Genomic DNA, 72089 nt, shown 5'->3' on the forward strand with positions numbered 1-72089 from the left:
ACTTTTTACATAATTATAAATATATAAATATATCAGTTGATGGGTACCGTAAAACACCTTTGCACAACTTTGTGATTGTGCAGAGTGTAATGCAATTGTGTATATAGACTTACAAACCTTCAATCATTCATAGTTTGAGGCTTTTCTTTACAAGGCCCAGAGATTTATTTTAATCTTACGTCAGGCACTGGAATTTAGCAATGAAGGTTTCTATTTAATGACTACAGGGGGATAACTTGAAATTTGTCAGGAATGAATACACATTCATAGTCCAATGAATCAGCTTAGTTTACTGAATAAGGCAATCAACTTTAAGTGAATATAAGTCTGAATGGCCTGAAGCTACTGTCCCCTAGATCATGTACAAGGATTTTTTTTAAAAAAATATTGAATGTATTGAGAAAAGAATAAATTAATTCTTCAGTCATGTCACATTTACTGAAAAAATATTTTTTTAGACATAGTGGTTCTTAAGATCAGTTTATGCACTGATCCATATCCACTGCTATGTAAATGATCATTGCATTGTGCAGATTTGACTTTATAAGGAACTATATATATATATACATAATACTTATTTAAAAGTGCTGTAAATAAATAACTGGAGTTCTTACTACCAAAGATAATGTTGAAGCTAAATATCTTGATGTGACACACTTCAATTTTAAGATCGGCACATTTTCTCGCATTTTATTAAATTACTGTAAGAGTCTTTCAGAACATCTGAAAATGCAGCATCTACGAAAATGGTTTGTGCTAACATGTCATAAAGGCTATTTTAGTAGAATTGTAGCATGCAGGATCTATAAATAGACAAGCTATACATTCATCTTTCAATTTGAAATATAAGATCATCAAATAGTAGGGAGCAAACTCTACAACTGTTAGCTCCTTTCTATATCTGATACCATATGTATATATGTATATATTAGTATATCACAAAAGTGAGTACACCGCTCACATTTCTGTATGTATTTTGTTATATCGTTTTATGCGAAAACTCTGAACAATGTAAAGTACTCAGTGTACAGCTTGTATAATAATGCAAATTTGATTAGCTTTCTAAAGAAATGCAACACATAGACATTATTGTCTAAACTGATGGTAACAAAGATGAGTGCACCCCTAAGTTAAAATGGACAAATTTTGGCCAATTAGCCATTTTTCCTCCCCAGTGTTATGTGACTCATTAGTGTTACAAGGAGACAGGTGTGATATTTTGTGATAGTAAAAAAACGATGGATATAAAAAGATAACAACAGTAAGGGTTAATCAAAGCCACTCACCTGAGATGGTTGTGTGACACACAACCAGTATTAAAGCATGTATCAGCTGCTGCAGACTCCACATGTCAAAGGCAGAAGCAAGAAAAAAACAAGGATAAAAAGTGGAAAAACGTCCGCGCTGCTGTGCCAATAAAGAGTTAATTCCAAATAAGAGCAATGCAAGGTGGTTTATTCTACGCGTTTCGGAGATAACCCCTCTCCTTCATCAGGAAATCAACCAACAAAGTTTGTGATACACACACTCTCTTGCTGGTCATTGGAATTTTAACATGACATCTCATAGCAAAGATTTCTCTGAGGATCTGAAAAAAATCCAGAAGATTGCCAACACCCTGAGACTGAGCTGCAGCAAGATGGTCAAGACCATACAGCAGTTTAACAAGACAGGTTCCTCTTTGAACAGGCCTCACCATGGTCAACCTAAGAAGTTAAGTGCATGAGCTCAGCATCATATCTAGAGGTTGTCTGTTGAACATAGATGTCTGAGTGCTGCCAGAATTTCTTCAGACGTTAAAGGAGTGGGGGTACAGCATGTCAGTGTTCAGACTATATGCTGCATACTGCATCAAATTGGTCTGTCATTCTTTTATAGCCTCCATTGCCGTTTTTCTCTGTATAATGATAGCTTTGGCATGAGATTATTGGAACACCTGTATCTGGATGTGTTTCTCATAGCCATATGTTATGAAAACATTTTTTGAAAGTTTTTAACAGACAAGTTAATCCCTTATTCTTGGTGTTTGATGCCTAATTTCACTTCCGGTACAGAATGGAATACTATGTGCCATTCTTCTATTCTGATGACCTGCATGTGAAAATATTGACCTCTGTGCTCCTCCTGCAGTCAATGTAGTTTATAATTGTTCTCCAAACTAAAGGGACATGCAATGTTTGACAGTACTGACATCTAGACCCATGTGAGTGGCAATAATTCAATTTCTCCCACTTTAAGTTTGATGTCCCTCCCATAACAGTTGTAGATATTAGCGCCACTTGCGATTTCCTCAATATACATATTTTTATGGCTTCACATTCTTGCTGTTCCTACTTCCAATGGGTGGCACTAGAGTTTGTCTCCTCTGAAGAGACAATTTGAATATATCCCAGAGAAGCATTGCAGCTATAAGACTCCTCACCACTGACAGCCTGATTGGTTTGTCAGTCTCTGCAAGTAGAAAAGTTTTCCCCTTAGACATCATTCTTGATATTGAAATTTCAGTTTTAAGGAGTGTCTATATTGTAAACTGCACTATGATAAGTAAACTAGTATGTCTCCTAAAGTATGTGCCATTTACTGCATCTCTTAAGGTAAAAAACATACTATTTTAATTCTCAAATTGCTAATTATAAGCTATTTAAAATGTAACTACTTAATAGAAATACTAATCTATGTTTCAATCCTCGTTATAAATAATACATTTTAATAAGGTCCTTCCAACCGTAATGATCACATTAGCATGTTTATTAATGCTGTTAAGTAATGTTAAGTTGAAGTATTTCCCACTCTTGTTCCTGCAATAAATTAATTATCTTGAAAATAATTTTTATTTTTTAAAAAGCTTAAACAAACTTAACATATTAAATGGAACAATGAGTATTACTTAAGTAAAGAAAAACAGTTCTAAAATATTGAATACAAATAGATAACTAATTTTGCACTAGAAAAAGCATGTTAAAGGTATATTCTCAACTTCTATTCCAGGTGTTCAGAATCACACTGCTCCAGAACTCCTTCCAGTTTTTAATAATGTGTTGGAGCTCTCCAATGAGTGACTCTGGAGGTTCAAGAGTTTCAGCTACTGCTGAATTTAGGCTATGTGTGCTGTTGTAGCTGTTCTGTTTTGTCACAAGTCAGCTTATGGGATCACCAGTGAGGTCTTCTCAATTAGGCCTCTTCAGACCTAATCAAGATCGAGCGCTCGGAGAAAAAGACCAGCATCCATGTGGGCATGATCAATTTTCTGTTTATTTAACCAAAGTACACATTATTTATACCATTTACAGATCAATGTGATATTGCAAATAAGGCTTCTAAGCTGGACTTTACAAGTTGCTCATATGACCTTTAAGTTTTAGCAAAGCAAAAATGTAGAGTCATGCATATGAGATAAGAAGAAGATAAGAAGAACATTTAGAGACAAAATAATCCTTGAGCATGTTTCTTATTCCGAAGGCTCCATAATGACTATGAACTACCACCAGATATACTTACTAATAACAATAAAATATCTTTAATGAAGAAATATAGAAACTATTAACCCTTCTATATCAATTTCCCCCTTTTGTAAATGGTATAACCTTCACTACAGGGTCAGTAGGCGTCCAAACAGGAGCTGCTGGCTCATGGGCCTAGTACCCATGAGGGGTCTTCCTACCACTTCACCCATCCACCCTCAGTGTGGACACCTACTCCCCGTCAGTAGAGGCCATTTGGGGTCCGTAGTAAACTACAGAGGGTTCAATACTGAAACTCTTAGAACATACATTATTCAGTAGTTTAGCTAACGCATATATCAATGCTTTTACAGCTATATAAAGCAATAGACAGAATAACAATATTTGCATACAGGACTGTATAATGCCAGAAACCCAACCTCCTAGGCCCTTAAACCAATTAGCTGGATTCATAAAAGAAAATGTATTTCCTCACCAGGAGTCTTCGCTGGAGTCATCCATATATATACATATATACATATAATAGGAGAACAGACAAAAACTGGTGACCATGTATGTAGATACACACATAGACACAAACACACGGAAACAATCATTGTCCTTTCCACAGATAGCAACATCATTATATTGAATACTGAACCATAATCCATCGTAGGTAATGGGGCCTGAATGAGGGATCTTAGTCTTTACTTTGGTAACTACACCCTCAATGTCCGGATTGTATTCCATCCACCACGACTGTCCCCTAGGCTGTGTGATATTTAGCTGGAACAAGGGATTAGTGACCTTTCCAGCTATAGTCAAGGTGGCAAATACATCTTTTCACCAGAATATCGATAGAGTCCAGGTTTCATTGTACATACAGTCTGATATCAACACCTCCTGTGGTTCCAGAGGTAAGGCTAAATATGGCATAGTCTTTGAAGAAATAGGACTGTGTGTGCAGATCCAACAGTCTTTTGGCTTTTCTCCTTCCATGTCCTCAGTAAGAGAAATATGGTGGCGAATGAGTTTATTATCCCAGTCCGTATTTAAAAGTTCGCTCAGTGTCTTTGTTTGGCGCAGCAACCCTGCTACACCTAGCAGGATAATTAGCAAACCTGTCATTCTGCCGGTGGAGTGACCTCTTTACAGTGACTGGCGTGGATCCAGGTGGGCTTTCCCTCAAGTTTCACTGAGGTGGATGTGGTCAGCTGGACTTGGAATGGGCCATCAAAGCGTGGATCTAGGCTCTTTCTCACGTGTCTGCGCACGACCACCCAATCACCTGGATTCAGCTGATGCACATCTGCACTTGCATTGGGATCTGGAATGGATGAAAAGACATGTTTATGCACCACATTAAGTCTTTCCTGTAAGGCCTGGACGTAGGCTGTCATAGTGCCGTGTTGCATCTGTAACACTTGTGGAAAGTAGAGACCTGTTTTTGGGGCACTACCAAACAGGACTTCAAAAGGAGACAAGCCTGTCTTTCTATATGGAGTGTGTCTGACTGAAAAGAGTGCCAGGGATAAGCACTCTACCCAATTCTTTCCTGTCTCTGCCATGGCCTTTTGAATTTTTTAGTTTAAGTGTCCCGTTTAATCTCTCTACTTTTCCACTGCTCTGTGGATGATAAGGGGTATGGAATGCCTGCTCTATTCCCAGGGCCTGCATAATGTCCCTCATTATTTCTCCAGTGAAGTGTGTACCCCTGTCACTTTCTATGGCTTCTGGGATGCCATACCGACAGACTAGTTCCTCCATCAGTTTTTCTGCAGTTGTTTTATCATTTGCACATTTTACTGGATAGGCCTCAACCCATCCTGAGAAGAGATCTACACATACCAGGACGTATTCATACACTCCTACCTTGGGTAGTTGTATGTAGTCTATTTGCAGTCGTTGACACGGTAGAGCGGTCTGGGTGTTGCTTTCTTAGGGACTTTTACTGTTTTACCTGGGTTGTGTTGTGCGCAGATAATGCAGGATTGTACGTGTTTGGAGGCTACGTAACTGAAGCCAGGAGCGATCCAGAAGGCATTCACCTGGTTACACATGTGACTTTTTGAGGCGTGAGTGGGGCCATGTGTTGCTTGTGCCATCATAGGGAACAGGGACCTTTGGTAAACACAACCTATCCTTACTTTCCCATACTCCATTCGAGTTCAGCCCAGCTCCCATTTTCCCCAGTGTTCCTTCTCTGTTTGGGCAGCCTGATGCTGGAGGGATTTCAGGACATCCAGACTCACTGTGGCTGGGACTTGCTGGCTCCCTGCCACTATCCTCTGATCCCTAGGCCTCTTTGCCGCTGCTTTCGCAGCTGCATCCGCCCTTCTATTGCCCGCTACCTCCAGTGAGTCACCTTTTGTGTGTGCTTTCACCTTAATGATGCCAACCTGGACTGGTAACATTAGTGCCTCCATTAACCGGTTTACCAATTCTGCATTTTTTTAATAGGCTTACCAGCTGACGTAAGAAAAGCTCTACTTCTCCAGATAGGGCCAAAATCATGACAGATCCCAAATCCATAATTTGAGTCTGAATAAACATTAATTTTCCTACCTGATCCCGCTCTACACGCCTCAATGAGCGCTGTAAGCTCCGCCTCCTGAGCGGACATGTGCGGCGGGAGTGGTTCAGCTCGGATTACCTCATGTGAGGATACTACAGCATATCCAGTGTAGAATCTCCCATCCAGGTGGTATCTGGAGCCATCTACAAAAAACTCAAAATCTGCATTAGTAATAGGTGTATCATAGACATGTGGAAAACCTGCTGTCTCCTGACTCATCAGCTCTATGCAGTCATGCTCGTGCGTCATGTCAAAGTATTCATCCTCACTTGCTACCATTGTCACCAATTCCCCCTTTTCTGAATCTACTGGCAAAAGGGTGGCTGGATTCAGAACATTACACCTCTTGAGGGTGACATACTCAGGAATCAGAAGGGCACATTCAAGTCTGAGCTGTCTGGCCATAGACAGGTGTTTCGGTTGGACTTGCACAAGTATAGCATGGATGTCATGCGGGGAGTCAATTGTTAAGGGAAATGTCAATGTGATCTCGCAAGCCTTCCCTAGCAGTACTGCAGCAGCCGCTACAGCATGGACACACGTGGGAGACCCTCTGACAACTGGGTCCAATCGCGCTGAGTAGTAAGCTATTGGTCTTTGTTTGTCACCATGTTGCTGTGTGAGGACGGCTGTCGCATGCCCTCCCTGTTCTGTGCAAAACAAGAAAAATGGTTGATCGTAATTTGGAATACCCAGGGCCGGGGCAGATACAATGAGTAGTTTAAGGGAATGAAAGGAATCAATAGCTTCCTGAGTGAGGTCAAAGGGGTCAGATGACAGACAATCATAGAGGGGTTGCATCATTTGCGAGGCAGACCTTATCCAAGGCCTGCAGTATGACACTAAGCCCAAAAAGGTGCGCAGTTGCCGGTGGGACCTGGGTAAGGAGAGATTTTGGACTGCTTGTTTTCTCTCCTCAGTCAGGTGTCTCGTACCTTCAGAGATACAGTGACCCAAAAATGTTACCTTTTGCTTACAGTACTGTAATTTTTCACGTGAAACTTTGCAACCATTCTCTGCCAGAAAACACAGCAAAGAAATTGTGGCTTCTCTGCAGGACGTCTGGTCTGGACAGCAGAGCAAAAGGTCATCCACGTACTGCAATAGCGTAACCTGTGGATGAGGCGGTTGCCACTGCTCCAGAATTCCTGCCATAGCTGTAGAATAAATGGTAGGTGAATTCATTCCTCCTTGCGGGAGGACTGTCCACATGTACTGTTTCCCCTCATGTGTGAAGGCAAAAAGATACTGACAGTCAGGGTGCAGAGGCACAGAGAAAAATGCATTTGCCAAATCAATTACTGTAAAACATTTGGAGGTCCCTGGGATTTGTGACAGTAAGGTATGTGGGTTTGGAACAATTGGTGTTACACTCTCAGTGACAGCATTGACAGCTCTCAAATCATGCACCATTCTGTATGTATCAGGGGAACCTTTGGGCCCTTTTTTTTCTTGATTGGATACAAGGGAGTGTTACAGGGGGGAGGACCTTTGTACTAGAGCCCCTGCTTGCACATATTCTCTGGTCAGGGCCATTGATTTGGCTGGGCTTAAGGGATACTGTTTTATCAAGGGAATTTCAAACACCAATCCCTCCAGTCCCTTCGTGGTCACCAGTTTCCTAGGCCAGAGGCAAAGGAGGAGGGAAGGAAGGGGGAGAGTCAGTCTGCTCCCTCTCCTATTTGGGGTTTTTGCACTGTCTGGCGTAATGTCCATTCTGTCCACAATTCCAGCACTGTACGGTCACTCGGTCACCTGGTGCCCTCCCTCTCTGCTTCCACTGTTTTCCTTGTGCTCTAGCATACATAACTGGTCGCTTGCATTTTGTCAGTTCAACCCCCTTAGCTACTTGCAGAAGGTCTGTTGGGTCCATGTTTCTCCACTCAGGTCTGGCTGTCTGTACTGCTTCTCGTAAAAACTTATTCATACCGTTAACAAATATACTCATCAGTATTTTGTCATTAAGGGAGGTTCTGACTTTGTACCCCACGTCTGCCCACTTCAGCTGTAACCTCCAAAAGTACGTCTCTATACTCTCCCCTTCCTGCTGTATTACGTCAGTCAGGGAAAGAGGGAAAGGTTGGTCTTCAGGGTCAGATAACTGTTTTCTTTCCTCACCGTCAGAGTAATGTCCAGCTTCCTCCCCAAAACTCAATTCCTTCACTACCTCTGTCTCAGTGTCAGCGTCCTCTGTCAGCACATGTGATCTGGTTCGAACAGGAGTTAGTGCAATCTGCTTAGGGCGAGTAACACTACACGTAGCACAAGTACCTCTCCAGTCTGGGTTTTTCTGACTACAATGTTTACAAGTCCATTCATCTGGTCTGGGTTTCTGATCATGTGAAGGGGGGGCGGTAGCAGTCACAGTTTTTGCTCTTGGTGCATTAAAACATTTATAATACACTTTACATAACAATAATATAATAATACATCCCACTGTTATTTCTTTACATCCACAATGCTGCACCTCTTCCCTGAATCTGTGCCATTTCTCAACATACAAATACCCACACTCTGGCATGTCTGCCTTTCTGAGTATTGGTCTGACATTTTTCACTGCTTCTTTGCCTTCTCTTTCTTGCACTATCTGTTTGGCTGTTTTGGATCCTGCTGGAGCCCCACACTGCACACTGAACAAGTTGCCCATGGCTTCAACTTATTCCCACACAGCCCACCTTTCTGCAAATGCCCTCTCAGTGTCCCTGAACCTTGTTAACAGGCCACACGTCTCCTGGCAAGTCAGAATGGGCTCTCAAGTGGTAGCAAGAAGGCTCAATCAGCATTCACTCTCACCTGCTACACTTGTAGGGCGTATTGGGAAGGGTTAAAAACCTCTCTCACCCAATAGACCAGATGACTAAAGCAGGAAGGACCAGGTGTGATAGTCCTCTCACCTGCTAGACCACCTCCATGTAAGTGGGAAGGCTACAATGCTCTCTAACCCACTTCTTCAAACCTGATGTGCAGTTGGGTACTTCATGCTGGTCCTTTACAGAGTATTCCAGCAACGAACGTAAGAGTTAAACCAAAACAATTAACAGAGCTGACTTCTCACAGAGGGCAGAAAATCGCGCAGCTGTTCACTTGACCCCTCCCAAAAGAATGTCAGCCAGCGCACAGTTTGTTTAGCAAGAGTGTTATCTCGTCCGGATTCAGCTTCCCAAAACACAATCCTAATACCCACTGGTATAATACACAATCCCTGCAGAAAATTGAGACTACTTATATACCTTCACAGCACTAATATTCTATTTTACTATAAAACCTTCATCCCCATTTTGAGGGGAAGAAACACACAATATCTCACTATAAGGACAGATCCCAGGACCACTTGTCCTACTCATTCATTGATTCCAGAAGCATATGTAACAATACACCTTCCAAGGATCAGTTAACCTCACATGCAAATAAAATTATCTAAACCGCTCTTGACACTGATGGGAAAACATACATATGTCAGGTATCCACTCAAATACTCTATATGGCTATGCCCTGTGACATTTCACAACCGGAACATCTTTTCACAGTCCACAGTATGACCTATAACCATTAGACTTATACATACATATTATTACACCAAGTCTCTTATCTCAATTACTTGTCACTTTGTTATTCAGAGGCTTCTCATCAATATACAACAACCTATTGCCTGCCTACTTTATCTAGGCATTAATATGAAACCACTTATGAACACATATCCCTAGACCAGTGTATTGCCCATCAAAGATGCAAAGATGACCAAAGCAAAACACAAAACACAGCAACACAGCAAATGCAATTATACAGAGACTGTCCCAAATTCCGTGCTATGCAATCTATGCAATCAGTTAATGGACGGACAACAGATTATCTTATTACTCTATATTTCAACTCTCATTCAGACATGCATGAAAAAAAACAATACTCACTGGTGATGCCAGAGTTCTTGAACCGTGTGTACAGCCTTACCCAGAATATTCGGGAAATCAGAGAGAGTGAAATGAAGTGTAAGAATAAAGCTTCTCACCTTGCTGCAGCTGAAATTTCACTGTCTCAAGAGTCCCCAAAACTTCTTCCGAATAGGCTGGTTGTCCACGGCTCCACGTTGGGCACCAAAAACTGTTGTAGCTGTTCTGTTTTGTCACAAGTCAGCTTATGGGATCACCAGTGAGGTCTTCTCAATTAGGCCTCTTCAGACCTAATCAAGATCGAGCGCTCGGAGAAAAAGACCAGCATCCATGTGGGCATGATCAATTTTCTGTTTATTTAACCAAAGTACACATTATTTATACCATTTACAGATCAATGTGATATTGCAAATAAGGCTTCTAAGCTGGACTTTACAAGTTGCTCATATGACCTTTAAGTTTTAGCAAAGCAAAAATGTAGAGTCATGCATATGAGATAAGAAGAAGATAAGAAGAACATTTAGAGACAAAATAATCCTTGAGCATGTTTCTTATTCCGAAGGCTCCATAATGACTATGAACTACCACCAGATATACTTACTAATAACAATAAAATATCTTTAATGAAAAAATATAGAAACTATTAACCCTTCTATATCAGTGCACAGTGCGTTTTTGGGCTCATAACTGCATGACTTTGCTTCCCCAGCAAAGTCTATGACTTTTCATTTTTGCTGTCTGCACACAACTTTTTTAAGCTGTGTTTTTAAGCTTAAAAAAAATGGACATGTCAATTCTTTCCTGCGTTTTTCTGCATTTTCCTCCTATGTAATGCATTGCAAAAACGTAGAATAACGTAGAGATCAAAAGTGCAGCAAACTGCAGGCAAAAACGCACCAAAATGCGGTAAAAAAGCATGCGTTTTTACCCGTATGTTTTTGTGGTTTTCCCGCGGGTGCGTTTTTATGTGTTTTTGTGCGTTTTTAGCGGCCAAAAAACGCAGCATGAAAAAACGCTGTGTGCGCACATAGCCTTTTAATGCTACTTTAGCAAATGCAGGTATTTTAGCAATTCTTCTGAAATGTACTCTGTTATCACTATATTTTGCTATAAAAATACCAAGGCATTTATACAAGCTTGTATTGCTCAAAGAGAACTGCACTGGAAATTACTAAGGCTAGTTGGGTCATGGGATTGTGGTTTTGCAGGACTGACAAAAGATTATGAGTAGTGATGTGCGAATCTGCAGATATTCAAGAATGGGTCCAACCGGATTTAAAAAAAAAAAAAACGGTTCGGGACCGGAATTAATCCCGAATATCCTCCTTGACGCTGATCTCCTCATAAATCTATGGTAAGTCAAATATTGTGCTTTTGAAATGATGGTAGAAAGGGCTAGGGGTATTAGAGTAGGCGCGTTATACTTATCGAGTCTCCCACGCAGTGGTATCACTACTTACGGGTCATTACCCTCATACATTGCTTTTCTATCCACCAGCAGTCCTGTAGTCTCTGATTTGTAGCAGTCAGACCTATCCCTGTGTAATAGTATGTATGACTGCTTGGAATCACATATGCTGTGTGCATATCTATAGTGGTCTAAAAATAAATAAATAAATAAATAAAAAGATTTCCGTAGGATCCCCTCATGTCATGATAACCAGCACAGATAAGCATACAGCTACAGGCTGTATTCCCCGGCCATGTGCTTATCTTGACTGTGTATTACAATAAAAGGGACCCTATGCGACTTTTTTAAAAATTATTTAAATAAATAATTAAGAAAAACTATGTGCAGTCCCCCTCCAATTTTGATATCCAGCCATGATACAAACTGGGGGCTGGTATTCTCAGATTGGGGAGATCCATGGCTATTGGCCCCCCAGCCTAAAGTTATCACCCTGCAGCCACCCAGAATTGTTGCATCCATTAATAATGGTTGCGACAATCCTGACACTTTACCCAGTGCATTCTGATTGCCCTGGTGCAGCAGCAATCTGGGTAATATAAAGGGTTAATGCCAGCTCACTGCTTTGACAAAGCCCTAGATTCATATTGGGAGGCATCTATGAGACCTCCAATTACTAATCTGTAAGTGAAAAGAAATAAAAATAAACACCCAAAAAATCCTTTATTTGAAATAAAATTTTAAAAAACTCCACCCTCTTTCACCCCTTTATTAACCCCAAACAATCAATTCCGACGTAATCCAAATGAGGTTCCACAATGATCCCAGCTCTACTACATAGATACTGAAGTCACATTGCCCGGTAACAGAACATATCTGCATGCTGTGGCTTCAGGCAGATAATGACTGAGCAGCAGCTTTGAGCAATGATTGCAATCAGTTTATCTGTGGTCACAGCTGGAGGTTCTATGGTACCCCATCTGTAACTGCAGATAAACTGACCTCAGGTGACCTAGATTTTATGCTAAAATTTATACACCATAATCCTGCACCAAATCTGCATCTTCTAGCAAAAAACACAAAACAGGTAGGCTGCTATTTTTAGGCTTGGTAGGGGCCAAATAACCTTGGATCTCCCCAGCCTGAGAATACCAGTGTCCCAGCTGTCGTCTTTATCATGGCTGGGTATCAAAATTGGGGGGACCGGAAAATGGTTTTCTAAATGATTTATTTAAATAATTTTTAAAAAAGCCGCATGGGGTCCCTCTTAATTTGATACACAACCAATATAAGCACACAGCTGGGGGCTGCAGCCTATAGCCGTATGCTTTATCTGTGCTAGGTTTCACAAAATGGGGGAACCCTACACCAATTGTTTTTTATTTATTTATTTAGTTTTACACTACTAAAGATATGTACACAATGTGCATGATTCCAAGCAGTCACACACACGCTGTCATGCAGTGTGAGGGCGTGGTCTGACTGCAACAAATCAGAGACACTAAGACTCCTGGTGGGCAGGGAAAGTAGTGAATATGTATGAGGATAATTAATGAGTAGTGTTACCACCGCGCAGGAGACTCTGTAAGTATAACGTTCTTTCTTATCCCTATTTTCTTTCTTTTTCTTATATTTTTTTAAATTATCCGGATGGCCAAATCTGGTTAGTTACACCGAGTTCTTGAGAACTATGTTTCTGGGTTCAGTGCATGGAACCCAGATTTTACAGTCCGGGTTTGCCCATCACTAGTTATGATCCTACAGGAAGGGGGAGGAAGTTGAGTATCTATCTGATTTATAGAAAGCAATGGCCTGAAGAAAAATGGCTAATAACTAGGAATTAACTACTAAACCTGAAATGTAACTACTGCCCATATTTGGCCTGTCTTTTGTGTTCCATCTCCTTGGTAAGAAGCTATACCCTATGTAAGATAACATCTTTTATAGCATGGGAAAGAATACAGATAGAAAGAGCAACTCAACTGAAAACTTGCTTATTTTCATTCTAATTATATGACGTATATAACATGCAACATAATTGTACGATTTTTACTATTTTAAAGCAGGTGTATATCTCTTTTCATCATGAGACGTTAACCCCTTCAGCCCCAAGCCTATTTTGACCCTAAAGACCAGGCCATTTTTTGCAATTCTGACCAGTGTCACTTTATGAGGTTATAACTCTGGAACGCTTCAGCGGATCCCGGTGATTCTGAGATTGTTTTTTCGTGACATATTGGGCTTCATGTTAGTGGTAAATTTAGGCCGATATTTTTTGCGTTTCTTTGTGAAAAAAATGGAAATTTCGCGAAAATTTTGAAAATTTTGTAATTTTCAAACTTTGAATTTTTATGCTCTAAAACCAACGAGACATATGACACAAAATAATTAATAAATAACATTTCCCACAAGTCTACTTTACATCAGAACAATTGTGGAAAAAAAAATTAGGGAACTTATAGGGGTTCAAAGTTTATGAGCAATTTCTCATTTTTACAACAAAATTTACAAAGCCACTTTTTTTAGGGACCACATCACATTTGAAGCGATTTTGAAAGGTTTGAAAGGTCTACATGACACAAAACACCCAAAAGTGACACCATTCAAAAAACAGCACCCCTCAGGCTACTCAAAACCACATTAAAGAAGGTTATTAACCCTTCAGGTGCTTCACAGTAACTAAAGCAATGTGGAAGGAAAAAATGAACATTTTACTTTTTGCAACAAAAATGTTAATTTAGCCTCAAATATTGCATATTCACAAGGGTAGCAGGATTAAATGAACCCCCAAAATTTGTTGGGCAATTTCTACTGAACACGCAGATACCTCATATGTGGCGAAAAACCACTGTTTGGGCGCACGGCAGGACTCGGAAGAGAAGGAGCGCCATTTGACTTTTTTGAACAGAAAATTATCTGGAATCGTTGGCCGCACCATGTTGCGTTTGGAGAGCCCCTGAGGTGCCAAAACAGTGAAGTTCCCCCACATGTGACCCCATTTTGGAAACTAGACCCCTCATGGAATTTATCTAGATGTTTATTGAGCACTTTGAGCCTCTGGGGGTTTCACAAAAGTTAATAGAGTTGAGCTGTTAAAATAATAAAAAAAAATTTTACCACAAAATTGTTACTTCAACCAGGTAGCATTTTTTTTCACAAGGGTATCAGGAAAAATTGCACCATAAAATGTATTGTGCAATTTCTCCTGAGTACACAGACACCTCATATGTGGTGGAAATAAAATGTTTGGGCGCACAGCAGGGCTCGGAAGGCAAGGAGCGTCATTTGACGTTTCAAACGCAAAATTGTCTGGGATAATTAGCGTATTCCATGCTGTTTGGAGACCCCCTGAGGTGCCGAAACAGTGGAGCTCCCCCACATGTGACCCCATTTTGGAAACTAGACCCCCATGGCATAGAAAAAAAAAACAGCGGCAGATGGGGGGGGGCGGCAGATGGGGCGGCGGCAGATGGGGGGGCAGCGGCATATAAAGGGAGCATCTGTGATTGTGAGACGGCGGCTGCAGGAGCGGCAGAGGATGGGGGGAGGGGGGATGGGGGGGATGGGTGGGAAGGGGAGTGGGAGGTGAGATTGGGCATAGTTACCCTACAGGATGGATCAAGGCAGCTGGATCACAGGAGATGAAGGAGGCAGCAGATCGGGGAGGGTGAGAGTTGGGGGAGGGAGCGCAGCGCAGATCACGGAGGAGACAGGTGAGCAGAGCACAGATCACGGGGGTGAGAGGTGAGGGAGAGCGGACAGCAGATCACGGGGGTGACAGGTGAGGCAGCACACATCACGGGGGTGACAGGTGAGGGAGCACAGATCACGGGGTGACAGGTGAGGGAGCACAGATCACAGGGTGACATGTGAGGGAGCACAGATCACGGGGTGACATGGGAGGGAGCACAGATCACGGGGTGACAGGGGAGGGAGCACACATCACGGGGGTGACAGGGGAGGGAGTGCACATCACGGGGGTGACAGGGGAGGGAGCGCACATCACGGGGGTGACAGGGGAGGGAGCGCACATCACAGGGGTGACAGGGGAGGGAGCGCACATCACGGCAGTGACAGGGGAGGGAGCGCACATCACGGGGGTGACAGGGGAGGGAGCGCACATCACGGCGGTGACAGGTGAGGGAGCGCACATCACGGCGGTGACAGGGGAGGGAGCGCACATCACGGGGGGTGACAGGGGAGGGAGCGCACATCACGGCGGTGACAGGGGAGGGAGCGCACATCACGGGGGTGACAGGGGAGGGAGCGCACATCACGGCGGTGACAGGGGAGGGAGCGCACATCACGGCGGTGACAGGGGAGGGAGCGCACATCACGGCGGTGACAGGGGAGGGAGCGCACATCACGGCGGTGACAGGGGAGGGAGCGCACATCACGGCGGTGACAGGGGAGGGAGCGCACATCACGGCGGTGACAGGGGAGGGAGCGCACATCACGGGAGTGACAGGGGAGGGAGCGCACGTCACGGGGGTGACAGGGGAGGGAGCGCACATCACGGCGGTGACAGGGGAGGGAGCGCACATCACGGGGGTGACAGGGGAGGGAGCGCACATCACGGTGGTGACAGGGGAGGGAGCGCACATCACGGTGGTGACAGGGGAGGGAGCGCACATCACGGCGGTGACAGGGGAGGGAGCGCACATCACGGCGGTGACAGGGGAGGGAGCGCACATCACGGGGGTGACAGGGGAGGGAGCGCACATCACGGGGTGACAGGGGAGGGAGCGCACATCACGGGGGTGACAGGGGAGGGAGCGCACATCACGGCGGTGACAGGGGAGGGAGCGCACATCACGGGGGTGACAGGGGAGGGAGCGCACATCACGGGGGTGACAGGGGAGCGCACATCCCGGGGGTGACAGGGGAGGGAGCGCACATCATGGGGGTGACGGGGAGGGGGCGAGTAGCCGATCATGGGGGTGAGAGGTGGGGGGGAGCGGGCAGCACATCACGGAGGTGAGGGGGAGAGCAGCACATAACGGAGGAGAGGGGGCATGCAGCATATAACGGAGGGGAGGGGGCGCGCAGCACATAACGGAGGAGAGGGGACGGTGCCGGGCAGCACATAACGGAGGAGAGGGGGCGGGGCCGGGCAGCACATAACGGAGAGGGGGCGGGGCCGGACAGCACATAACGGAGGAGGAAGCGGGCAGCCGATCTCGAGTGGAGGGGGCTGGCAGCACATCACGGAGGTGAGGGGACGAGCAGCCGATCACGAGGGAAAGGGGCCGGGCAGCAGATCGGGGGGGACCAGTGGCACTGTGGCAGATGGAGGGCGGCGGCGGCGGATCGGGAGGTGGGGGAGTGAGGGTGCGGGCAGCAGATACGAGGGGTGGGGGTGCGGGCAGCAGATCGGGTGGCAGATCGCAGAGGGCAGCGGCAGATCGGGAGGTGTGGGGCGGGCGAGGGTGTGGGCAGCAGATACGAGGGGTGGGGGTGGGGGTGCGGGTGGCAGATCGCGGAGGGCAGCGGTGGATTGGGAGGTGTGGGGGTGATGGTGCGGGCAGCAGATACGAGGGGTGGGGGTGCGGGTGACAGATCACGGAGGGCAGCGGCGGCTGCGGATCGGGAGGCCGGTTTCATACAGTGCAATGGCAGCGCGGCAACTTCCGGGTCCCATGCTCCGGTCTCATAACAGCATGGGACCGGAGCTTGTCGCCCTGCCATTGCACTGTGTACACTCACTGTGCTGGCGTGCTGCAGGGACGATGACGGGGGCGGTCACCGGCAACAGGTCCACTGTGATTGGAGACAGCGGTCACAAGGCCGATCTCTCCAATCAGAGCTACTGGAGCTGGGGGAGGGTGATCCAGTGAGGTCACCCAGCTCCAGCCAATGGCCAGTGGCATAGCTGCACTGGCCAGGGCTGGATTTCAATGTTTCAGTCACTTTAAGTGGCTGGAACATTACAGTGGCTGTGATTGGTTGAGCGGCGTTCGTCAGCCAATCACAGCCTCAGAAGGTCCGGGGAGGAGGCACCACCCCTCCTGAGGTCAGGTACAGGTCCCCTCCTCCCCGAATCTGCGGTTTATGCTAACTTTTCGCAGTCACCGGAGGTTCTGGTGCCGCGATTACGCCATGACGGAAAATCCGTCCTTGGTCGTTAAGGCCCAGGGCACCATGACGGATCTTTCCGTCCATGGTCATGAAGGGGTTAACCCCTTCCCCAACTTGGACAAACTAGTATGTCCAAGTTTGTGTCCCTGCCTTTGATGTGGGTTTGCATATGTCCACATCTCTTCCTGCATATGTTGGCTAATCTGTTTTGCTGACATGTCACTTTCAAAGCCGGGAGAGGAGCAGAGATCTGCTTGCAGCTTTCAACCTGTTAAATCTCACGCTCAATCTCTGACCATGGAATTTAACACAAGCTGAAAGGGGAGCACCATTCCTTGGTCCCATCAGCAGGCTCATGATGTGATTGCAAGGAGCCGATGGGTTGTCATAACAGCCAGGGGTTAGGAAATAATCCCTCTGTCTGTCATGGCAAACTTCCTATCTATGCTGGCTGTGTGCTGGTGTTCATAGGAAGTAATAATTTCTGTTGTACCAATCACAGTTGAGGCACTGCATTGTACAGCTCATGTAATCGAATGATTGCAGTTTCAAGTCACCTAAGAGGACCAGTAAAAACAATTAAAATTGAGAAAAATGTTTTTCAAGATATGAAAAAATTTAAAAGAAACACAAAAGTTCAAATCTCCCTCTTTTTAGACCATTAGAAATAAAACGAAACAAAATACACATTTTTTTATTGCTGAATTCAGAAATGTCCAATTTATCAAAGTATAAAATAAATTAAAATGCACAATAAACAGTGTAATAGAAAATATTAATTCCTTTTTTTTTGCCACTGCAACATTTTATTAAAATGCAACAAAAGGATCAAAACATTGCATCTAGCCAAAGAAAGTATCAGTGAAAACATGAGTTTAGGGTGCAAAAAATAAGCTATGACACAACCCTAAATTCACGAAAAATTAAAACATTACAGGTCTTGAAAAGTGGCACCACAAGCAATTTTTTTTAACAAATTTCTGTTTTTTTCACCAATTAAATGTAAGAAAAACTAAACATGTTTGGTATCTACATACTTAAACTGACCTGGATAATCGTATTGCCAGGTCATTTTTACCATGTAATGTACAAAATAAAAAAAAATATATACAATTGTGGAATTTATTTTTTTTTGCAATTTCACCTCACTTAAAATTATTTTCTATTTTTCTAGTACACTATATGGTAAAATGAATAGGTTCTTTCAAAAGTACAACAAAATAAAACAAGTCCTCATATGGCTATGTTGACGGAAAGGAAAAACGTTATGGCTCTTGGAAGAAGGGGAGGAAAAAAATAGAAACAAAAAACTCTTGAGTGGTGTAGGGGTTAATATTAATAATATGACTAATAATAGTGATCAAAGAAAATAATTCCAATGTTCATTTAAAATGTCAGTAAGCAATAAATACTAGAGTTAAAAATGGACTACTAAATATTATTTTATTGCAGAAAAACTAATCCATACACTAAAGAGTTATCAGAAATATGCAGGATTAAGATTACAATATCTGAAAAAGTAAAGAGGAGCAACAAAACCAACAAATGGTTTAAAACAAAAAAAGCTGTTGGACTTTTCCTGCAATCTATTAACGGTGAATTGTTGAAACAAGTAAAGATGGGAGGATTGTTTTGTGGTTGAGCAGGTTCGAGTCAAGTTTGCAAAATTTTGCGTTTTTATGAAAATATGAACATTTTTGTACCTGATTCATGGTTTCTATTAAAAAGAACTTTCATGTCTTACACTGCTGAAAGCATCAGAGAGCAGGCCAACATCGTTTTGCATAGCTCTACGGGCATATTCATAATGTCCTTCAGCCATGATATCTTACAGATTATCATAACTTGTATAGGCAGGTCATCTTGTATAGAGTTGGGCCATCAGAGCTTATTAGTTCCAATCAGAGAACAGTTTGTATGGCAAAGAAGTTTTCAATCTTCAAAGTTAATGAGTAAGCCTTTCACTCTTGTAGAGCGTAAGCTGTCATGGTTAACGAGAATTGCATGGCACTCTACCATTCAACTCTATGGGTCAGGGGGGAAAAAAATTCAACTTCAACACCAAAATGTATTATCCTGATTGCCACCACACCAGGGAAATCAGGAAAAAAATGCCAGTATTGGCATATCTAATCTGTTGCATCAATTTTTTGGGTGGCTGCGAGCCATGGTCCTTCCTATTCTTGTAATTCCAGGCCACAAATGACTGCTTTAACTTGACTGGTCATCAAAAAAAGGGGGAACCCCATGGCTTTTTTTTAAAAATTAATTATTTATTACTGTAGGTTAAACAAGGAAAAATACATGATTTTGTTCCCCATGAAAGGCAGGAAAGTGTGCAGGTGTACAATCCCTGCACTAAGCAAAGATCTCCCTCCTACATCAATCTTTCCTGAACTGCTTACAGATAAAAGTGTGCCTAGCATTGCAGCCAAGCAATAACAATAATAGCAGTGGTCAACATGGTTACAGCATTGCCGTGTATGACAGGAAATTCTTACATGTTTTTGGTCATGTAACAGCTGCAAAACAGGCTGGGCGGATACTTGAGAGTGACGCTCAAGCACCCGTGATACTTGGCTGAGAAATGAGAGTACCCAAACACAATGATGCATAATTGAGTATAGAGCAGTGCTGAACACACTCGCTTATCACTTCTTATAAACTATTCATATGTTGTTCTATTGTGTGTACTTGTTTTGATACTCACCAGTGGGTGATAAATGTAATTTACTGAAATGATTTCTTCTTTTATATGTTGATTTACTTACTTATTTGTATAATAGCAAGAAATTAGATCTATTTTGCAATGTGAAGTAAAACTCAGTTGGCCAAATGCTAATATACCCCTACTTAAAAATGCAGCAGATTTATGGCAAATACCCTCATTTTTGTTAGAAGACAATAATAAAAGAAATATTTAAAATCTGTGCCATTCGGAGTAATGTGTTACTCTCTTCTAATAAATCTTTTGCTTTTTTACCCATGATCAACCTTTTTTTGTTTTTTCTTTTTGTGCCTTGCAATTATTTCAGAAGAGAGGTCAGGAATAGAGATAAGCAAACATTTCAAAGTTCAGTTCGCCATTCTTTGGCAAACTTCCCAATGTTCGCCAAACGGTTAGTCAATTATTTTCGAACCCCATTGGATTCAACAGGAGGCCAAACCTAAGGCAGAGAAACTTCCTTTAAGGGGGTCAAAAAGCTTCCAAAACAGCAAAAATAGATTTTACAGTGCAGACCCACTGTTTTAACATAGCCATTAGCTTCCAAGACTAATGACATAATAAATATTGAGGTGAATGAAAGACAGGTGTAGGGCTGGTGCTTCCATACCCCTGCCAGTACAGACAAGACACAACTTAGAGACCCATCTTGGAGTCTTGATATTTAAAAACATTTTGCACAGAAGTCAGGTATGGTCCATGCAAAACACAGGATGTGGCCTGGCATTTCCGTTTTTAAAAGTGAGCACACAGCGACCACGCTTTCTGCAGAAGTGCATCTAGACTTTGATAGTGGCCTAGAAATTGCTGTACAACCATGATGATGATATGACCCATGCAAGGCACATGTGTGATGTCACCCAGGCGTAGGGCCACTGCCAGGTTTGCATTGTTACTGCACACATGGCTTCATGGCCTGCTTAGTAGCAGTAGTGGTGGCAGCACCTTGCCTATGCTTAAACATTCACAAAATGGCACCCACGCCACATGTCCTCATTTTATATGCAGAGGGCAGCCAATAACACAAGCCTGACCCTTATGGATGTTTTCTGCACCATGATTCGCTGCAGGAATATGCACAAATAAAGTTAAGGGAAAAAAAGTGTGCTGCTCCTTTGGCCTCTACCCACCCTTTCCCATCACTTAACCCATCCCCCATTCATGATACAACATCACAATCCTATCCAAAAGCATAATATGTTATTATAAAAGTATTTTGGAAAAACAACATAGTGGATCATCACCGGGTTTTCTCAAAAATGCAGGAACATGACCTAAAACTGGATAGGGAAATGCTCTTACTGAATTTGAATGCAAACCAAATAAGCTTGTTTATCTCTAGTCAGGAAGGCGGACACTATTACAAGATGGGAACCATGATGGGTGACACTATTACAGGATAGTTGCCAGGATGGAGGGCATTAATGCAGGATGAGATCCAGGATTAGGAAATACATAATGGGAACCAGAATGGATAACATACAGAGATAGATTTTTTTAAAATTGGAATTTTGCTGACTTTGCTTTATTTTTCCCAAATATTTGATTCAGAGTGAATGAATTTGCAAATAATCTGAATACTTGAAAGCGTCTAGTTGCTGAGAATAATTAACCCTTTCATAACCATGGGTTGTACTGGTACATCCTATTTTTGCTTGACTTAACGACCAGGGACATACTGGAACGTTCCAAAAATCGTGGGGGCACAGGGTGCGGCGCAGCTTCTCTAGATGCAGCATGCTAATTTATGCTGTGGAGACGCAAGTGTCCTCAGCTGGCAAAACAGAGTCTGCTGCCTCATTAATGAATACATCTATTGTGGGTTTCACCTGAATCACGTATTTCGGAGATATAGATGGAAACCCCAATGTAAGCACTCAGTATAGAGCACAAGATACATGTAAACTTAACCAAAATGTTCTGTACTAAAATTGTCACCAAATAGCATTCAACTCAACCCACAAATACACAAGTTCCCACTCAGATCCATCATCAGTTAACAGAAATATAGGGGCTTTTCCTGTTGCTGGTAGCACAAAAGCTGCCATTGTAGTAGGGAGGAGAGCCCTCTTAAATGTATGGGGTGCAGGTTTACAAAAGCAAAAGCTAGGCACAAAGTATAGGCACTACAATGTACTGTGCACAAAGGCTTATTTTAAATTTGAAATTCTGCAACATTCACTGTGTTTGACACCATGGGTTCTTTCCAGAGACTAAATAATCACTACACGCAAAGATTATTTCTCAGAAGGGTGAAATTTCCAAAATTTAGTCACTTGAGGGGGAGTTCTTCTGTTTTGGCCCTTAGGGGGCTCTGAAAAATGTAGTACGCAACTATTCTAAGAAAATCTGTGTTCCAAATATCAAATGGCACTCCTTCCCCTTCGAGCCCTGTAGTGTGGCCAAACAATACTGTATGGTCACATGTGGCGTGCTGGCACTTTCAGGAGAAATTGTGTGATACATTATGGGGCATTTCTTACCTATTTCCTTTGTAAAAATTGAATTTAATTTAATCGTATGAATGTATACCTTATTATCATATAAAAATAAACACCAAACAATAGACAGTGATTGAAAAATATCAAAAGGATAAAAATCAAAGTTGAATATCAAGATTTTCTATATATGCAATAGCGTTATCATTTACAATATAGAAATCATTCTTGTCACCATGGTAGGATCTCAGAGGGCACTCCTCAACAATGTGCCAGATAGTTTGACGATCTGCTCCACAGTCACAGGTCGGAGAGTCATATTTTCCCCACTTATACATAAAATCTGCACAGACGCCAAAGTTTGTTCTGATATGATTTAGAGCATCTAAATTTAGCATTTAGTTATCATTTACAATATAGAAATCATTCTTGTCACCATGGTAGGATTTCAGAGGGCACTCCTCAACAATGTGCCAGATAGTTTGACGATCTGCTCCACAGTCACAGGTCGGAGAGTCATATTTTCCCCACTTATACATAAAATCTGCACAGATGCCAAAGTTTGTTCTGATACGATTTAGAGCAACCCATGTTTTCCTTGGTAGATTTAAGCCTGGTGGAGAGTTTTGTAAATTAGAAAACATTTGGGGATCACCATCTACTACATTGACCCAAAATTCTCACAATTTCTCCTCTAAATTGAAGTCTTGTTCATGCAAGGTGATTGCAGTTCGGATGGGTGGGTGTCTTGATTTCAATCGTTGTATTGTAACATCTCTGATATTTTGGTGTATAGGAAGTTTTTCATTATTCACTGCTTTAGTGTATTCTTTAAGTAGGAGCTTTTGACTTCTTAGATTTGCGGGTGCGATATGACTCAGCACAGGTAACCAGTGAACAGGTGTAGGTCTAATAGCACCAGATATTAGACGCAAAGCGTTGTTCAGCTGAGTGTCAATTAAGTTTACATGACAGCTATTTAACCATGCTGGAGCACAGTATTCTGCAGCAGAGTACACCAGGGCAAGAGTAGATGTTCTCAAAACAGATGTTGCCGAGTCCCAGGAGGATCCACAAAGTTTCTGAATAATATTATTACGTGCTTTCAGTTTCTGCGCCAATTTATCCAGATGGGATTTAAAAGTTAGACTTCTATCAAGGGTTACACCTAAGTACTTAGGATTGAAATTGTGTTTAACAGATTGGCCTTCAAATTGTACTTTAAGTTCAGTCTTAGCACTTGCATTGTGTAAATGAAAGCAAAAAACATCCGTTTTTGATGGGTTAGGTTTTAATCTCCATTGTCGGAAGTACTTTCCCATTACACTAAGATCTTTTGTAAGAACATACTCTGCTTCCTCCATTGTTTTGCTTACCATAGCAAAAATTTAAAATCTTGGGTTAAAACAACATTTTATTAGTAAAAATGTAATTATTTTTTGTTCACTGCTCATAATAGTATACAATTTAGGGACACACCTGTAGTGTCAATATGCTCACGGCACCCTTGGATGAATTTATTAAGGTGTGAAGCTTGCAAAATAGGGTCACTTGTGGGGTGTTTCTGCTGTTCTGGCATCTCAGGGGCTCTGCAAATGTAGCATGGCTTGCCCACACCATTCCAACTAAATTTGCACTCCAATATGGGGCTCCTTCCCTTCTTCATTTTGTACTGTGCCTCAAAAGTAGTTTTTGACCACATATGGAATACGCAGGAGAAATTTCATATCTAATTTTATGGTTCATTATCACCTGTTCCCTTAGTGAATTTGAAAAATGTGGTGTTAACGCAACATTTGTGTGGTTAAAAATTTATTTTTTTTGTGTTCACAGCCAAACTTTATAAACTTCTGTGAAGCCCCCAGGTGCTCACCAACCATGTAGATAAATTCCTTGGGGGGTCTAGTTTTCAAAATGAGGTCACTTGTAGTGGTACTCCACTGTTTAGGCACCTCAGAGGGTCTCCAAACATGACATGGCATCAGCTAACAATTGCAGCTGATTTTGCTTACAAAAATTTGAATGGGGCTCCTTTCCTTCCAAGCCCTGCCTTGCAACCAAACAATTGATTTCCACCACATATAAGGTATCAATGTACTCAGGACAAATTGCACAATACATTTTATGGTGCATTTTTTCCGATACCCTTGTGAACCTTTATATCTAAAGTAACATTTTTGTGTAAAAAACTAAAATTTTCATTTTTTTCCTTTTACATTGCTTTGGCTTAGGCTCCTGTGAAGAACCTTAAGGGTTCATAAACTTTTTGGATATGGTATTCAGCAGTTTGAGGATGCAGTTTTTAGAATGGTGTCACCTTTGGGTATTTTCTGTCACCTAGGCCTCTCAAAGTCACTTCAAATATGATGTGGTCCCTAAAAAAATGTGTTTGTAAATTTTGTTGGAAAAAGGAGATATTGCTGATGAACTTTGAACTGTTTTAAGTTCCTAACAAAAAAAAAATTGCTTTAACAGACACTTGGGGAAAAAAGTTTATTTGAACAATACTCCCCCACACCCTCATTTACCAATTGATTACTTCAAAATAACTCCTGGAAGTTTTTACATAGTCCAAAGTGAAATGTCCCACAACATCCATTGATTCCTATGGAGCTTTGTTTTGAGAACTTTCATAGAATGAGGCTCCATAGGTCACTGCCTGTCAGCGGTAGGCTTGGAACTTCTGGGACAAATTCAAGCTGCTGTTTTTAGGCTGAGAAGGGCCCAATAGCCAGGGGCCTTCCCAGCCTTATAAAACCAGTCCCCACTTGTCTACTTTACCTTGACTGGTTATCAAAAACCGGTGGGGTCCTGTGCTGTTTTACATTATTTAAATTAATAATTTTAACCCCTTCACCCCCCAGCCTGAAAACACATTAAAGACTATAACATTTTTGTTAATTCTGTCCAGTGTCAATTAATGAGGTTATAACTCAGGAAAGCTTCAACGGATCCTGATTATCCCGTGATTGATTTTACGTAACATATTGCACTTCATGATAGTGGTAAATTAAGGACAAAATGTTTTGCATTTATCTCAGAAAAAAAGGAAATTTGATGAAAATTTTTGCCATTTTTAAACCTGTAATGTATATGCTCTTAAACCTGAGAGTTATGTCTCATAAAATAGTTACTAAATAAAATTTTTGACATGTTTATTTCACATCAGCACAATTTTTGAAACAAACATTTATTTTGTTAGGGAGTTAGAAGGGTTCAAAGTTTCTCATCAATTTCTAATTTTTTCAACAAGTAAAATATATCTTTGTACCGTGTTAGCCAGTTGAGATAAAAAAAATTGTTTAAAAGAACTGAGAGTCCTCAGTGGTTGATACCTTTTAATGGCTAACTAAAAAGATGGTGATAATTGCAAGCTTTCGAGACTACTCAGGTCTCTTCATCAGGCATGGTATAACACAAAATCTGAAGAGTCACATATTTATACACAACAGGACTTAGAATAGTGCAGTAAAAAAACAACAAAAAACAAGTTATATAAAACAGAACTATCTCTATGGCAGGGGGCAAACTGTTGTGGCCATACATTTTGCTGCAGTTCAGTGTGAAAGTTTTATTGTCCTCTGATAAGGGTCTTGTCCAGGGCTGTGACACGCTCGGATGGCCAGAGGAGCACATCTTTTAACTGATGTAAAAAGACATGAATCCATGAGACACATTCATCCCTGGTCTGAATGTGTCAAAGGTCATCATAAGTTTGTACTCCCATAGTCTCCTATCTCTCTGGGACTTGAAATTTCCTTTCAATACCAGCAATTTCATGTCCATGATGCTGTGGTCTGGGTTACAAAAATGTTTGACCACAGGTAGATCCATCCTTTTTTCTCAAATTGTGTGGCGGTGAGAATTCATCCTTGTCCTGAGCTGTTGTCCGGTCTCCCCTACATACAGATCTCCAGTTGGACATTTGGTACATATAATTAAGTACACCACATTGGTTGTGGAGCAGCTGAAGGTACCTGGGATCTTGTAGTCCTGATGTGATCTGGGGATCTTTATCTTGTCCGTTGTCAATATTAATGGACAGGTCTTACATTTTTTCTGGTTGCAGGGAAATGTTTCTGTTGGTGTTGGAGAGGACAGGGAGCTTCTGACAATGATGCTTCTTAGATTTGGGGGCTGTCTAAAACACGGAAGTGGGGGGTCTGGAAAAATAGATTTTAACCGGGCATCTTTTTGCAGTAATGGTTGTAGATTCCGTGCAGCTCCTCTAAACACCTCCAGATGTGGATTGTAGGTGACTACAAGAGGGACCCGGTTGTTTTCTTCTTTAGTTTTATAATGTAGGAGACGGTTTCTTGATATTCTGGTGGCTCTTGTAATCTGGTTTTCAATTGTTCTTGGGTGGTAGCCTTGATTCAGAAAGGTCTTTCTGAGGCCCTAAAGGTGATTGTCTCTATCTGTACTGTTGAAACATATCCGATTGTACCTGATAGCCTGGCTGTATACAATAGAGTTTTTTATGTGTTTTGGATGAAAACTGTCCCATTTCAGGTATTTTGGACGGTCAATTGGCTTCTTGTACAGGGATGTCTCTATTTCATTGTTCCGTAGTTTAATGATGGTGTCCAAGAAGTTGATTTCCGTGCAGGAGTAGTTGAGTGTTAAGTTGATGGGGGGATGAAACTGATTAAAGTGTTCATGCAAGGTCTTCAGCTGCTGCTCCGACTCTGTCCAGATGATTAAAATATCGTCAATATAACGGTAGTAGGCTAGAGGCCTGATAGGACAAGAGGATAAAAAGTCACTCTCAAGCTTGGCCATGAAAAGATTTGCATATTGTGGTGCCATTTTGCTTCCCATTGCAGTCCCAGTCTCCTGTAGATATATGTCATTGTCAAATGCAAAGTAATTTTGGGTGAGGATGAATTTTGTAAGCTTCACCACAGAATTAGCATCAGTTCCTGTATTTTCCAGGAAAATTTTGCAAGCATTTAATCCATCCTGGTGTGGAATATTCGAGTACAAGGATTCCACATCCATGGTAGCAAGGATGGTTCCCTCTGGAAGAGGACCTATTGCTGATAGTTTTTTCAATAGGTCAGTAGTGTCCTGGATGTAGCTGGTTGTATCCCTTACCAAGGGTTTAAGGATACCCTCTACCCATCCAGAGACTTGTTCAGTGAGGGTGCCCACACATGAAATGATGGGTCTTCCTGGGTTTCCAGATTTGTGAATTTTGGGAAGCATGTAGAATGTGCCTATTCTTGGACTCACCGGTGTCAGTTCATCTGTTCTTATGGATATGTCAGGCAGACAAGAGGCCAACTTGTTAAGTTCCTTGTAATAGTCCTGTGTAGGGTCAGACTCCAATTTCTTATAGTAGCGTGTGTCCATCAGTTGTCTGTGTGCTTCCTTCATGTAGTCTGATTTGTTCATCATGACTATTGCACCCCCCTTGTCTGCAGGTTTAATGATGATTTCTTTGTTGGTTTTCAAAGATTTTATGGCCCTTCTCTCCTGGGCACTGATGTTGGATGGTTGCCTCCTGTGTGTGTCTAGGAAAGGGGATTTTACCAAATGTCTGAAAGTGTCTATATAGTTATCCAGATGAGGGTTGCGTCCTGGTGGAGGTGTCCAATCTGATCTTTTCCTGGTTGTCAAGATTCGTCTTCCTTCAGTCTGGGTGGATTCTGAAACATCTGCATCGCTAAAATATTCCCTCAGACGTAGTCTCCTGAAGTAATCCTCCATGTCGCTGCAGAGTTCAATTTTGTCTAGAGCTTTAGTAGGACAAAATGAGAGTCCTCTAGAAAGCACAGCAAGTTCCACTTTGTTTGGTTTATAATCCGAGAGATTAATAACACAGTTAGATGTTTTTGTGTCTTGAATGGAGTGGTTGTCCAAGTTGTCAGGTTTTGGCTTTGTTCTCCACCTGTTTGTATTAAGTCCTGAATTGAGGCGCAGTCTATGTAGCTTCTTTTCCTTGTTGTGGATCAGAAGGGTTCATAGTTTGTAATAATATTGTTGTACTTTTTGTTCTGTGCTTTCTGGTAGTGTCTTCCTTTGTGTTTCAAATTCCCTCTGGATTTTACTCTTGATGCTGTATTGTAGGTATGTAGAATTGGATTTGTAATCCAGAGTCCTTTGGGGATCAGATTCTCCTTTTTGCATTTGGATAAGAAAAATATGTCGCTGTTCAGTTGTGCGCGTTTCTTTAGAAGCGTCTTTAGTTCCATAAAGATGCGGTACATTCTGGTATCCTCCATTTTGATACAAGTAAAATATATCTTTGTACCGTGTTAGCCAGTTGAGATAAAAAAAATTGTTTAAAAGAACTGAGAGTCCTCAGTGGTTGATACCTTTTAATGGCTAACTGAAAAGATGGTAATAATTGCAAGCTTTCGAGACTACTCAGGTCTCTTCATCAGGCATGGTATAACACAAAATCTGAAGAGTCACATATTTATACACAGCAGGACTTAGAATAGTGCAGTAAAAAAAAAACAACAAGTTATATAAAACAGAACTATCTCTATGGCAGAGGGCAAACGGTTGTGGCCATAAATGTTGCTGCAGTTCAGTGGGAAAGTTTTATTGTCCTCTGATAAGGGTCTTGTCCAGGGCTGTGACACGCTCGGATGGTCAGAGGAGCACATCTTTTAACTGATGTAAAAAGACATGAATCCATGAGACACATTCATTCCTGCTCTCAATGTGTTAAAGGTCATCATAAGTTTGTACTCCCATAGTCTCCTATCTCTCTGGGACTTGAAATTTCCTTTCAATACCAGCAATTTCATGTCCATGATGCTGTGGTCTGGGTTACAAAAATGTTTGGCCACAGGTAGATCCATCCTTTTTTCTCTAATTGTGTGGCAGTGAGAATTCATCCTTGTCCTGAGCTGTTGTCCGGTCTCCCCTACATACAGATCTCCAGTTGGACATTTGGTACATATAATTAAGTACACCACATTGGTTGTGCAGCAGCTGAAGGTACCTGGGATCTTGTAGTCCTGATGTGATCTGGGGATCTTTATCTTGTCCGTTGTCAATATTAATGGACAGGTCTTACATTTTTTCTGGTTGCAGGGAAATGTTCCTGTTGGTGTTGGAGAGGACAAGAAGCTTCTGACAATGATGCTTCTTAGATTTGGGGGCTGTCTAAAACACAGAAGTTGGGGGTCTGGAAAAATAGATTTTAACCGGGCATCTTTTTACAGTAATAGTTGTAGATTCCGTGCAGCTCCTCTAAACACCTCCAGATGTGGATTGTAGGTGACTACAAGAGGGACCCGGTTGTTTTCTTCTTTAGTTTTATAATGTAGGATATGTATACAGCCAGGCTATCAGGTACAATCGGATATGTTCCAACAGTACAGATAGAGAAAATCACCTTTAGGGCCTCAGAAAGACCTTTCTGAATCAAGGCTACCACCCAAGAACAATTGAAAACCAGATTACAAGAGCCACCAGAATATCAAGAAACCTACATTATAAAACTAAAGAAGAAAACAACTGGGTCCCTCTTGTAGTCACCTACAATCCACATCTGGAGGTGTTTAGAGGAGCTGCACGGAAACTACAACCATTACTGCAAAAAGATGCCCGGTTAAAATCTATTTTTCCAGACCCCCCACTTCTGTGTTTTAGACAGCCCCCAAATCTAAGAAGCATCATTGTCAGAAGCTCCCTGTCCTCTCCAACACCAACAGGAACATTTCCCTGCAACCAGAAAAAATGTAAGACCTGTCCATTAATATTGACAACGGACAAGATAAAGATTCTTAGATTACATCAGGACTACAAGATCCCAGGTACCTTCAGCTGCTCCACAACCAATGTGGTGTACTTAATTATATGTACCAAATGTCCAACTGGGGATCTGTATGTAGGGGAGACCGGACAACAGCTCAGGACAAGGATGAATTCTCACTGCCACACAATTAGAGAAAAAAGGATGGATCTACCTGTGGCCAAACATTTTTGTAACCCAGACCACAGCATCATGGACATGAAATTGCTGGTATTGAAAGGAAATTTCAAGTCCCAGAGAGATAGGAGACTTTGGGAGTACAAACGTATGATGACCTTTGACACATTCAGAGCAGGAATGAATGTGTCTCATGGATTCATGTCTTTTTACATCAGTTAAAAGATGTGCTCCTCTGACCATCCGAGCGTGTCACAGCCCTGGACAAGACCCTTTTCAGAGGACAATAAAACTTTCACACTGAACTGCAGCAAAATTTATGGCCATAACAGTTTGCCCCCTGCCATAGAGATAGTTCTGTTTTATATACCTTGTTTTTTTTTTTTTTACTGCACTATTCTAAGTCCTGCTGTGTATAAATATGTGACTCTTCAGATTTTGTGTTATACCATGCCTGATGAAGAGACCTGAGTAGTCTCGAAAGCTTGCAATTATTACCATCTTTTCAGTTAGCCATTAAAAGGTATCAACCACTGAGGACTCTCAGTTCTTTTAAACAATTTTTTTTATCTCAACTGGCTAACACGGTACAAAGATATATTTTACTTGTATCAAAATGGAGGATACCAGAATGTACCGCATCTTTATGGAACTAAAGACGCTTCTGAAGAAACGCGCACAACTGGACAGCGACATATTTTTCTTATCCAAATGCAAAAAGGAGAATCTGATCCCCAAAGGACTCTGGATTACAAACCCAATTCTACATACCTACAATACCCATTATGCACAAAACCTTTGTCACAGGACTTCTGAGAGACTAAGGAACTACCTTTTGCATGTCTTCTACAGCATCAAGAGTAAAATCCAGAGGGAATTTGAAACACAAAGGAAGACACTACCAGAAAGCACAGAACAAAAAGTACAACAATACTATTACAGACTACGAACCCTTCTGATCCACAACAAGGAAAAGAAGCTACATAGACTGCGCCTCAATTCAGGACTTAATACAAACAGGTGGAGAACAAAGCCAAAACCTGACAACTTGGACAACCACTCCATTCAAGACACAAAAACATCTAACTGTGTTATTAATCTCTCGGATTATAAACCAAACAAAGTGGAAGTTGCAGTGCTTTCTAGAGGACTCTCATTTTGTCCTACTAAAGCTCTAGACAAAATTGAACTCTGCAGCGACATGGAGGATTACTTCAGGAGACTACGTCTGAGGGAATATTTTAGTGATGCAGATGTTTCAGAATCCACCCAGACTGAAGGAAGACGGATCTTGACAACCAGGAAAAGATCAGATTGGACACCTCCACCAGGACGCAACCCTCATCTGGATAACTATATAGACACTTTCAGACATTTGGTAAAATCCACTTTCCTAGACACACACAGGAGGCAACCATCCAACATCAGTGCCCAGGAGAGAAGGGCCATAAAATCTTTAAAAACCAACAAAGAAATCATCATTAAACCTGCAGACAAGGGGGGTGCAATAGTCATGATGAACAAATCAGACTACATGAAGGAAGCACACAGACAACTGATGGACACACGCTACTATAAGAAATTGGAGTCTGACCCTACACAGGACTATTACAAGGAACTTAACAAGTTGGCCTCTTGTCTGCTTGACATATCCATAAGAACAGATGAACTGATACCGGTGAGTCCAAGAATAGGCACATTCTACATGCTTCCCAAAATTCACAAATCTGGAAACCCAGGAAGACCCATCATTTCATGTGTGGGCACCCTCACTGAACAAGTCTCTGGATGGGTAGAGGGTATCCTTAAACCCTTGGTAAGGGGTACAACCAGCTACATCCAGGACACTACTGACCTATTGAAAAAACTATCAGCAATAGGTCCTCTTCCAGAGGGAACCATCCTTGCTACCATGGATGTGGAATCCTTGTACTCGAATATTCCACACCAGGATGGATTAAATGCTTGCAAATTTTTCCTGGAAAATACAGGAACTGATGCTAATTCTGTGGTGAAGCTTACAAAATTCATCCTCACCCAGAATTACTTTGCATTTGACAATGTCATATATCTACAGGAGACTGGGACTGCAATGGGAAGCAAAATGGCACCACAATATGCAAATCTTTTCATGGCCAAGCTTGAGAGTGACTTTTTATCCTCTTGTCCTATCAGGCCTCTAGCCTACTACTGTTACATTGACGATATTTTAATCATCTGGACAGAGTCGGAGCAGCAGCTGAAGACCTTGCATGAACACTTTAATCAGTTTCATCCCACCATCAACTTAACACTCAACTTCTCCTGCACGGAAATCAACTTCTTGGACACCATCATTAAACTACGGAACAATGAAATAGAGACATCCCTGTACAAGAAGCCAATTGACCGTCCAACATACCTGAAATGGGACAGTTTTCATCCAGAACACATAAAAAACTCTATTGTATACAGCCAGGCTATCAGGTACAATCAGATATGTTCCAACAGTACAGATAGAGACAATCACCTTGAGGGCCTCAGAAAGACCTTTCTGAATCAAGGCTACCACCCAAGAACAATTGAAAACCAGATTACAAGAGCCACCAGAATATCAAGAAACCATCTCCTACATTATAAAACTAAAGAAGAAAACAACCGGGTCCCTCTTGTAGTCACCTACAATCCACATCTGGAGGTGTTTAGAGGAGCTGCACGGAAACTACAACCATTACTGCAAAAAGATGCCCGGTTAAAATCTATTTTTTTAGACCCCCCACTTCTGTGTTTTAGACAGCCCCCAAATCTAAGAAGCATCATTGTCAGAAGCTCCCTGTCCTCTCCAACACCAACAGGAACATTTCCCTGCAACCAGAAAAAATGTAAGACATGTCCATTAATATTGACAACGGACAAGATAAAGATCCCCAGATCACATCAGGACTACAAGATCCCAGGTACCTTCAGCTGCTCCACAACCAATGTGGTGTACTTAATTATATGTACCAAATGTCCAACTGGGGATCTGTATGTAGGGGAGACCGAACAACAGCTCAGGACAAGGATGAATTCTCACCGCCACACAATTAGAGAAAAAAGGATGGATCTACCTGTGGCCAAACATTTTTGTAACCCAGACCACAGCATCAATTTCAAGTCCCAGAGAGATAGGAGACTATGGGAGTACAAACTTATGATGACCTTTGACACATTCAGACCAGGGATGAATGTGTCTCATGGATTCATGTCTTTTTACATCAGTTAAATGATGTGCTCCTCTGACCATCCGAGCGTGTCACAGCCCTGGAGAAGACCCTTATCAGAGGACAATAAAACTTTCACACTGAACTGCAGCAAAATTTATGGCCACAACAGTTTGCCCCCTGCCATAGAGATAATTCTGTTTTATATAACTTGTTTTTTGGTTTTTTTTTACTGCACTATTCTAAGTCCTGTTGTGTATAAATATGTGACTCTTCAGATTTTGTGTTATACCATGCCTGATGAAGAGACCTGAGTAGTCTCGAAAGCTTGCAATTATTACCATCTTTTCATTTAGCCATTAAAAGGTATCAACCACTGAGGACTCTCAGTTCTTTTAAACAATTTTTGTAATTTTTTCAACAAAATTTAAAAAACCTTTCTTTTTTTAGGGACCACATCACATTTGAAGTGACTTTCAAAGGGCTACATGACAAAAAATACCCAAAAGTAACACTATTCTAAAAACTGCACCCTTCAATATACTCAAAACCACATCGAAGAAGTTTATAAACCCTTTAGGTGCTTCACAGTTACTAAAGCAATGTGGAAGGAAAAAAACAAAAACTTTACTTTTTCTCACAAAACTATTGTTTTAACATCAAATCTTTCATATTCACAAGGGTAAAAGGAAAAAAATGCTCCATAACATTAATTGTGCAATTTCTCTTTAGTACGCTAATACCTCATATGTGGTGGAAATCTACTGTTTGTGTGCATGGCAGGGCTCAGAATGGAAGGAGTGCCAATTCAATTTTTGAAAGCATAATTAGCTGGAATCATTAGCAGACACATTTGGAGACTCCCTGAGGTGCCTAAACAGTGGACCTCCCCCACAAGTGACTTCAGTTTGGAAACTAAACCCTCATGGAATTTATATAGATGTTTGTTGAGCACTTTGAACCCCTGGAGGTTTCACAGAAGTTTGTAACATTGAGCCTTGAGCCATGAAAATAAAAGAGTACATTTTTACCACAAAATTGTTACTTCAATCAGATAGCTTTTTTCACAGGGGTAACAGAAAAAAAAATCAGCATACAATTTATTGTTCAATTTCTCCTGAGTATGCAGATACCTCATATGTGGTGGTAATCAATTGTTTGGGTGCACGGCAGGGCCCAGAAGGAAAAGCATGCCATTTGAATTTTTTTTAAAGCAAAATTAGCTGGAATCATTAGAAGATGCCATGTTGCATTTGGAGACCCCTGCGGTCCCTAAATAGCTTAGCATCCCCAAAAATGATCTATTTGGGAAACTAGACCCCTCAAGAAATGTAACTAGATGTTTTCTGAGCACTTTTAACCCTGGAGGCTTCATAGAAGTTTATGATGAGGCATGAAAATAAATTTAACACAAATTTCTTAATTCAATTGGATAGCTTTTTTTCACAAGGTTAACAGAAAAAATGGTACCATACAATTTATTGTGAAACTTCTCCTGAGTATGATAATACCTCATATGTGGTGTAAATCTACTGCTTGGGTGCATGGCTGGGCTTGAAAGGGAAGGAGCACCATTTTAATTTTTGAAAGCAAAATTAGCTGCAATCAGTGGCGGACACCATGTCGTGCTTAGAGAGCCCCTGAGGTGCCTAAATAGTGGAGCTCCCCCACAAGTGACCACATTTTGGACACTAGACCCCTCAAGGAATTTATCTAGATGTTTGGTTAGAACTTTGAACCCCCAGGGGCTTCACAGTAATCTTTAATGTTGAGACCTGAAAATAAAAAAAAATGTTACTACAAAATTGTTAATTCAACCAAATTGCTTTTTTTCACATGGGTAACAAGAAAAAAATGCACCTATTTTATTGTGCAATTTATCCTGAGTATTATAATACCTCATTTGTGGTGGAAATACATTTTTTGGGTGCATGGCAGGGCTTGGAAGAAAAGGAGCACCATTCCACTTTTTTTAATGCAAAATTGTCTGGAATAGATAGAGGATGCTATGTCGCGTTTGGAGATCCCATGAGGTGCCTAAACAGTGGAGCTGACACCATTTTGGAAGCTAAACCCCTCAAGTAATTTATCTGCATGGTTGTGAGTACCTTGAACCTGCGGGTGCTTCAAAGCATTTTTGTGATGTTGAGCCTTAAAAATAAAAAAAATGTTTTTTTTTTACCACAAAAATGTTGTTTTAACTTCAAAGCTTTCATTTTCACAAGGGTAACAGGACATAATGTACCATAACATTAGTTGTACAATTTCTCTTGAGTTTGCAAGTATCTTACATGTTGTCAAAAACTACTTTTGAGTTATAGTACAAAGTGGAGAAGGGAAGGAGCACCATATTTGACATCAGATTTAGCTGTAATTGTTTGTGAGTGCCATGTCCCAATTTCAGAGCCCCTGAGGTGCCTAAACTGTGAAGCTCCCCCACAATTGACCCCATTTTGGAAACTAACCCCTCAAGGATTTTTCTAGATGTTTCGTGTGCACTTTGAACCTCTAAATATTTTACAAAATTTTATAAAGTTGAGCTGTTAAAATGAAAAAATACCTTTTTAACCAGAAAACTGATGATTTAACCACAAATGTTTCAAATTCACTAGGGTAACACTAGATTCTGGATAAGACAAGTTGCTGTGCAATTTGTACTGAGTAGGGCAATACCCCATATGGGGTTCAAAATATCTTTTGAGGCACAGTACAAAGTGTAGGAGGGAATCAGCACCATATTTAAATTCAGATTTAGTTGGAATGGTTTGCAGGTGTCATGTCACATTGGCAATGACCCTGTGGTGCCAGAGCAGCATAAATCCCCCACAAATTGCTCAATTTTGCTAACTGTATCCCTCAGTGAATTCACTCAGGGGTCTAATGAGCATTTTGACACTACAGGTGTGTAACAACATTTTATACTATTGAGCGATGAACAAAAAGTAATTACATATTTACCACTAAATTGTTGTTTTAACTCCAGATTTCCAATTTTCACAATGTAAATAGGTAAAAAATACCCCATAATGCGTTACACTATTTATTCTGAATGTGACGATTTCCCACATGTGACTGCACAGTACTATTTGGCTCCACCACAGGTCTTAGTAGGGAAGGAACGCAATTTGATTTTTGGAGCACAGATTTTCCTATAATAGTTTTGCAGACTCCATTTGCAGATGCCCTAAGTGCCAGAATATAAGAAATCCCTGCAGCATGAGTGAGGTAATGGTGCAAGCCCGCTGCTGGCAGTAGGGGGTGTCGCAGTGTTGTGATGTGTGCGCTATTGATCTCCAGGCAGTGGATTCAATTGTCTTCAGGAAAATTCCTGAGGGCACAGCACATGCGCAGATTGAGATCATATGGACTCGCGATCTCAATGTGCACCTCTTCCTATGCAATGGACTTTAGTAAAATGGCAGCAGGTGCGCATATGCACAGATTAAGATCTCAATCTGAATCGCAGCTATTTTCCTGAAGCCAATTGTGTTCACTTCATAGAGATCAATGGCACCCACATTTCCCTGCCACAACAGCCTCTCCTTCCAAGTCCGAGGCATAGCCCCACTCGTGCCGCCACCGTCCTTTAGATGTGACACTGCCTCCAGTGACGCCGCTCCGCTGCCGACCTACCACCACTTCCCTGATGAGCTATATCCAGATTAGAAGGCTAACTCCCTTTTTCCTTCCAATTTTGGGGGAAAAAGTGCTCTTTTTAAACTGAAAAATATGGTATATCTCTGAAATACGTGATTCAGGCAAAACCTCCATCGGATCCATTCACTATAAGGAGGCATAAGACTTACTCTGGGCACTGTTTAGCCTCTGTTCAGTGATGTCTGTCTTTTCAAAGATGAACAAAACTGATGATGACAACGTTTTTCTGCATGTCCGAAAAGAGGTGGAAAAAGCTGGACACAGCTGCACTTCCCCTGTCTCAGAATTTGCTGTTGGGAAATATGTCTGAATCAAATTTTTTAGAGATCTACACGTAATCCCCAATGTGAGGGTTTAGCATAGAGTACAGGATAACTATGAGCCGTGCCACACTGCGGTATTTGAGAGGCAGAATAAAAAAGTTAACAGCAGCTGAAAAATTGGCTTTATTTATTTATTTTTTATGTCATTCACCATGTGGTATAAGTGGTTCTGTGGCTTTATTCCACTATTACAGCTTACCAGGTTTATGTCCTTTTTTAGGTTTGGGAACTATCATGCTAAAAAACGCTTTTTACAACATAAAAGGTTTTTCCTTCTTTGAATTTTAATGGCTATAATTTTTTAGCCAACAGAGTCATGTGAGGGCTTGATTTTTTTCGGGATGAGTTGGAGTTTTTATTGGTACCATTTTGAGCCACATGTTTTGATTGCTTTATATTACGCTTTTTGTGAAGCAGAATCAATAAGAAACAGCAATTTCTGAATTGGTTTTTAGGCCATTCTACATGCCATAACTGATAAAACAGCTTTATTCATGGGGTCAGTGTGAAGACAGCAATACCACATTTATACAGTTTTTTTCATGTTTTGCTGCTTTTACGCCATAGAAATTATATTATAGATAAAAGAACAGTTTTTGCATTGCTGTATTCTGAGAGTTATAACTTTATTTTTACCCTGAATGAGCTGTATGACAGCTTGATTATTGCGAGAGAAGATTATGTTTTTAGCGGTACCATTTTTATTTATATTTGACTTTTTTATCTCCTTTTATGACACTTTTTTGCAGCTGTACGATGAAAAGACATAGTTTTTCATACTTTTTATTCTGAATTTTTTTTTTACATGTTCCCTAAAGGGTTAAATAGTGTGTTAGTTTTATAGATCAAGTTGTTGCGGATGTGGCAATACCAACTTTTTGTATTATTTTTTATTTTTATTGTTTTTACACAAATATAACAATTTATTGGAATATTGTTTTTAATTTTTGGTCTTATTTTTTGATTTTAAAAAATATTTTCATTTTTTTGCTTTTTTATTTTTTCACTTAGTCCGTTTATGGGACTTTACAGCACAGTGCTTTGATCGCAGCTGTGATGTACTGTAGGGCTCGATCCCTGCAGTACATTGCAGCTGCCAAAGCTGCACTAGAAGACGTCAGTGATTATTCTGAAAGCATGATTGATGAGGCTCTCCATAGTCAGGTGACCTGGAGGTCATCATGACAAACTCAGTCACCATGACAACGAACAGGCCCTTGCATTTTCATGGCGGGAGTCCCAATTGGAGGGGAGTAGGAGCATGAACCCTCTCACAATCGTCTAAGTGCCATGATCAATCTCAATTGAAGCAGTTAGACGGTTAAACAGCAAGAGATGGTGCAGGCACCATCCCTGGCTTTGAGGGCTGAGGTTTGCTTTCGGGTAAGCCCAGCCCCTGGCTGTGATCGCGATCAATTGTTAGGACGATTGCGATCGGAAGGTACTCCCATTGCAGGACATATATATACATCCATGGTCACGAAAGGGTAAAAAACATGGCTTCGGATCTGCTCTATTTTTGAGGTAAAGCAGACAGCTGGGTGTTACAGCCTGTAGCTGTCAGTTTTACCTGTTCTGGTTATCAAAAATAGGCGGGAGCCCACATAATGTTTTTTTTAATCTTTATTGTTAACAACGACATACAGTCATCTCTTGCATGCAATAAAGTTTGTTGATTGGCTGCTGAACTTTACCGCTTGGGTTCGCTCATCATCAGTCTTAGATTGTACTAATGCTGAGAACCATACTATTGAGCTTAGAGAAACATACAAAATCAGCTATAAATTAAGAATTATTTTTGGAAAACTTGGTGAAAACCCGTTGTTTTTTCTTTTTAAAACAGCTAAGCTGTTCCCGCTTACTAAAAAAGTGAATTCTTGGAGGGCTTGATGCATGCCTTTATTATTGCTTATTCATTTTGTGCAGTATAGCTGGGCTTTCATTATACAAAATAACAAGGTCCAAAAATTGTAAAAAAATGCAAAAACAACAGAAACTAGTGGATGTGAGTACAAGATAGGCTGAGGTACTTCTCTACATGTTTTTCCCTCTTCCAAGTATACTAAGTGATACTTTATTTCTCCTTTTGTGCACTGGCTTTTTTTTATAAACTGTGATGCTTAATTTTAATTTAAATACTTGAAGGAGCACTGTATTTATTAACAGTAGATTCACAAAAGTAACAACCTTTCATAAGATGCAGGCAATGGGATGAAACTGAAACACACTCTCACCGCAAATAAACACAGAGGAGAGACAAAACCACACTGGAAGGAATAAACGAAAAGGGTTAAGAGTAATTAACACCAGGGAACTCACAGAGCAGACAACAAGTCGCTGGTCACCAGAAGGCGGAATGCCACGGCCACGGGGCTTTCGCTACAGCAAGCAGACATTATCTTTGGCGATGGTACATAAAATTCCCCAGACTTAAGTAGGAGGAGACCAGCTGGAAATGAGGATTAGTAAACCTGGTTCACTGAGAAGCTAGCCACTAGAGATGAGCAAACTGGCCGTGGTTCGGCTCGAGTTCGGTTCGCCGAACGGAGGTCCCGTTCGAGTTCGGTTCGTCGAACGTTCGACGAACCGAACTCGAACCAATAGGCTATAATGGGAGGCAATCACAAACACATAAAAACGCATGATAAATGTACACAAACAGTTAATAAGCATTGCCATAACACTTACCGGTCCCCGCGATCCCTCCTGCACTCTGTCTCCTGCCGCTATTTCATCCGATGATCGCTGAATCCTCCCGGTGACCAGCACTGCCAGCAGAGATGCAGGACCTATCGTGACGTCAAAATAGCCATGTGACCAGTCACGTGGCTATTATCTCATTGGCTACAGACTGGTCACATGACTATGACGCGTCATGTAGGACCTGCGAGTGCATCTCTTCGGTACACGGTGCACATTTGTGTATCGCCGTGTACCGGCGACATGCTGTAGCACACGGTCGACTCCCCGCTCCGTTAGGGACCGGCTGACATAGCCGGTCATTAACGGAGATCACCGTTGCCATAGCAACGCAGTTAGCGGTGACATCACCGCTAACCGCGGCTCCGGGAGCACCGTTGCTATGGTAACGCGTCTGTCAGCGTTAACGCTGTTACCTCTAACAGCCAGCAGCACTGATCACTCACGGAGTGAAGGCTGCACACTGCTTTCCGTGCAGCTTTCATGGAGTGAAGGCTGCACGGGAAGCAGCGTCTTCCCCCATGCAGCAGTGATGTAGCAGAGCTGCATTTGTTGAACGAGAAAGACAGAAGACCATGGATCGTGGAGGGCTGACAGGGGGTAATAAAGATGGAGTTTCTAATGTGTCTGTGTATTTATTTCTATTAAAGTATTTTTTCTCTGTGTGGTGTCTTTTTTTAACCCTTTATTGGAGATTCTTAATGGCCGTGTCAAACGTGCTTGACATTAAGAATCTCTGGCTTAATACTGGCTAGTAAAACAAAGCTAGTATTAACTAATTATTACCCAACAAGCCACCCGGCTTCAGGGCTGTTGGAAGAGTTGGATACAGCGCCAGATGATGGCGCTTCTATGAAAGCGCCATTTTCTGGGGTGGCTGCGGACTGCAATTCGCAGCAGAGGCGCCCAGAAACCTCGGGCTAACCTGTGCTGCGGATTCCAATCCCCAGCTGCCTAGTTGTACCCGGCTGGACACAAAAATGGGACGAAGGTCACGTCATTTGTTTTTTAATTATTTCATGAAATAAGTGAAATAATTAAAAAAAACGGGCTTCCCTATATGTTTGGTTCCCAGCCGGGTACAAATAGGCAACTGGTGGTTGGAGGCAGCCCGTGGCTGCCTGCTGTACCTGGCTAGCATAAAAAAATATGGCGAAGCACACGTCATTTTTTTGGTGGGCAAAAAACTTCTGCATACAGTCCTGGATGGAGTATGCTGAGCCTTGTAGTTCTGCAGCTGCTGTCTGCTCTTCTCCATACAGACAGACAGCAGCTGCAGAACTACAAGGCTCAGTATACTCCATCCAGGACTGTATGCAGAAGTTTTTTGCCCCCTGAAAAAATTATGTGGGCTTCGCCATATTTTTGTATGCTAGCCAGGTACAGCAGGCTGGTATGGCTGCCCCCAACCCCCAGCTGCCTATTTGTACCCGACTGGGAACCAAAAATAAAGGGAAGCCCTTTTTTTATTATTTCATGAATTTCATGAAATAATTAGAAAACAAATGACGTAGGCTTCGCCCCATTTTTGTGTCCAGCCAGGAACAACTAGGCAGCTGGGGATTGGAATCCGCAGCATAGGTTGGCCTGAGCTTTCTGGGCCCCACTGCTGCCAATTGCAGTCTGCAGCCGCCTCAGAAAATGGCACTTTCATAGAAGCGCCATCTTCTGGCACTGTATCCAACTATTCCAGCACCTGCCTGCTATACCTGGCTAGCATACAAAAATATGGCGAAGCTCACGTCCTTTTTTTGTAGTTTTTTGGCAAAAAAAATAAAAAATGCTTCCCTGGATTTTCCATTGCCAGTGAAGGTAACACCAAGCAGTGGGGTTTAGCAGCCAGTAGCTGCTTGGATTACCCTTAGCTAGCAATACAAAAAATGCAGCGGGAGCCCATATATATTTTTTTTAATTATTTATTTAAATAACTAAAAACAAAATGGACTTCCCTGTATTTTGATTGCTGGACATCACAGTGCTGTAAAAATAAATCTTTAAAAAAAATGACGTAGCGCTCCGCGGTATTTTTGATTCTCAGCGCAGATAAAGCAGACAGCTATGGGTTGCCACCCCCATCTGCCTGCCGTTACCTTGATTGGCAATCAAAATACAGGGAAGCCCATTAATTTTTTCTATTTAAAAAATAGTTAAAAAAAAAATGACGTTGGGTCCCCCTATTTTTGATAGCCAGCTAGGGTAAAGCAGACGGCTGTAGCCTGAAAACCACAGCTGGCAGCTTTACCGTGGTTGGGGATCCAATGTGGAGGTTATAAATTTTTTATAAATACTAATAATTACACAAAAAAAGTAGGGTCCCCCCAAATTGGATCACCAGCCAAGGTAAAGCGGACAGCTGTGGTCTGGTATTCTCAGGGTGGAAAGGTCCATAGTTATTGGGCCTTCACAGCCTAAAAATAGCAGGCCACAGGCACCCCAGATGTGGCGCATCCACTAGATGCGCCAATCCTGGCGCTTCACCCCAGCTCATCCCGTGCCCTGGTGCAGTGGCAAACGGGGTAATAAATCGAGTTGATACAAGCTGTAAGGTCACCTGACATCAAGCCCAGCAGTTTGTGATGTCATGGCGTCTATTAGATACCCAACATCATAAACTGTCAGTACTAACAAAAAAAAATCGACAAAATAAATTTATTTGAAAAAACTGTCCCCAAAACATTTCCTCTTTCACCAATTTATTGTAATAAAAAAAATAAAGGGGTCCCACAATGACTCTGGACCATCTAGAATATGGGGGGGAGACACTCAGGGAACGTATCCCCCATTTTCTAGGAGTGCAGATCCTTCATGTGAGGAGTGTTGGTGCAATGAATCTGCACTCACTCTCCCCGGGTCCACAGCAGCAGAGTCCATGTCGTAATGGTTGCTACCAAAGCTGCAATGCCCTGCTCATGAGGTAAGGGCATGCCTAATTAGGAGAACTATTCTACATTTCCAAATATTGGTATTTGCTGATATTATTGCTATTCCACCTACTATATATTGGGGATAGGATCTTGGAGATGGAATACCCCTTTAAGTCCAGTTAACCAGCTGAATGAATACTTTACAACAGAGCTCGCTATTTAGATGTGTTTTCTTGTGGCGTATAACGGACTCTCATGTTTGGTAGTCATTCAGCAGGGCAACTATAAAAGCAAATCCCTCCATTTGGAAATGTAGTATAGCTCTCCTGATCAATTATGTTCCTTACCTCATGAGCAGGGAATTGCAGTAATAATAATAATTTATTCATTTATATAGCGTTATTAATTCCACAGCGCTGTATGTCTTTGGAGTGTGGGAGGAAACCGGAGAACCCGGAGGAAACCCACGCAAACACGGGGAGAACATACAAACTCCTTGCAGATGGTGTCCTTGGTGAGAATTGAACCCAGGACCTTAGCGCTGCAAGACTGCAGTGCTAACCACTGAGCCACCGTGCCGCCCATTTAGCTGCCAAATGCATAACCACCACTCACTGTGTCTGAACACAGGAAGCTGAGCTGACAGCCGCTCTGTGCATGCGGCAGCGTCTATTGTGAAGGAGAGGGCCGCGGGGGATCAACGCTGCACAGGTACCGTGGGACACCGGGGAACACCGGTGGGGTTATAGGGGGTGACCTGGCAGGGCCAATGGAGGAGTTTTCTGTCGCATGTGTCATGGCACATGCGACAGAAATCAGAGGAGTAGGGTGAATGCGGCCGGCGCGCTGCTGTGCACGTGGCCATCTTGGATTTCTGGGAGGGCATCAGGGGGGGCACTTTGGCGACACCGGGGGACCGGAGGGGACCGGGTAGGAGATTTATCATGTTTGTTCATGCCAGATGGGAGATAAATATTTTTTTACCGGCGCTGTCATTTACTGTAACGTGATCATCGGTGTACGGTGTATACCTGTGATCACGTGAGCGGGGACCGGAAAAACCGTCCTGAATCATGATCTCCAGGGTCTCAGCTAGCCCTGAAACCCCGGAGATTTTCTGACGCTGGGGGGCGTTATTCACTTATTTCTGCCTGCTGTTTATAAACGGCAGATCAGAATAAGACTACATTAACACGACCGATCCATTTTTGCGGTCTGCAAAAACAGTCCATTTTTTTTCACGGGTGCATCCGTGTGGCATCCGTTTCTGTTCCGTAGACGGTCCGTATGTCATCTGTTTGTCATCCATGTGCCTTTCGTTTTTTTTGTGTACTGCAAGAAAACTGAAGGAGGGTAAAAGCATAAATTTACCCAGGATTAATAGCTTCAACCTACATGAGGCGGTCACATGTTCACTCCAGTACCATTTTCTACTGTTTTTCACAGCGTAGAGCGCTCTGGTGATTTTCTTGTGCTTGTGCACTTCATATCAGTCTTTTCTGTCATTATAATGGCAGAAAGACACATAATGTCCCACTCTCCTGCATTTTGTAATTTTGCACCCTTTGGTGCCTTTCATGTGGCACTAAGGGGTGCTTAGCTTTGTATTTAGCCAAAAAAATGAAAAAACAAATGACGTAGGGTTCCCCCTATTTTTGTAGCCAGCTAGGGTAAAGCAGACGGCTGCAGCCTGCAGACCACAGCTGGCAACCTCACCTTGGCTGGTAATCCAAAACTGAGGGCACCCCATGCTGTTATTTAAATTAAATAAATAATTAAAAAAAAACAACACGTAGGGGTCCCCCCAAAATTGGATCACCAGCCAAGGTAAAGCAGACAGCTGGGGTCTGATATTCTCAGACTAGGGAGGTCCATGGTTATTGGACTCTCCCCAACCTAAAAATAGCATGCCGCAGCCGCCCCAGAAGTGGCGCATCCATTAGATGCGCCAATCCTGGTGCTTCGCCCCAGCTCATCCCGTGCCCTGGTGCGGTGGCAAACGGGGTAATATATGGGGTTAATACCAGATGTGTAATGTCACCTGGCATCAAGCCCTGGGGTTGGTGAGGTCAGGCGTCTATCAGATACCCGACATCACCAACCCAGTCAGTAATAAAAAAAAATAGACGACAAACACATTTTTATTTGAAAAAACACTCCCCAAAACATTCCTTCTTTAACCAATTTATTAGAGAGAAAAACAAATCCAGGTCTGGTGTAATCCAAGGGGTTGCCATGACGATCCACACTGTTCCAGTCAATGAAGAGCACAATGTTCCCCATTGGCTGGGAGAGCAATGCAGTGACCTGAGCTAACATCAATGGGTCAGCCCAGGTCACTGCAGGGCATGACAAGTGCTGCTGTCAGGAGCGAGGTACATTACCTGCGCTGATCTCCTGCACACTGACTTCAATCATCTTCACAGCCAAGTATCGCGAGCGGCCCGTGACGTCACCGCTAGTCAGTCTTGGGTTGGAAGCGAGAGAAGGTGATGTGACAAGCGGCGGCCATGGAGGACAGTGACAGTGCTGAGGTCAGGATGGCGGAACTTCATCACCGCAGGTAAGCCGAGCGGGACCATGTGTGCAGAGTGCAGTGTGCAGAGTGTGTGTGTGTGTGAGTGTGTGTGAGTGTGTGTGTGTGTGTGTGTACACGTACATGCCGCGTGCAGGAGGGGGCGGAGTGAGCTGAACGGGGAAGTGTGGTCTTCCTGCACGTAACTAGGATAAACATCGGGTTACTAACCAAAGCGCTTTGGTTGGATACCTGATGTTTATCTTGGTTACCAGCTTCTGGCAGGCTGCCAGCGATAGCTCCTGCACACTGTAGCTGTAAAAAGCCCTGCTTTTTGCTTCTAGAACCGTTCTCGAACGTATCTAGAACTATCAAACTTTAGCAAAAAGCTCGAGTTCTAGTTCGATCTAAAACAGCCCCCAAAATCACTCGAACCGCGAACTGGAGAACCTCGAACCGTGAACCGCGCTCAACTCTACCAGCCACTACTCCAGGAGGCATTAATTCCTAAAGTGCCAGAAACAGTGGTATATAAAACAACCAAAGTCCAACAGAACAGAGCTACTTGCAGAAACCAAGTTGCTTGTTGGAGTTGCAAACAGGTAGTAGCAAACTGTGGGTGCCGAACCGGGTGACGCATGGTAGGTTGTCTTGCAGTGATCAGTAAATGCAGATCCGCACCACGCATGATACTCAGGTCAATCATCCGCAAAAGAGGGGAAAATATACTTTGGATTGATTCTCTATTTTAGCACAGGTTTTATAATAATGATCTACTTTTTCATTAACTACAATTTAATGTAATGTGTTTTAACAAAAACACCACCCCTCTTTCCTCATAGATTTGAAGCTTGTGAGCAATGCATGGTCCTTAATCCTCTTGTTTGAGTCACTTGTTATTATGTAATGTCTGGTATTGTTTCTACTTTTACACTCTTAACTATTCATTTCTGCAGAATTTTTTGCCAATGCATAAAAATTAGTAATACTTTTTATTATCTTGCTTTTGGACTGTAAAACTGTCAATCTGTTCTTATTTTTGTGCTATAAAAATGGCAAATGTAATTTGAAAAAAAAATAGCGGTGCACATCTTGTTCAAATAAAAAAAGTTGAAACCTGTATAAGCCACAAAGCCAAAAACCGTATCACAAAACCCTAGTCAATGTAAAGTGGTACTTAGTGCTTTGACAAAATATTGCTTCCTAAATGGGTATCTTTAGCTAGTCCATATTTATAGACCTGGTAACATTGTCATTTACGTACAAAATACACTTTAACTACATTTTTGCACAGCTGATTAAAGGGAATTTTGAAGTGCTTCATCCAATGTATTCACCTCTCTCTGTAAAAGGCCTGTTAGTTTGCCTTCTGTCTACAACTCTTTATATGTGCAGAAGGTCAGATGAAAGAAGTCAGACAATTCATATCATTGATCCATATGCCAGCTTGTATTATGGAATTAGGAAGGTGGTTGTCATCTAAGCATAATAAATCTTTCAGTTTGAAGTCTGTTCTCTTTTACTCAATCACCGGAAGCATAGCATACCAAACATTCTTAGATCTTGAACTTCTGTAAAAAGTAGCTGAAAAATGTTGTAATGACCCCTGGCTTGGCTCCCTAGTTTCACTTATCCTGGAATATGTTTTAATATGGATGGAACTGCTGCCTTTATGGTCATTTACACTACATGGTGCAATACAAATGTCAGTAGAGAGGGGGAAATAGGGAAATTGTGATGATCTCTGCTCTAGAGATGAGCCACCACCCTAGTGTTCGAGTTCGGTTCAGTTCGTCGAACGGCGGGTGTGTTCGTCGAACACCTTCGAACCCCATTGAAAACAATGGCAGGCAAACAAAAACATGCACAAACACAAACACACACACACATATTATGCTCACCTTACCTTCTGGTCCATCGCCGGCCTCCTGGGACTTGCATTTCGCCGGTACAAGATGTGTATCGGGTAAACATCGCAACCGATGCCGGAACTTCCGCTGACAAAGCGCTGACGTCAAAGGCAGGTGCCGCTTGTCTCTGATTGGCCAGCGCACTGCCTTTGAGTAGCGTCTAACAGAGAATGGTGAAGTAGGGCTTGCACGGCCGCGCCAGTGACCACTCTGACCATAGAGAGTTAATGTTCCTTTATTTCATCTTTAGGTCGACGCGTTTCTGGAGTCTCTGCTCCCTTCCTCAGGACACACAGGAAAAAAGTACATCAAATCAAAGGGATTTGATGTACTTTTTTCCTGTGTGTCCTGAGGAAGGGAGCAGAGACTCCAGAAATGCGTCGACCTAAAGATGAAATAAAGGAACATTAACTCTCTATGGTCAGAGTGGTCACTGGCGCGGCCGTGCAAGCCCTACTTCACCATTCTCTGTTATCAGCCATTTTGGGTGCTGCTGCCTTTGGCCGGGATTTTTTGCCTACATAGTAGTTGTGACTGTCACAACTCTCTGGGTGAGTGATATTCATTATTTCACCGTAAACATTACTCGGATAAGACCCTATTGCGCTTCTTTTTTCCACAGTTTCTCATTTCGCTTTGAGTAGCGTCTGACAGAAGGAGTAAGTTACTTTTACCAACAATAAGGCAACCAAATGGTTTTGGATAATTTTTTTAAAGACAATGCTTTTTTGCAAATTAGCAACTCATCCACTATATTGTTCTTATGTTACAGGTATTAAAGCTGTAATACTGCTCGCAGTGCTTTACTTTGCAGGAACAAAACTTATGAGGGTGGTGAGTACATGAAATGTTGTGCCCTGTTGCTGTTGGAGATGGTATTGTGTCTATTTAGAAGAATGCAGAGGAGATTTTTAAGGCTACATATAACCAGTGGATTCAGCTCTTGCTCTTGGTAATAATGGCTGTAACTCATATCTTGATTGCAGTGGTGCATCTCTGGCACTAAAAACAATTAATCTGTGGACTGTGAAACTTATCTTCACTCTATATCCATAGTTGCTGCTTCATGTTTCTGTGGTGTAGTGCACTTTGGAGTTGAAGAACAATTCAAGAGAATGGATGAAAGAAGGGAAATTCAGTTCATCGATCCTGCAATCCACCGCTTCTTGTTCAAACCCAGCGCACGGAAGGCTTGGCTGCAAAATATTCAAGAAAAAGGGAAAAGAAGACCAGCGCAGTCCTCAGGTTGTGAAATAAAATCCAACATTTATTTGGTACAAAATGAACATGACTAAAGGACGCCTTACATGCTACGATTTATCTGACGATATGTCGTCAGGGTCAAGGTTTTCGTGACGTACTTCCGTCATCGTTAGCGACGTTGTTGCGTGTGACACCTATGTGCGACTCCGAACGATCGCAAATAGTGTGAAAATTGTTGATCATTGACACATCGTTCAGTTTCAAAATATTGTTTGTCATTTGGAACGCAGCAGACATAATGCTACGTTTGACACCCTGCCAACGACGAACAACATCCACATGACCGCCTTGGTCAAACAATATATCGCTGAACGATGTAGCATCGTTTGTGAGATGTGTACGTGTGACCACTACAAAACGACCTATGAGCGATCTCTGCAAATCGTAACAACGATCTTGGCGTGTCACATCGCTAACGAGATCGCTAACGATATCGTTGTGTGTAAGCAACCTTAAAACTATGTGTCGAAATATGTAGTTCGATGGGGTATTAGATTGATATTATTACCCTGCACACCGCTATATTTTAATGAAAATGTACCAAATAAATGTTGGATTTTATTTCACAACCTGAGGACTGTGTTGGACTTCTTTTCCCTTTTTCTGGAATTCAAAAGAATGGCTTATATTCTACTGCATGTGAGCATGAGAACTTTCAACTTCACCAGGAGGTATGTCAGTGACTGCAGCACCCGCAACATGACAACGTTGAAATTTACTTCACAAAAAAGCATATGATTGGAAGCAGACACTTGTTTAACAGTTGTGGGTAGCAGACACTTGAAAAACAAATTGAGGATGGATACCTGATATCGCGCGGTGGAGAAGGAGAATATGTTCTTAAAGTATGACAAATTTAGTTGAGCATGATGATGATGGTGATGATTACAATGAACAGCTACCAGTCTTGCAGAAAGATAAGTGTGAGAATGGGTATTAAGACAATTTGAGCCTTGCTCATATTGATGGCCAGCTTACTTTTCCCAAATGAGCAGAAGATGTCACTTCATGTGCTGATAGAGAGTTGTAGTTGCTATTATTTTTTGAGCCTAGACATGAAACACTTATTTTTCAGCTGCATAGCCTGTAGACTGCCAAACATTTGCCTGCAACTAACGAAGAAAGAAACATCTAACCCAAGATGCCACATAAAATTCACCATCATCATGACCTTGACCAGAACTTTTAGGTGCTGTGCATTTCTACACCAGATGCCCAACTGTAAAACACACTACCAAAATGACTTTGACCTGAGGTTTTCTGGTGCTGTTGAGTCTCCCCATTACCTTAGTGTTTGGCATCACAAGCTCTTGAGATGACTAAAGAAGCAAATTCAGTCTTGGAAGATCATGGAAGGTTTTCTGTTGCTTTTACCATCTATTGCCAAGAACAAGACTCATCTCCTCTGTCATCACCTTCTCTGCATCCTAATCTGGTTTCTAGGTCTTGTCCATCACAATGTCATAAATATAATAATTAGTGTTGGGCGAGTATGCTTGTCACTACTCGCTACTCGCACGAGTATCACTGTACTCGGGCTACTCAGCGGGGACTGAGTAATCTCGCGATACTCGTGCTGTACTTGTGGTCTTCATCCCTGCATGTTGGCGCTCTTTTGAGAGCTAGCTCTCATGCAGGGATTGGCTGGCAGACCACTGCAATGCCACAGCCCTGTTAGTTGTGGAATTGCAGTGATTGGCCGGCCTGCACAGCGTGACCGAGCCTTTATACCGGCGGGCGCACTGTGCTCTGCACACAGCCATCCAGACAGTCAGTGCAGGGAGAGTGTTGCTGCTTCAGGGAAAGGTTTGCGGCCCTTTATGGTTATTTCCGTAGCAGGGCTGCAAACAGTGTGACCAGACGTCCTTCTAAGGACTATTTTATTGTATACAGGCAGGCAGGGTATAGCCAGGTCGGAGTACAGGAGCAGAGTCCTTCTCAGGACTATTGTTGCTGTATACAGGCAGGGCAGGCAGGGTATAGTAAGGTCGGAATACAGGCTAGTGACCAGAAGAGTCCTTCTCAGGACTATTGTAGCTGTATACAGGCAGGCAGGGTATATAGCCATTCCTAGTGGTGACCGTATACCAGCCTTCATCATATCTGGGTCTGGGGTACACAGTCTAAAACAGTCCAGATAGTGTCAGACTTCTCAGTAATTGTTGCTCCTAAAAAGCTGTTAGGTTCTTAGTGCGTCCGTGCGTGCATTTAAAAACCGCACGTGGGTGCCTGTCGGTGGCAGCGTACAGGTGCACATTTTGCACAAACTAGTATATAACGCACAAGTCTAGTGAATAATACACGTCAGTCAGCAGTGTCTGATAGTGTCAAACTTCTCAGTAATTGTCGCTCCTAAAAACCTGTTAGGTTCTTAGTGCGTCCGTGCTTGCATTTAAAAACCGCACGTGTTTGCCTGTCGGTGGCAGCGTACAGGTGCACGTTTTGCACAAACTAGTATATAACGCACAAGTCTAGTGAATAATACACGTCAGTCAGCAGTGTCTGATAGTGTCAAACTTCTCAGTAATTGTCGCTCCTAAAAACATGTTAGGTTCTTAGTGCGTCCGTGCTTGCATTTAAAAACCGCACGTGTGTGCCTGTCGGTGGCAGCGTACAGGTGTACTTGTGTGCGTTTTGCACAAACTTGGATATAACGCACAAGTCTAGTGAATACACGTCAGCACAGCATTGCAAAAAGCGCAAGGGCGTTGGCAACGAATAAGGAAGTGGACGTGATGGTGGTGCAGGCAGAGGCTGAGGTCGTGGGCAAGCTCTAATTTCGCCACAACAAAGGGCTACATCTACTCGCTCGCACGTCCTGTCCCAAATTCTTGGGGACCGCAGCAGTACACCGCTCTTGAACCAAGACCAGTGTCAACAGGTTGTTAGTTGGATAGTGGATAATGCTTCCAGTCAGATTGGCACCACCACAAACACTCTGTCTTCCACATGGTCAAGTGTCAGTAGCCGTGATACTGCACCGCACATTTCAGAACCTGATCCTCCTTCCTACCACCAGGCTGAGTACATGTCCATGGATATTACTGATCCCACACTTGGACACTTGGAAGAGCTGTTCATGTTTCCATTCGCACATTCTGGCCTCTCGCCAGCTCCTGTTGAAGTGGGTCATGAGGAGATCATATGTACAGATGCCCAAATATTTGACCAGCCACGTTCTCACGAACTTGGCAACGTGTCTCAACAAGGGGTGGATGATAATGAGACACAATTGTCAGGAAGTCAGGAGGAGGAGCAGGGTGCAGAAGAGGAAGACGACGTGGTGGATGATCCAGTAACTGACCCAACCTGGCAGGAGGATATGCAGAGCGAGGACAGCAGTGCACAGGGGGAGGGAGGCGTAGCATCCCAACAGGCAGTAAGAAGCAGGGTGGTGGCCCCAGGCAGAAGTCAGGCAACCGTTCCCCGGAGCAACAACACGACACAAGGTGCCTGTACAAATGTTAGGTCTTCCCGAGTCTGGCAGTTTTTTAAGTTGGCTCCAGATGATTCTAAAAAGGCCATTTGCAACACCTGCCATGCTAGCATCAGCAGGGGTACCAAAACTAGCAGCCTGACCACCACCAGGATGATCAGGCACATGTCAGCCAAGCACCCGACTTTGTGGTATTTACAACAGAGTCGAGGAGCAGTGCTTGCTGATGTCACTGCTACGTCTTCGCTTGTTGTGCATGCGAGCCAATCCCCTGTCCATGCTGCCTGCGAACAAGCCTCCTCCGGCCCTGCTCCTGCAGTTGTCTGCGCAGAAATAACACCATCATCAAGCACGTCCTTGTCCCAGCACAGCGTTCAGTTATCCATTCAGCAAACCTTTGAACGCAGGCGCAAATACACTGCCAATGCCCCACATGCCACAGTTCTAAATGCTAACATGTCGCGACTGCTTGCGCCGGAAATGTTGCCTTTTAGGCTGGTGGAGACAGAAGCATTCCGCGACCTGATGGCGGCAGCTGTCCCACGTTACTCGGTCCCCAGCCGCCACTATTTCTCCCGGTGTGCCGTCCCCGCATTGCATAACCACGTGTCACAAAACATCACACGTGCCCTGAACAACGCTGTTTCAGCCAAAGTCCACCTAACCACAGACACGTGGACAAGTGCTTGTGGGCAAGGCCGCTACATCTCGTTGACGGCACACTGGGTTAATATTGTGGAAGCTGGGACCCAGTCTGAGCGAGGGACGGAACACGTCCTTCCGACACCAAGGTTTGCAGGCCCTACCTCAGTCAGGGTTTCACCCACACTCTACAGCTCCGGAATGTCATGCTCCTCAGCCTCCTCCTCCTCCTCCTGCGCATCCTCATCCACTTTACCCTCCACACCAGTCCCAAGCTGGAAGCACTGCAGCACTGCCTCGGCGAAGCGGCAACAGGCTGTGCTGAAGCTAATCTGCATAGGTGACAAACCCCACAATGCAGAAGAGGTGTGGACAGCTCTGAAACAGCAGGCAGATCACTGGCTCACACCTCTGAACCTAAAGCCAGGAAAGGTTGTGTGTGACAATGGCCGGAACCTGGTGGCGGCTTTGAGGCAAGGCCAGCTGACACATGTTCCATGCGTGGCCCATGTGCTCAACCTCGTGGTTCAGCGATTTCTAAAGTCATACCCAGAGCTGTCTGATCTGCTGGTAAAAGTTCGCCGCCTGTCTGCACATTTTCGAAAGTCACCTACTGCTTCAGCCGGCCTTGCCGGCTTTCAGCGTCATTTGCATCTTCCATCTCACAGACTGGTGTGTGATGTCCTCACGCGTTGGAATTCAACTCTGCACATGTTGGTCAGGATATGTAAGCAGAAGAGGGCAGTTGTTGAGTACCTGCATCACCTAAGCCGTCGGGAAATGGGTCAAACTCCACACATAACACCTGAAGAGTGGAGATGGATGTCTGACCTATGTACCATCCTCTAAAACTTTGAGGACTACACCAAGATGGTGAGTGGTGATGACGCCATTATTAGCGTCACCATACCGCTTCTCTGCCTTCTAAAACAGTCTCTGCTCAAAAACAAACATGATGCATTGCAGGCGGAGCGCGATGAGTTGGAGCAAGAAACAGTACTGGGTGTGGGTGATAACACACAGCCCAGCCTCGACTCATCACAACGTGCAGTGGAGGACTATGACGAGGAGGAGGATGAAGACATGGAGCAACTCTCCGGCCAAATTGAGGATATGACATGCACACCAGTCATATCCTCGGTTCAGCGTGGCTGGCCAGAGGACAGGGTAGATGAGGAGGAGGAGGACAGTATGTTCAGTCACCGTGTTGGTCAGGATGCTGAAGTACTGGCTGTTAAGAGTCTGGTGCACATGGCTGACTTTATGGTAAGCTGCCTGTCTCGTGACCCTCGCGTTAAGAACATCTTGGCTGACAATCATTACTGGTTGGTAACACTGTTAGACCCACGCTACAAGGAGAACTTTATGTCTCTTATTCCCGAGGCGGAGAGGTCAGCCAAAATGCAGCAGTTCCGGAAGGCCATAGTCACGGAAGTAGGCAAAGCATTCCCCTCACAAAACGCTAGCGGCATAGGTCAGGAATCAGTGGACAACCAAGGCGTACAGCCGAGAGGGGCACAAGTCCAATCCGCCAGAGATAGGGGAACAGTCTTTAAGATGTGGGACAGTTTTCTCAGCCCCTCACGTACCACAGCCCCTGAGGTGCGGGGTAGTCCCACAAGAAATCCTAAGTTTGCCCAGATGCTCAAGGAGCACCTTGCAGATCGAACCACTGTACTCCGACATTCCTCTGTGCCTTACAATTATTGGGTATCCAAGCTGGACACGTGGCATGAATTGGCTCTCTACGCCTTGGAAGTCCTGGCCTGCCCTGCCGCTAGCGTTTTGTCAGAGCGTGTTTTTAGTGCCGCAGGTGGAATCATTACAGATAAACGCACCCGCCTGTCAACTGAAAATGCTGACAGGCTGACTCTGATCAAGATGAACAAGGGTTGGATTGGGCCAGACTTCACCACACCACCAGCAAATGAGAGCGGAATTTAAAGTTTGTAACGGGAATTTGCCATGTACCTCCACTCACCCATGGGTACACACTTCTGGACTTTGGATAATCGCTGGACTGCTCCTCCTTCTCCTCATGCGCCACCATGATGACCGTTACAACAGTTAGGCCGTGGTTTCAGGTATACCCCCAGTGGTAAATTTTTTCGCCCATTCTTTCAGAATGGACATTACAACGACAGGAGACCCGCTCCTTTGCAATGGGAACAATGTTTTGAGGCCCTCATGCACATCTCTATCCAGGGACAATGTGGAGCCTCCCAATTTTTGGCTGCCCTGCCAAAGGGCTATACTAAAATAGACCCAGTTCCTTACAATGGGCACTTCAGGTTTACAGGCCCTCATGCACGTCTCTATCCAGGGACAATGTGGAGCCTCCCAATTTTTGGCTGCCCTGCCAAAGGGCTATACTACAATAGACCCACTTCCTTACAATGGGCACTTCAGGTTTACAGGCCCTCATGCATGTCTCTATCCAGGGACAATGTGGAGCATCCCAATTTTTGGCTGCCCTGCCAAAGGGCTATACTACAATAGACCCACTTCCTTACAATGGGCACTTCAGGTTTACAGGCCCTCATGCACGTCTCTACTATCCAGGGACAATGTGGAGCCTCCCAATTTTTCGCTGCCCTGCCAAAGGGCTATACTACAATAGACCCACTTCCTTACAATGGGCACTTCAAGTTTACAGGCCCTCATGCACGTCTCTACTATCCAGGGACAATGTGGAGCCTCCCAATTTTTCGCTGCCCTGCCAAAGGGCTATACTACAATAGACCCACTTCCTTACAATGGGCACTTCAGGTTTACAGGCCCTCATGCATGTCTCTATCCAGGGACAATGTGGAGCATCCCAATTTTTGGCTGCCCTGCCAAAGGGCTATACTACAATAGACCAATAGACCCACTTCCTTACAATGGGCACTTCAGGTTTACAGGCCCTCATGCACGTCTCTATCCAGGTACAATGTGGAGCATCCCAATTTTTGGCTGCCCTGCCAAAGGGCTATACTAAAATAGACCCACTTCCTTACAATTGGCACTTCAGGTTTACAGGCCCTCATGCACGTCTCTATCCAGGGACAATGTGGAGCCTCCCAATTTTTGGCTGCCCTGCCAAAGGGCTATACTACAATAGACCCACTTCCTTACAATGGGCACTTCAGGTTTACAGGCCCTCATGCATGTCTCTATCCAGGGACAATGTGGAGCATCCCAATTTTTGGCTGCCCTGCCAAAGGGCTATACTACAATAGACCAATAGACCCACTTCCTTACAATGGGCACTTCAGGTTTACAGGCCCTCATGCACGTCTCTACTATCCAGGGACAATGTGGAGCCTCCCAATTTTTTGCTGCCCTGCCAAAGGGCTATACTACAATAGACCCACTTCCTTACAATGGGCACTTCAAGTTTACAGGCCCTCATGCACGTCTCTATCCAGGTACAATGTGGAGCCTCCCAATTTTTGGCTTCCCTGCCAAAGGGCTATACTACAATAGACCCACTTTCTTACAATGGGCACTTCAGGTTTACAGGCCCTCATGCACGTCTCTATCCAGGGACAATGTGGAGCCTCCCAATTTTTGGCTGCCCTGCCAAAGGGCTATACTACAATAGACCCACTTCCTTACAATGGGCACTTCAGGTTTACAGGCCCTCATGCACGTCTCTATCCAGGGACAATGTGGAGCCTCCCAATTTTTGGCTGCCCTGCCAAAGGGCTATACTACAATAGACCCACTTCCTTACAATGGGCACTTCAGGTTTAAAGGCCATCATGCACGTCTCTATCCAGGGACAATGTGGAGCCTCCCAATTTTTGGCTGCCCTGCCAAAGGGCTATACTACAATAGACCCACATCCTTACAATGGGCACTTAAGGTTTACAGGCCCTCATGCACGTCTCTATCCAGGGACAATGTGGAGCCTCCCAATTTTTGGCTGCCCTGCCAAAGGGCTATACTACAATAGACCCACTTCCTTACAATGGGCACTTCAGGTTTACAGGCCATCATGCACGTCTGTATGCAGGGGCATTGGTGAACCTCACAATTTTGGACTTCCCTGGCAAAGGAAAATACTAGAAAGACTCACTTCCTTAAAATGGGCACATTAGACTCAAGACGCCTTCATGTACGTCTCTTCTCAGGGACATTGGAGTGCCACACAATGTTTTCACGTAAAATATTTCATGTAATCTCTAAAAGTAACATACACCAGCTCTATCTCACTATTGGGTATGTGCCCTTAACATTTCCGCCATGAAAATTCATTTTGGTGTCATTTTTGAAGGTTTTCTGGTGAGTCCGTAAAAATGGCGTAAAACGCAGACAAAACTGTTCACAGCTGTGACTTTTGAGTGATAAATGCTTCAAGGGGTCTTCCCCATGCTGTTGCCATGTCATTTGAGCACTCTTCTGAGACTTTTGTGACATTTTTAGGGTTTCTATATGCTGCCGGGGGGTCATTTCATAAAAATACTCGGGTCTCCCATAGGATAACATTGGGCTCGGTGCTCGGGCCGAGTACACGAGTATCTTGGGATGCTCGGCCCGAGCCTCGAGCACCCGAGCTTTTTAGTACTCGCTCATCACTAATAATAATCTTTATTTCTATAGCACCAACATATTTCGCAGCACTTTATAATTCAGAGGTTCCTATACAAACAAACGTTCACAAATAACAGTCAAAGAAAACACAATAATTAAAGCAAAAATAATGACAACTGTGCTCATAAGAGCTTACAATCTACAATGGAGAGAGGTGGGGATGACAAGATGCAGGTGCTTATTTATGATGGTCTAGCCATCTCGAACAAATGATGGATAGATAAAGTCTACATAAGCCTGTTAACAGCCAATCTTTGTGGTGATTTTGGTTGCTGTAGAGTCTGATTGAGAGCTATGTTCTGAGAAGTATTAGATGGGCTCCATATGAATTGACTAATGGTGGCTTTGCATGTTGCGGCATCGCTACTGTGATATCGTCGGGGTCAAATCGAAAGTTACGCACATCCGGCGCCAGTAACGACGTCGCAACGTGTAAAGCCTAGATGCATCGATAAACGATCGCAAAAGCATCGTAAATCGGTGATCTGTTTAGTGTCGGTCATTTTCATAATGTCGCTGCAGCGACAGGTACGATGTTGTTCCTCGTTTCTGCGGCAGCACACATCGCTGTGTATGAAGCTGCAGGAGCGAGGAACATCTCCTTACCTGCCTCCAGCAGCTATGCGGAAGGAAGGAGGTGGATGTTTACGTCCCGCTCATCTCCGCCCCTCCGTTTCTATTGGCCGCCTGCCGTGTGACGTCGTTGTGACATCGCACGACCCGCCCCCTTAGGAAGGAGGCGGGTCGCCAGCCAGAGCGACAACGTAGTGCAGGTAAGTGAGCGTGATACTGCCGTAGCGATAATGTTCGCTGCGGCAGCTATCACAAGAGATCGCATCTGCGACGGGGGCAATAACTATAGCGCTCGGCATCGCTACAATCGGCTAGCGATGTCGCAGCGTGCAAAGTACCCCTTAGATTAGGGAAGGTAATAGGCCACTCTAAAGGATGTTGTTTTAGGGAGCGTCTGAATATTTCCAAGTTGTGGTTCATCCTAATCTCATCATAACGATATTTTTAATCATCCCTAATTCGACTGACTGTACATTGTGATAAATGCCATAAGCTCCTTACCACTGCCTCCCCCAGTGTGATTTCAACCTCTAGATTTGTTTTAACTTGAATGCCACTACCAATGTCAGTATCTATACAATATCAACTGGCAGAAACAGCAACACAGCTAGGCATTTGAACTGCATCTTTAAATCTAATCAAATACTTCAACTGTAAGAAGTTGTTCTTGTAAAATATCTTCTTTACCACCTGGGAAACTGTACATTATGAACCAAAGGGAATGAATAGAATGTTAGAACAGAGCAGACAGATAGAGATGTTATTATGGAACTAGTTTGCTGTGTAAAAAATAAAGTGTTATGGCGCCGGAGGTGGAGGACTTTGCAGGACACTGACTCAGACTGTCGGTGCCACTTTCAAAGGTAACATTCTGCTGAGACTGAGACGAGTGATGAGAAATACATTACATTTTGTGCTATCTCCCTTTTGACCTAATATGTTTGCTGGAAAAAAAGAGGTTAAACATGACCTACATTCGATTGGACTAGTGTAAAGAGCCAACAAAGAAGATTCATGGTCTATAAATAGTGTCCAAAAGTTGTCATACTTAGTAAAGGGCACTAAAAGGGACCCTAAGGATGGACACAAGACAGCACACTCTTCAAGATCAATTATATACAAAGAAGTAAATGCAGGAATTTTAAGTGCATACAAAATATATTGTATTTCATATAACAAGATTTAAACATCATATAGAAACATACAATTGCATGTGATATGAGACTAAACACCCTGATCCCAGGAATCACCAGATAGATATATTAACAACACTAAAGGTGCCAGCAAAAGCCATCAAATGTCTAATAATCTAATCTAATAAAGTGACCAGTGTCATGGAAATTCAAAAAGCGTAAAGCCACCTCAAAAAGACAATAACCAAACCAAAATTGATGATTTGGGTGTACAGGAGGCCTGGCAACGTGACCATAACTGAGTATAATGATAGTACCAAAAATGATAGAAACAGTATACCAGATGCTGAAGTGGAAAATAATAATGAAGTACCACTAAGCATATGTAATATATAATAGTCAGATATAATAAGATGACCAGTATGAAAAATATGCAGGGAAAGAAGGAATTAAAACACCTAAGAAAGACACTTACTCCTTCAGTATTGGAGATTCAGGTTACAGGGGGACCTAGTAGCGTGTTGGCCACAGGATGTGTAATTTAATTCACAAGCAGCTGGAAAAGATTTCCATTTTAAATATATTGGAGAGAAGCTGGAAAGAAATAATGTGCAATAGGGTCTTATCCAATTATATCAAATATAAGCGGGGGTCTAAGAAAACCTCAACTAGTGAGGTTGGGAAAGTCACAACCATGATTGTAGCATAAACTACTGCTACAGAGTTAAGGATTTTGTCCTGAGGAAGGAGCCAAGATGGCTCGGAAATGTGTTGACAATTAAATCATCATTTTATCAATATCATCTCTAATTTGATCTCATCACTACGGCAGCAAGGAATTTTAACCCTTTTCTCTTCACTCTTGATTATACATTTTAAATATGTCACTGTCTGATCGATTTACAGAGAGTCTGCAGCTAATAGAAACAATCCTATCATGCTCTCCTCTTGTTCCTTGAAGCTACAGTCATATGAAAACGTTTGGGCACCCCTATTAATGTTAACCTTTTTACTTTATAACAATTTGGGTTTTTGCAACAGCTATTTCAGTTTCATATATCTAATAACTGATAGACTGAGTAATATTTCTGGATTGAAATGAGGTTCATTGTACTAACAGAAAATGTGCAATCCGCATTTAAACATAATTTGACCGGTGCAAAAGTATGGGCACCCTTATCAGTTTCTTGATTTGAACACTCCTAACTACTTTTTACAGACTTACTGAAGCACTAAATTGGTTTTGTAACTTCATTGAGCTTTGAACTTCTTAGGCAGGTGTATCAAATCATGAGAAAAGGTATTTAAGGTGGCCACTTGCAAGTTGTTCTTCTATTTGAATCTCCTATGAAGAGTGGCATCATGGGCTCCTCAAAACAACTCTCAAATGATCTGAAAACAAAGATTATTCAACATAGTTGTTCAGGGGAAGGATACAAAAAGTTGTCTCAGAGATTTAAACTGTCAGTTTCCACTGTGAGGAACATAGTAAGGAAATGGAAAAACATTGGTACAGTTCTTGCATCCAAAGGTAAGAAAAACATGGGCACTCACCGCTTACTGCTGTGTAGAAAAATGCTTTTATTCAAGCTTCGGAGTTACATGCTGTGCTGAGGGGGAGTGAGAGGGAGCGGACAGCACATTAGACGACGGCCTTTTCGCACACCTGCGGTGCTTCGACGGGTCTAACGATTTGTGACATCACGTCCTGATATTTAAATAAGCGAGCCATGCTGTCACTAGTGAGTAATTAAAACCATGTTAAAAACATCACCATCCAAGGTGATGTACAAAAACAAAAGAGTGCAATATATAGCAGCAAAACAAGCTAGATGTTGAAAACTATTTTAGCCTAAAAAGACTATCAAATCATTTTTATCATTTTGGTGTTTCTATTAATTCTAGACCAGCAAAGGTTAAGAGGTTGCAGTTTGCATTGTGTGTTGTTCTCATATGGTTTATTAATCGGGTGGCCCCCATCCCTGTAGAGATGATGTTACGGTGTTCTCTGAACCGTATAAACAGTGGTCTAATTGTCTTCCCAATGTAAAAGAAGCCACATGGGCAAAAGACAATATAGACCACCATTCGTGTTCTGCATGTGATGAGTTGTTTTGTTGTATGCCATACATCGCCTACCTTAAAAGACTTATCTCTCACATGAAAGCGGCAAAAGGAACAGTTTCCATATTTATGGTTACCCACTGGGCCTAGACGGTGTAGCCATGTATTGGGGGGGATATAATCTTTTTTAACCAAGACATCTCCGATATTTTTTGTACGTCTATACGAAATAAGTGGTCTGTTACTGGCCATCTTGGATAATTATTTTTCTTTTTCTATGATATGCCAGTTTTTGTTAATGATAGATTTAATAATTTTTTCCATCGGATCATGTTTGAAATTAAACACAAAACGTGGTTGTGTTCTGATTAATTGACCTTAACTACTGACATTCTGTGGATGTCTTGATTTTTTATAATTGACCTTAACTATTGTCATTCTGGGGATGTCTTGGTTTTTTATTTTATTGAACATGCTTATCCCGAGCCCGTTCTTGTGCCAACACTATCTCAGTCTGTGGGTAACCACGCTTTAAAAATCTCAAATTTAATTCATCAATTTGTTTAGTTAGTCCCTCTGAGTTGTTATTTATTCTATAAACTCGCAGAAACTGACTATATGGACTATATTCAGTATATTGGATATTGGTATATACTGACTATATGGAATCGACTGAAGAACATGTCTAGGATGGGCACTCTTGTGATGCAATAACGTATGTACTGCTGTGGGCTTTCTGTATAATTCACGTATTATTTCTCCATCTATGGTAGACAACTTCACATCCAAAAATTCAATGCTTTGACCCCCGTATACATAGGTAAAAAACATATTGTATTTGTTTACATTCAAATAGCCAACAAAAGCCTCTAAATCGCACTGGTCACCATCCCATATTAATAAGGCGTCATCTACAAAACGTAGGTACTTCTTAATATGTTTTATATATGGGGTATTAATGCTGTAGATCAGGTCTTCTTCAACTGTAGCTAAGTATAGGTTGGCCAATGTGCATGCAACAAGGGTCCCCATAGCTACTCCGCTATGCTGTAGGTACCAGGTATTGCCATATTTGAAGGCATTATGGGATAATATGAAATCCAAGGCTTCTTCAATAAATTTGATCTGAGCTGGGCTTTCCCCTATCCTTTTTAATCTGTTGGTAATTACATGGACACTTAACTGTTGTGGTATTCTGGTGAATAAACTTTCAATCCAGAGAGACCCACTGGAAGGAGGTCTGCAACTCATAATTTTCCAGATGTTGAACCAGATCGCCTGTGTCTCTTACGTAAGAAGTAACACAAATGAGCAGTGGGTGTAGGAGCCAATCCAAATATTTGGAAAGTGGTTCTGTGAGTGACCCCACCCCTGACACTATGGGTCTCCCTGACGGTGATGTTACAGGCTTATGGATTTTCGGGACCGAATACCAATGTGGTTTGTTTGGGAAGGGGGGCAACAGCTTTTCAGCTCTAATTGAAATTGACCTTTATAAGGCATGTCGCAAGCTTCACTTAAAAAAGTTTTTTTCAGCTAAAAATACACAGAAAGATCCTGCAGCACTCTCCTCAGTGGAAAGGCAGTATAGCAGTGACCCTATTGGTTTTTGCTATGATGATCCAGAAACTGAGTCCATAAAATCTGAAGCAATGTTGTTGCTCAGTATTGCCGATGATAACATTGTTCTCACAGCTGAAGAGACCGTTGCAGATAAAAATACAATTTAAAAAGATCAGTCTGCATTTTTCACCAATGGAGTCAAATCAGTGTTTTTTCCTCCAGTAACACAGGGCAATAACATATACCTTTTTCAAAAATTTCCATCATGCTTTGGGGCTGTGGGGCTAATGCCGGCACCGGGAATCTTGTTAAAGTTGACGGTCGCATGGATTCAACTCAGTATCAGCAGATTCTTGACAATAATGTGCAAGTATCAGTGACTAAGTTGATGTTACGCAGGGGATGGATATTTCAGCAAGACAATGATCCAAAACATCGCTCCAAATCTACTCAGGCATTCATGCAAAGGAACAATTACAATGTTCTGGAATGGCCATTCCAGTCCCTAGACCCGAATATCATTGAAAATCTGTGGGATGATTTAAAGCATGCTGTCCATGCTCGGCGACCATCAAACTTAACTGAGCTGGAATTGTTTTGTAAACAGGAATGGTCAAATATACCTTCATCCAGGATCCAGGAACTCATTAAAAGCTACAGGAAGCGACTAGAGGCTGTTATTTTTGCAAAAGGAGGATCTACAAAATATTAATGTCATTTTTATGTTTAGGTGCTCATACTTTTGCACCGGTCAAATTTTGTTTAAATGCGGATTGCACATTTTCTGTTAGTACAATAAACCTCATTTCAATCCAGAAATATTACTCAGTCCATCAGTTATTAGATATACAGTGCCTACAAGTAGTCTTCAACCCCCTGCAGATTTAGCAGGTTTGATAAGATGCAAATAAGTTAGAGCCTGCAAACTTCAAACAAGAGCAGGATTTATTAACAGATGCATAAATCTTACAAACCAACAAGTTATGTTGCTCAGTTAAATTTTAATACATTTTCAACATAAAAGTGTGGGTCAATTATTATTCAACCCCCAGATTTAATATTTTGTGGAATAACCCTTGTTTGTAATTACAGCTAATAATCGTCTTTTATAAGACCTGATCAGGCCGGCACAGGTCTCTGGAGTTATCTTGGCCCACTCCTCCATGCAGATCTTCTCCAAGGTATCTAGGTTCTTTGGGTGTCTCATGTGGACTTTAATCTTGAGCTCCTTCCACAAGTTTTCAATTGGGTTAAGGTCAGGAGACTGACTAGGCCACTGCAACACCTTGATTTTTTCCCTCTTGAACCAGGCCTTGGTTTTCTTGGCTGTGTGCTTTGGGTCGTTGTCTTGTTGGAAGATGAAATGACGACCCATCTTAAGATCCTTGATGGAGGAGCGGAGGTTCTTGGCCAAAATCTCCAGGTAGGCCGTGCTATCCATCTTCTCATGGACTCAGACCAGATGGCCAGGCCCCTTGGCTGAGAAACAGCCCCACAGCATGATGCTGCCACCACCATGCTTGACTGTAGGGATAGTATTCTTGGGGTCGTATGCAGTGCCATCCAGTCTCCAAACGTCACGTGTGTGGTTGGCACCAAAGATCTTGATCTTGGTCTCATCAGACCAGAGAACCTTGAACCAGTCTGTCGCAGAGTCCTCCAAGTGATCATGAGCAAACTGTGGACAAGCCTTGACATGACGCTTTGAAAGTAAAGGTACCTTACGGGCTCATCTGGAACGGAGACCATTGCGGTGGAGTACGTTACTTCTGGTATTGACTGAAACCAATGTCCCCACTGCCATGAGATCTTCCCAGAGCTCCTTCCTTGTTGTCCTTGGGTTAGCCTTGACTCTTCGGACAAGCCTGGCCTCGGCACGGGTGGAAACTTTCAAAGGCTGTCCAGGCCGTGGAAGGCTAACAGTAGTTCCATAAGCCTTCCACTTCCGGATGATGCTCCCAACAGTGGAGACAGGTAGGCCCAACTCCTTGGAAAGGGTTTTGTACCCCTTGCCAGCCTTGTCACCCTCCACGATCTTGTCTCTGATGGCCTTGGAATGCTCCTTTGTCTTTCCCATGTTGACCAAGTATGAGTGCTGTTCACAAGTTTGGGGAGGGTCTTAATTAGTCATAAAAGGCTGGAAAAAGAGATAATTAATCCAAACATGTGAAGCTCATTGTTCTTTGTGCCTGAAATACTTCTTAATACTTTAGGGGAACCAAACAGAATTCTGGTGGTTTGAGGGGTTGAATAATAAATGACCCTCTGAATAAACTTTTCACAATTAAAAAAAAAAAAAAGAAATAACATTCTTTTTTGCTGCAGTGCATTTCACACTTCCAGGCTGATCTACAGTCCAAATGTCACAATGCCAAGTTAATTCCGAATGTGTAAACCTGCTAAATCTGCAGGGGGTTGAATACTACTTGTAGGCACTGTATGAAACTGAAATAGCTGTTGCAAAAACCAAAATTGTTATAAAGAAAAAAGGTTGACTGTATACTGACTACTATCTCTCCCAATTTCTATCTTCATAACACTATAGCAGATGTCCAATTTATTTCAGGCTTTTCTCTCTCAATATCTTTAATACTGAGCTGTTCGCTGTGAGCTTATGTCTCTAAGTTCTAAAACTCTAAAATGACTTCAACTCTCCCTGGCTCTGATTTGAAGATGGTGCCTCTTGATTGTCTATAGTGTACAATGTGAAGTTAATATTAATAAACCCAGCACTTGACAAGAGAAATTTGCAGGTGATGTAGACTTTACTCAACATGGCAATCCAATTTGAAAATATACTGTCATGACAACACCAAGGAACCCTTGTTGAGTGCCAACACACACATGGTACACCAAGGAAACTTTAACAAAGAAATCTCCCATTAACTTAGACATAACCACATGGGTTGCACTATACTGCCTTGCAGCTTTCACATCACAATGTATTGCACAGACAATCAGAAGGAGTATAAAGGCCCCGTCACACTAAGCAACATCGCTAGTGTTAGGTTGACCTAACGGTCACAGCTGTTGCCAGCGATGTCCGAATGCAGAGAAGGTACCGGTGACCCCCCTCTGCCCTCCCTTTAGCCTTCAATGAAAACAGGCAGACACCGTTATACACGTAAAGGCTAGGAGACGTGCGGCTCCGAATAGAAAGACTGTATTATTTTGTTTACATTTCAAAGTTATACAAAGTTGATTAGGGCGTAACTATGCAACATACATATTCATTAATCTACATTCATTAAGGCGTGGATTGCATATTCCCAGCAAGAGAAATTAATATAATGACTTATACTCCCATAACAGTCTATGACGTTTCTTTTTAGATTAACAAGAATGTTTTTCAGTCGTCTCTAAGTCAAAACATTCTGCGTCCTTGAAGTTGGTCTCATAGTTTATTACGCAAATAAGTCTGGTTCGGTCTTGCCAGGGAGAATGAATTTCTATTATTTTCTAAGTCAGTGAAAAAGGTTAACTCTTTCCTCACAATCCCCCCTATTGGCGTGATTGATGGACAGGGGGCCATCGAGAAGCTGTGGACTATAGAGAAAGCAGGCTAGCCTCCAGATACTTTCTGAGCCGCGGGTTTGCTCAGGGAGTGTCGTCTCACATCCGTCACCCAGGACTGCCTGCATGCCTCTCGATAGGAGTCTCATCATGATACGCCAAGGTGATTTCTAGAGGAAAGAGTAGAGAAGAGAAAAAAGCATATTAGTGATTTCATACGGGTGCTGAATAATCATTGTATCTACATTGCTTCAAGCAGCGGGAAAACAAAGCCATTAGCAACTTGAACACTACATAAGCAACTAGTAAACAGAGTAACACTTGGAACACTGATAGTCTGTTGTAACAGCCTCCCCATTGAAACACTTTGTTTATTGGGACTGGTATGGCTAAGTATCACATGGAAGAGGCTGTCACAGGTGCGTGTGTACATATCCAGCAGTCTGTGATCTCAAGTTTTTCAGCTAACACTTCATGATGGGTCTCAAATGAATTCTGACATGGTGTAGAAGGCCCCAAAAAGGGAGTACACATAGAAATACTTATCAGCAGTATTAGGCTTTCTTGCAGTGGCTGGCATGGACCCATGTCGATCTCCCCTCAAGTTTGACAGAGGTTGGAGTGGTCAGCTGGACAGTCAAAGGCCCTTCGAATCGTGGCTCAAGGGTCTTTTTCACGTGCTTCTTTAAGTAGACCCGGTCACCAGGCTTTAGGGAGTGGGTTCTTAGGAATCAGGATCAGGTAGAGAAGAGTAGACCCATTGGTGGGTTTCAGTTAGTCTCTTCTGCAGGGAAACAACATAAGACGTTAGGCTATCACATTGCAGGTGTAACTCCTGCGGGAAGTAGCATCCTAATCTGGGTGCACTACCAAAGAGTATTTCAAAGGTGAGAGCCTGTGCTTTCCCTGCGGGGTAGTCCTTATAGAGTAAAGAGCTATGGGGAGACATTCTGTCCATGGTCTACCAGTCTCCTCCACTGCCTTGGCTAGTTTGAGCTTTAGAGTCCCATTTAACCTTTCCACTTTCCCTGATGACTGTGGGTGGTAAGGTGTGTGTAAGGCTGACTGAATGCCTAACAGGGCACAGGTGTTCTGGAAAACTTGTCCAGTGAAATGAGTACCTCGGTCTGACTCTATGACTTCAGGGAGTCCAAACCGGGGTACCAGCTCACAGGCCAATTTCTTTGCTGTAATTCGGGCCGTGGCTGAGCTGACAGGGTAGGCCTCTGGCCATCCTGAGAAGAGGTCTACACAGACAAGTACAAACTCGTAGATGCCATGTTTTGGCAACTGTATATAGTCTATTTGTACTCTTTGAAATGGGGCAAACGTCTTTGGCATGTGTCTTTGCGGGGTTTTAGTTAGCTGGCCTGGATTGTGTTGTTGACAGATGTGACAAGCTTTTATTCTCTGGGAGGCATATTGTCTGAAGCCGGGGGCTATCCAATATGGTTGCATCTGGTTCATGATTGAGTTTGTGCTACTGTGTGTGGGATAGTGGAGTACTTGGAAAATGGCAGGGAACCAACTGCGTGGCAGGACGGGAAGTCCGTTTAGGCGCCAAATCCCCTCCACCTTTTCTGCCCCCTTGGCCCGCCATCCGGCCTTTTCTTCCTCAGAGGCGTTTTCTTGTGTCTCAAAGAGGTTCTGCATTTCTTCCTCCGTCGTTGACACTGTTTCCGTCTCCTTCAAAGGGAGTAAGGCGGCTTGTTTTGCTGTTTGATCGGCCAAGCGATTTCCCCTTGCCTCGGGTGTTTGAGCCTTGGTGTGGGCAGCAACCTTTATGATTGCTAGCTGTTTTGGTATCAAGGCTACTTCCATTAGTTTCTTCACTGAGGCTCCATGCCTGATGGGATTTCCTGTTGCTGTGAGGAATCCTCTAGTCTGCCAGATAGTGCCAAAATCGTGCACAATGCCGTGTGCATAGGCTGAGTCCGTGTAGATGTTCGCTGTTCGTTCTTCCAGAAACTCAATTGCCCAGATGAGAGCAAGAAGTTCTGCTTCTTGAGCAGATATGCGTGGAGGTAGCGGTTGTTGTCTGAATATTGTGCAGGGGCTTTGCCTCATGTTCAATGAGTTCCTGACAATCATGATCAAATGGTGCGCTGGTACGTTTGTCACTCTCTTCTGTCCTCTCTTCTGTCACTCTCTTCTGTCCCCCCTTCTAAACTTGTAAAGATCAGCAGATCAGCAAGGTTTAGACTTGTAACTCGAGCAAATGAGATGTTTGGGGGTAGCAACAGTGTGCACTGGAGTCTGACTTGTCTTGCCATGGAGAGGTGTTTCAGCTGCACTTGATTGAGAACAGCATAGATGTAATGGCTGGTAAGGATGGTAGTCGGGAAATCGAGTGAGATTTCAAATGCTTTCTGCAGTATGTTTGAAACTGCTGTAACAGCACGGACACAGGTTGGTGCTGCTCTGGTGACGTTGTCGAGTTGAGAGGAGTAGTACCCGATTATGTGATGTTTGTCCGTCTTCTGGGTGAGTACTCCTACGGCAAATCCTTGAAGCTCTGCTACGAACAGATTAAAGGTGAGATCATAGTTTGGTAGTGCCAGAGCAGATGCATCAATCAATAGTTCCTTGAGCTTTTGAAAGTTTTATCAAGCTTCTTCTGTAAGGGAAAAAGGAACATTCTTTGTGCAATCATACAGCGGTTGCATGAGTAGTGACGCACTGGGAATCCACCGTCTGCATTTATCTCTGCTTGCTTTGCATCCTACTTCTGCCAGAAAGGTAAGCATTCCTCTTCACTAGGGAAGCACAGTAGTAAATCATCCACGTACTGGTAGATGTACTGCGAGAGGTAGCGGGAGGGGGATTGTGTCAGCTGCGGTGGCGTAATTCCAGGCTTGACTGAAACTTTTACTGTGGGCACGGGTAGTGTGCCGAGGTCAGTTTTTGATGTGGACCAGAGTTTTGCAGGAACTTGTAGAAGTATTGGATCCGTGTTTACTTCACGTGTAACATCAGATTCCGGTTGATCTATCATCTGAAGAGTGCACAGGATTTCTTCTGGGATATCTTCTGGAATTTGCAGGATAGCAGATCCATCTTCATTGTAGACAATCTGAGCTTGTAGTCTTGATAGTAGATCTGCTCCCACTAGGGCATCTCCACCCAGGGGGGACACTAAGAATTTAGACACGAACATGTGTTGTCCCAGTTTCACCTTCAGTGGATGTATTATTGAGATTATCTGGGCTTGTCCATCAAATCCGGATACTACAGTAGCTTCAGATGAGATGGATCCTTCAGGCATTAGGTTCCTGGGGTTCAGGAGCGTGAGGCTCCTGAGTCCACCAAAGCTCTTATTTCCTTGTTGCCAATGTGAAGGGGGACGTGTATAAATGGACCTCTGGCATCCCTATCCCGTGCTGCCGCAAGTCAGGCAGTCTTCTCCTCCTGACTCTCGGGTTGGTTTTGAGTGTCCCTCTTCTTCTTTCTACAGTCTCTGATCACACGTCCTCTGACTCCCACAATAGTAGCAGGTCGGTGCCTTCCTTCTTGTACCTTCTGGCTGACCGTCCACTGCTGCTATGACAACTTTCTTGTTGCTCCTTTTATCCTTTGCGTCGGTTTCTAAGCCACTTGCTTTGTTGACTAGAAGATCTATGTCTTCCATGTTCCTCCATTCTGGGCAGCACGCTTTCAATCTTTCTGCCAGAGGTGCATGTATTCCATCCATGAAGGATCTTACCATCAGGCGACGTATCGCACCCGCTTGTAAGTCCAGCCCTTCATCTGCGAATGATTGCATCAATCTGTAGTAAAATGAGCTGACATTCTCCACAGGACCTTGATGCACTGGTCCCATTGTGCCCCTAGTTCTTTGCTCCTGGGCGCAGAAGAGATTGAGTCTTATCATGAAGTCTTGGCCCGATTCCACATTACGGGTATCGTCCGGAACATGTCCTGTCAGGTGGGAAGTGAGTTTGGCATACAGTTCGGGAGACATTTTAACTCTACACAAACCTTCCATGTCCAACCAAGTGCTTCTGTAGGAGACCTGTATTTGGTTCAGGTAACGTGAAAAACTGACTGGGTTTCTAGTCGGATCTGGAGCATTTTGCAGGAAAGCCATCTGCTCGGCTGGAGTCCAGGGTACGTAGTCTTCATACGTACGGGGAACTGCATCTCTAGGAGCATCTGGGTTTTGTGGATTAACAGGTGGTCTTATCAGGACTCTTCTTTCCACTACGGGATAAAGAGGCACTGGTGCTGTGGCTTGTAGCTTGTGCTGTGGGGCTCCACAGGCTAGGCATTTTTCACTCCAGTCCGGATTTTGTTGGCCACAGTTTGTGCAGGTCCATCCCGCGGATCCTGTTATTTTTGGAGCTGTTCCAGGAGTAGCTGACAGGTACGGAGTAAGCTGCTGTTCCTTATTAACCTTCCCAGCTTCTTCCCATGTGTCTGATTCTTCATGGTATATCCAACCTTGATCGTGGGCTGTTTTTGCCATGTCAGAAAGAGTTCTGACTAGTTCAGTCCATGATTTATCTGCTATCACTCCTGCTCTAGTAGCTGTTATTGTATCCCATTTGTTGGGGTCCAATTGATCCTTCCCCTTCAATCCAAATGTCTTGAAAACTTCCTTGGACTGACTGGCTGTTCTTTTGCCATGATAACACGTAATGAGATGTTGCAGGGTGCATCCAGCTCTTCTGTCTTTTGATATTCCTTGCCCCATTCTTCGTCTTCTATCTTCTTCAGCTTTTAGACCCTTGAACGTCCTTTGGACTAAACCTACCTATCCTGGAGATACTCAGAGACTAACTCCTTTTGTATTCCTACCTAAGGTGAGGTCTAGAACCACCTTTCCTGGAGATACCCAAAGACTGATTCTTGATGTGTATTCCTACTGAAAGGTGGTGTCTAGTGATGAGCGAGTACTAAAAAGCTCGGGTGCTCGAAGCTCGGGCCGAGCCTCCCAAGATACTCGTGTACTCGGGCCGAGCAACGAGCCCAATGTTATCCTATGGGAGACCCGAGTATTTTTGTGAAATGACCCCCCGGCAGCATGGAGAAACCCTAAAAATGGCACAAAAGTCTCAGAAGAGTGCTCAAATGACATGGCAACAGCATGGGGAAGACCCCTTGAAGCATTTATCACTGAAAAGTCACAGCTGTGAACAATTTTGTCCGCGTTTTACGCCATTTTTACGGACTCACCAGAAAACCTTCCAAAATGACCCCAAAATGATTTTTCATGGCGGAAATGTTAAGGGCACATACACAATAGTGAGATAGAGCTGGTGTATGTTACTTTTTGAGATTAATACATGAAAGATTTTACGTGAAAACATTGTGTGGCACTCCGATGTCCCTGAGAAGAGACGTACATGAAGGCCTCTTGAGTCTAATGTGCCCATTTTGAGGAAGTGAGTCTTTGTAGTATTTTCCTTTGCCAGGGCAGTCCAAAATTGTGAGGTTCACCAATGCCCCTGCATACAGACGTGCATGAGGGCCTGTAAACCTGAAGTGCCCATTGTAAGGAAGTGGGTCTATTTCAGTATAGCCCTTTGCCAGGGCAGCCAAAAATTGGGAGGCTCCACATTGTCCCTGGATAGAGACGTGCATGATGGCCTGTAAGCCTGAAGTGCCCATTGTAAGGAAGTGGGTCTATTTCAGTATAGCCCTTTGCCAGGGCAGCCAAAAATTGGGAGGCTCCACATTGTCCCTGGATAGAGACGTGCATGATGGCCTGTAAACCTGAAGTGCCCATTGT

Source organism: Anomaloglossus baeobatrachus, chromosome 2 (assembly GCF_048569485.1).
Source record: "Anomaloglossus baeobatrachus isolate aAnoBae1 chromosome 2, aAnoBae1.hap1, whole genome shotgun sequence".
Classification (NCBI taxonomy): domain Eukaryota; kingdom Metazoa; phylum Chordata; class Amphibia; order Anura; family Aromobatidae; genus Anomaloglossus; species Anomaloglossus baeobatrachus.